This window comes from Zea mays, chromosome 9 (genome assembly GCF_902167145.1).
Source record: "Zea mays cultivar B73 chromosome 9, Zm-B73-REFERENCE-NAM-5.0, whole genome shotgun sequence".
NCBI lineage: Eukaryota > Viridiplantae > Streptophyta > Magnoliopsida > Poales > Poaceae > Zea > Zea mays.
In genome coordinates this window covers 161,306,339-161,376,651 of record NC_050104.1, presented here as the reverse complement: position 1 = coordinate 161,376,651, position 70,313 = coordinate 161,306,339, and the positions used below count along the sequence as shown (strand labels likewise).

General features: G+C 48.5%; 3 protein-coding genes across 9 annotated transcripts; 1 reads left to right on the top strand and 2 right to left on the bottom strand.

The window, feature by feature from the left end:
* Positions 1-27,484: 27,484 nt before the first annotated feature.
* LOC100384533 (uncharacterized) lies at positions 27,485-32,869 on the bottom strand. Of its 4 annotated transcripts, XM_035962369.1 has the most exons (7): positions 32,262-32,456; positions 32,121-32,185; positions 30,558-32,013; positions 28,915-30,460; positions 28,722-28,834; positions 28,430-28,643; positions 27,485-28,336 (listed from the first exon to the last, which is right to left on the bottom strand). In XM_035962369.1, exons 3-7 carry the CDS (start codon positions 30,564-30,566, stop codon positions 27,750-27,752), a joined length of 2,469 nt encoding a protein of 822 aa, XP_035818262.1. In that variant the 5' UTR covers positions 30,567-32,013; positions 32,121-32,185; positions 32,262-32,456; the 3' UTR covers positions 27,485-27,749.
* A 214-nt stretch (positions 32,870-33,083) lies between these two features.
* On the bottom strand, positions 33,084-48,307 carry LOC100192912 (uncharacterized). 4 transcript variants are annotated; one of them, XM_008662358.4, is made up of 20 exons: positions 48,067-48,288; positions 47,369-47,457; positions 47,072-47,246; positions 46,765-46,941; positions 46,353-46,639; positions 46,143-46,241; positions 45,943-46,059; positions 45,410-45,505; positions 44,899-45,011; positions 37,332-38,437; positions 36,996-37,221; positions 36,072-36,222; positions 35,725-35,862; positions 35,557-35,609; positions 35,270-35,467; positions 34,878-34,937; positions 34,391-34,794; positions 33,622-33,799; positions 33,465-33,555; positions 33,084-33,373 (listed from the first exon to the last, which is right to left on the bottom strand). In XM_008662358.4, the coding sequence occupies exons 10-20, from the start codon at positions 37,388-37,390 to the stop codon at positions 33,243-33,245; spliced, it is 1,689 nt and encodes a 562-aa protein (XP_008660580.1). In that variant the 5' UTR covers positions 37,391-38,437; positions 44,899-45,011; positions 45,410-45,505; positions 45,943-46,059; positions 46,143-46,241; positions 46,353-46,639; positions 46,765-46,941; positions 47,072-47,246; positions 47,369-47,457; positions 48,067-48,288; the 3' UTR covers positions 33,084-33,242. The 4 variants fall into 4 exon arrangements, 3 of the variants coding, with proteins under 3 accessions (XP_008660580.1, XP_020399056.1, NP_001306666.1); XM_020543467.3 differs by lacking the exons at positions 33,084-33,373; positions 33,465-33,555; positions 33,622-33,799; ... (6 more) ...; positions 36,996-37,221; positions 48,067-48,288 and adding an exon at positions 47,543-47,869 and having other exon boundaries at positions 38,041-38,437; positions 46,508-46,639; positions 47,072-47,249; NM_001319737.1 differs by lacking the exons at positions 33,084-33,373; positions 33,465-33,555; positions 33,622-33,799; ... (5 more) ...; positions 36,072-36,222; positions 36,996-37,221 and having other exon boundaries at positions 38,077-38,437; positions 46,508-46,639; positions 48,067-48,253.
* A 3,667-nt stretch (positions 48,308-51,974) lies between these two features.
* On the top strand, positions 51,975-54,000 carry LOC103640467 (dnaJ protein homolog 2). Its single transcript, XM_008663039.1, has 4 exons — positions 51,975-52,124; positions 53,021-53,290; positions 53,403-53,601; positions 53,681-54,000. Exons 1-4 carry the CDS (start codon positions 51,975-51,977, stop codon positions 53,998-54,000), a joined length of 939 nt encoding a protein of 312 aa, XP_008661261.1.
* The last annotated feature ends 16,313 nt before the right edge of the window (positions 54,001-70,313 follow it).

Here is a 70,313-nt window from a genome sequence, read left to right as displayed (position 1 = left end):
GGGATGTCGCCGAGCACCCGCTGGATATTCGGGCCGGAGCCTGACCCGTCAGGCAGCCTCTGCGCCGATTTGACGAGGAGAAGCGCAGAGTGATAGGCGAGGAGATCCACAAGCTAATGGCAGCAGGGTTCATCAAAGAGGTATTCCATCCCGAATGGCTTGCCAACCCTGTGCTTGTGAGGAAGAAAGGGGGGAAATGGCGGATGTGTGTAGACTACACTGGTCTCAACAAAGCATGTCTGAAGGTTCCCTACCCTCTGCCTCGCATCGATCAAATCGTGGATTCCACCGCTGGGTGCGAAACCCTGTCCTTCCTCGATGCCTACTCAGGGTATCACCAGATCCGGATGAAAGAGTCCGACCAGCTTGCGACTTCTTTCATCACACCGTTCGGCATGTACTGCTATGTCACCATGCCGTTCGGTTTGAGGAATGCGGGCGCAACGTACCAACGGTGCATGAACCATGTGTTCGGCGAACACATCGGTCGCACAGTCGAGGCCTACGTCGATGACATCGTAGTCAAGACAAGGAAGGCTTCCGACCTCCTCTCCGATCTTGAAGTGACATTCCGATGTCTCAAGGCGAAAGGAGTCAAGCTCAATCCTGAGAAGTGTGTCTTCGGGGTGCCCCGGGGCATGCTCCTGGGGTTCATCGTCTCCGAGCGAGGCATCAAAGCCAACCCGGAGAAGATCGCAGTCATCACCAGCATGGGACCCATCAAGGACTTAAAAGGCGTACAGAGGGTCATGGGATGCCTCGTGGCCCTGAGCCGCTTCATCTCACGCCTCGGCGAAAGAGGTCTGCCTCTGTACCGCCTCTTAAGGAAGACCGAGTGTTTCGCTTGGACCCCTGAGGCCGAGGAAGCCCTCGAGAACCTAAAGGCGCTCCTTACAAAGGCGCCTGTCTTGGTGCCCCCAGCTGATGGAGAAGCCCTCTTGGTCTACGTCGCCGCCACCACTCAGGTGGTTAGCGCCGCGATTGTGGTCGAGAGGCAAGAGGAAGGGCATGCACTGCCCGTTCAGAGGCCAGTCTACTTCGTCAGCGAGGTACTGTCCGAGACCAAGATCCGCTACCCATAAGTTCAGAAGCTGTTGTATGCTGTGATCCTGACAAGGCGGAAGTTACGACACTACTTCGAGTCTCATCCGGTGACTGTGGTGTCATCCTTCCCCCTCGAGGAGATCATCCAGTGCCGAGAGGCCTCGGGCAGGATCGCAAAGTGGGCGGTGGAAATCATGGGTGAAACGATCTCGTTCGCCCCTCGGAAGGCCATCAAGTCCCAGGTGTTGGCGGACTTCGTGGCCGAATGGGTCGACACCCAGCTGCCGACGGCTCCGATCCAACCGGAGCTCTGGACCATGTTTTTCAACGGGTCGCTGATGAAGACAGGAGCCGGCGCGGGCCTGCTCTTCATCTCGCCCCTCGGAAAGCATCTGCGCTACGTGCTGCGCCTCCATTTCCCGGCGTCCAACAATGTGGCCGAGTACGAAGCTCTGGTCAACGGGTTGCGAATCGCCATCGAGCTAGGGGTCAGACGCCTCGACGCCCGCGGTGATTCGCAGCTCGTCATCAACCAAATCATGAAGAACTCCAACTGCCGCGACCCGAAGATGGAGGCCTACTGCGATGAGGTTCGGCGCCTGGAAGACAAGTTCTTCGGGCTCGAGCTCAACCACATCGCTCGGTGCTACAACGAGACTGCAGACGAGCTGGCTAAAATAGCCTCAGGGCGAACGACGGTCCCCCCGGACGTCTTCTCCCGGGATCTGCATCAACCCTCCGTCAAGATCGACGACGCGCCCGAGCCCGAGGCACCCTCGGCTCAGCCCGAGGCACCCTCGGCTCGGCCCGAGGCATCCTCGGCTCAGCCCGAGGTACCCTCGGCCCCCGAGGTCGAGGCACTGAACGCCGAGGAGGAGCAGAGCGGGGCCACACCTGATCGAAATTGGCAGGCCCCATACCTGCGATATCTCCGCCAGGGAGAGCTACCCCTCGACCGAGCCGAGGCTCGACGGGTAGCGCGACGCGCCAAGTCATTCTTCTTGCTGGGCGATGAGGAGGAGCTCTACCACCGGAGCCCCTCGGGCATCCTCCAGCGATGCATCTCCATCGCCGAAGGTCAGGAACTCCTGCAAGAAATACACTTGGGGGCTTGCGGCCATCACGCAGCGCCTCGAGCCCTTGTCGGGAATGCCTTCCGGCAAGGTTTCTACTGGCCAACGGTGGTGGCTGACGCCACTAGAATTGTCCGCACCTGCGAAGGGTGCCAACTCTATGCGAAGCAGACCCACCTGCCCGCTCAGGCTCTGCAGACGATACCCATCACCTGGCCCTTCGCTGTATGGGGTCTGGACCTCGTCGGTCCCTTGCAGAAGGCGCCCGGGGGCTACACGCACCTGCTGGTCGCCATCGACAAATTCTCCAAGTGGATCGAGGTCCGACCCCTGAACAGCATTAGGTCTGAGCAGGCGGTGGCGTTCTTCACCAACATCATCCATCGCTTCGGGATCCCAAACTCCATCATCACCGACAACGGTACCCAGTTCACCGGCAAAAAATTCTTGGATTTTTGCGAGGATCACCATATCCGGGTGGACTGGGCCGCCGTGGCTCATCCTATGTCGAATGGGCAAGTAGAGCGTGCCAACGGCATGATTCTACAAGGGCTCAAGCCTCGGATCTACAACGGCCTCAACAGGTTCGGCAAGCGATGGATGAAGGAACTCCCCTCGGTGGTCTGGAGCCTAAGGACGACGCCGAGTCGTGCCACGGGTTTCACGCCGTTCTTCCTGGTCTACGGGGCCGAGGCTATCTTGCCCACTGACCTGGAATACGGCTCCCCGAGGACGAGGGCCTACACCGATCAAAGCAACCAAGCTAGCCGAGAAGAATCGCTGGACCAGCTGGAGGAGGCTCGGGACAGGGCCTTATTACACTCGGTGCGGTACCAGCAGTCCCTGCGATGCTACCACGCCCGAGGGGTCCGGCCCCGAGACTTCCAGGTGGGCGACCTGGTGCTTCGACTGCGGCAAGACGCCCGGGGAAGGCACAAACTCACGCCCCCCTGGGAGGGGCCATTCGTCATCGCCAAAGTTCTGAAGCCCGGAACATACAAGCTGGCCAACAATCAAGGCGAGATCTACGGCAACGCTTGGAACATCAAACAGCTACGTCGCTTCTACCCTTAAGATGTTTTCAAGTTGTTCATATACCTCGCACCCACGCAAAGTTTAGTCATCAAGGAAGGGTCGGCCTCGCCTCGGCAAAGCCCGACCCTCCCTCGGGGGCTAAAAGGGGGGAGACCCCCTCTGCGTCGAAATTTTCCTCGAAAAAGGATCTCTTTTTAGCAGAATTTCTTTCGTGCTTTTTGACTACTTCGAAAAGCGGATCCTGGAAACGACGGAGTACACGTAAGCAGCCAAGGCTGACCGAGCCGAGGGACTCCTACGCCTCCGGGATACGGATACCTCACTCATCACCTTCTGCGATAAGTAACTCGCGTTCGGATAAAGTGATTCCGCGGACCGAATGTCTTCACGCTCGGAAGCTCTTCTGCCGAGACGGTCCTTCAAGCCTTCTCGACTGAATCGGTGACTGAGCCTCATGGACGGGCGAAAGTACGCGTAAGCGGCAAGGCCGACCGAGCCGAGGGACTCCCACGCCTCTGGGATACGGATACCTCACTCATCACCTTCCGCGAGAAGCAACTCTCGCCCACACAAACATCCCTGTTACCGACGGAAAGTCCAGATGCTCGACATGAGAGGAAAGGAGACGCGGCTTTGCAACGCAGCGAGGGTGTGTTTTCTGGCCTCGGCGGCCGCAAAAGGCACACGCTACAAGACGATCTGATCCTGCAGGCTCGGGTCTTCACGCTGAAGGGAGCTGTAGCACCCTCGGCATCGACGACGCCTTCAGCGAGGTCCGACCCAGCCTCGGACGACGACGCGGTCCAGGGACTTCTCCGGGAATCCGGCCCGAGCAGGCGGCTCGGCCGGTTACCCCTGGGGCCTCGGCCAAGCCTCTTCCAAGGGCGCCAGCCCGACCCGAGGCCTCGGCTGATCGACTCCGACGTCGACCCCCGCTGACGGGCAACCCGGCTAGGCTCCGGCCAACCAGGTTCCCATTTTCGAGCCAACTCCGCCTCTGTTCGTACTGATATCGCTACCCCTGGCCTCGGCTCATCGAAGAGCGGCCAAGGGGTCCCTTTAACTAAGCTAGAGGAGCCTTAGACAACAAGGCCGATCGAGCCGAGGGATTCCTACGCCTCCGGGATACGGATACCTCACTCGTCACCTTGACACGGGGCGACTCATGCTTGGTGAAGCGGTTCAGATAATCAACAGGCGAGACTTAGTGCTCGAAAATGAGGAAAAAACACGGCTCCGTGCCGAAGTTACATACATGTTCAGGCCTCGACAGCCATAATGAACAAAAACACTGGCATTCGAAGTGCCATTACAAACGGAACTCCGGTTCCCCCTCCGCAGGTACGAACAACCCCACTCCGAGGGGGAAGGCCTGCGGAGCAACGAAAGGCCGACGAACGGTGCGCCGTCACCTGCTCCAGCAGCGGCGACGACGACGACTTCTGTTCCGGGGGGTCGAACAGCGATAGCACTAACCTCAGGGCGGGTGCTGCTGCCAGGAGGCCCCCGCCCACGCCAAAACTCGTGAGGCAAGGACGGGCAGAAGGCCGTAGAGTTGGAGGTCAGTCCGTGGCCGGCCCGGGCTGTCGCGCCGGCGGAAGAACCTCTTCCAGCTGCCGTGGCGGACGCCGGCGCCGCGAGCGGCTCCAAAGCCACTTGCGTCCGAAGACCGGGCACGCTGCAGCTGCCAACGCCACGGACAACAACCGCTCCTCCCCCCCATCACTGAGTGAAGGAGCGGGCCACCGCCCGCGCAGGGGCTGACCTCAACTCGGCACTCTCCCCTCCCCAGCCTTGGTGATGAAAATCCTTGAGGCTGAGGGAGGGGAAGGGGCCGCAGCCCGGCTCGCTTTCCCCCACCATCAAGCCGGAGGTCACCATCCTGGGTGACCACCGGTGGAGGGGTGCGACCGGGCTGCATGATGAAAATCCTTGAAGCCGAACGATGGCTGAAAGGTACCAACTCCCACGGAGTTGCGTTCCTCCAACGAGGAGGCGGAAAGACGGCGGGTACCCCCCATCCGGGGCTTGGAAGATGGAAAGACACGACGCATAAGGGAGGAAGAAGACATGGTTGCCTTCCGAAAGGGGTCGCCCTCCTTTTAAAGGCGACTCTCCCTACGTGCGCCCCCAAACGCCACGGGCCGAGTCTTCTCCAACACGCTCCAAGGCCCTCCCCTGCGGCGCGGGGGCTGGGTCCCGCATGTCATGCAAACCAGCTCAGAAGCAGAAGAAGCCGAACCACCGCGCGCGGTGCACACAACCGCCCAGCGGTTACAAGCGATTCCCCACTTTCGCCCAGACCAACGAGCGGAAGGGGCGGGCAGCCATGCAGGCGGCATGCAACCGCGCCAGGTGGACGCGCTTCTCTGACTTCTGACACGCCGGCTTGGAGGCCCAGGCCCACGCGTCGCGCAACCAGCGCGCCAGTTGCTGCATGCAAGCAACCGCACCGCCACTTGTGCCACCGTCGCACCTCTTCGGTCGCGGAGCCTGTGCCGCGACTCGAGGCGACCCAGCAGCGCCAGCCTGGCGCGACGGTCAAAGCGGCCGAAAGTGGGCCGGCAGTAATGGCGGTGGCAGGCGGGCGGGCGCAGAAGTCACGTCGTTGGCCAGGCTCACGTCCCATCCTGGGACAGCGAGAGAGCCTCCTCCCACGGCGTGAAGACGGTGCACCCGTGATCCGTTCCTCGAACGACTCGCGCACGCGCAACGGCTGCCCCGCCAACCACTCGCCCCGTCGCATTAACTCCGCGGCGGGACACGCGGCACCCCTGGCAGGAGAAGCGGACGACGCTTCGCCTTCGCCGTAATAACCGCGTCAAAAAAAGGTACGCCACGTCGTTCGATTTCGTATCCTTTTCCTTTTTCCTCTTTCTCTATCTCTTGCAACAGGGACCGGGAAAGGGGGATACCCCGAAAAGGATCCTTCTCTGTGAAGGAACCGGGCTCCGAGCCCCCCCTACTGATCAGAGGTTCGAAGGCTGGCCCTCCGAGGGGTTCAACAGTCGCCTCAGATCGTGTGGGCCCGACACCCACTACTGGTCAGGGGTTCGAAGGCCAGCCCCCCGAAGGGCTCCATGGCCGCCTCAGGCTACTCGGGCTCCGCGCCCATTACTGATCAGGGGTTCGAAGGCTGGCCCCCGAAGGGTTCACAGTCGCCTCAGACGCCGAGCGAGGGATGACCAGGGGTACGTTCGATACATAACCAAGGCTCGGGCTGCGCTCCCGAGGTACCCTAGGACATTTCCGAGACCAGCGGGAACGATCTTGTAACGGAATCCCATCGGAGGGAGGCATCGAGCCCTCGGACCCCGTCGCCAGGGGACCGGGTCCGGCAAATCACCCGCAGGTACTTTTGGGCGTGCCTCTGGGCCCCTAGCCGACCCCCAACGAACGGGGCACGGACGTCCACTCGGATTACCCGCTTGCAGCTCACCGGAGACACCATGTTCGGTGCCCATCGAGGGTAACATGGCGCTCTCCCCCCCTCCTCCTTGCGGAAAGGCGACGTAGGGGCGTATGTAAAAAAGCCGAGTCTGACCCTGATCGTCCTCTCGCCCTGTGCGGAGGCTCGGGGGCTGCTCTCGCAAACCCGGCTCCGGCCAAACCGTTGACAGCGTCAACATACCAGCCCGAGAGCTTGGGCCCCGACCGTGCACCCGGGCTACGGCCAGTTCGCATGAGGGAACAACCAGACCAGCCAAAGCATTACGCAAGGCATTAAGACCTCGAAGGAGTATAACCACTCCTCCGAGGCCTCGGGGGCTACACCCGGCGGGTGCGCTCGCGCGCACCCATCGGAACAAAGTGCAACCGAGAAAGGCTGGTCCCCTTGCAAAAAAGTGCGACGAAAGCCTCCAAGCGAGTGCTAACACTCCCTTCGAGGCTCGGGGGCTACTGTCGGGGACCATAATTAGGGGTACCCTCAAGACGCCTAATTCTCAGCTGGTAACCCCCATCAGCATAAAGCTCCAAAGGCCTGATGGGTCCGATTAAGTCAGGGATCAGTCCACACGAGTGACTCGATCATGCTTCGCCCGAGCCTAGCCTCGGCCAAGGGCAGCCGACCTCGAGAGACTTCCGTCTCGCCCGAGGCCCCCCTTTTTACGGCGGACACACCTCCGGCTCGCCCGAGGCCTTGGCTTCGCTTAGAAGCAACCCTGACTAAATCGCCGCGCCGACTGACCAGGTTGCAGGAGCATTTAACGCAAAGGTGGCCTGACACCTTTATCCTGACACGCGCCCCCCGGCAGAGCCAAAGTGACCGCCGTCACTCCACCGCTCCACCGACCGGTCTGACAGAAGGACAGCGCCGCCTGCGCCACTCTGACTGCAGTGCCACTCGACAGAGTGAGTCTGACAGGCAGTCAGGCCTGGCCAAAGGCGCCATAGGAAACTCCGCTCCGCCCGACCCCAGGGCTCGGACTCGGGCTAAGACCCGGAAGACGGCGAACTCCGCTCCGCCCGACCCCAGGGCTCGGACTCGGGCTAAGACCCGGAAGACGGCGAACTTCGCTCCGCCCGACCCTAGGGCTCGGACTCGGGCTAAGACCCGGAAGACGGCGAACTCCGCTCCGCCCGACCCCAGGGCTCGGACTCGGGCTAAGACCCGGAAGATGGCGAACTCCGCTCCGCCCGACCCCAGGGCTCGGACTCGGGCTAAGACCCGGAAGACGGCGAACTCCGCTCCGCCCGACCCCAGGGCTCAGACTCGGGCTCAGCCCCAGAAGACGACGAAACTCCGCCTCGCCCGACCCCAGGGCTCGGACTCCGCCCTGGCCTCGGCCGAACGAACTCCGCCTCGCCCGACCCCAGGGCTCGGACTCCGCCCTGGCCTCGGCCGAACGATCTCCGCCTCGCCCGACCCGGGGGCTCGGCCTCGGCCACGGAAGACAGACTCGACCCCGGCTTCGGAGGAGCCCCCACGTCGCCCGACCTAGGGCACAGGCCCGCCACGTCAACAGGAAGCGCCATCATCATCCTACCCTGAGCCGACTCGGGTCACGGAGAACAAGACCGGCGTCCCATCTGGCTAGCTCCGCCAGATGGACAATGATGGCGCTCCGCGAGCTCTGTGACGACGGCAGCTTTCAGCTCTCTTACGGAAGCAAGGCGACGTCAGCAAGGACTCGACCGCTCCTACAGCTGTCCCTCCGCCAGGCTCCGTTGCTCCTCCGACAGCCACGACATCACGCCAGCAAGGTGCCAAGACCTCTCCGGCTGCCACATTGGCATGTACCTAGGGCGCTAGCTCTCTCTCCGCTAGACACGTAGCACACTGCTACACCCCCCGTTGTACACCTGGATCCTCTCCTTACGACTATAAAAGGAAGGACCAGGGCCTTCTTAGAGAAAGTTGGCCGCGCGGGGACGAGGACGAGACAGGCGCTCTCTTGGGGCCGCTCGCTTCCCTCACCCGCGTGGACGCTTGTAACCCCCCTACTGCAAGCGCACCCGACCTGGGCGCGGGACGAACACGAAGGCCGCGGGATCTCCACCTCTCTCACGCCCGTCTCCGGCCACCTCGCCTCTCCCCCCTTCGCGCTCGCCCACGCGCTCGACCCATCTAGGCTGGGGCACGCAGCACACTCACTCGTCGGCTTGGGGACCCCCCCGGTCTCGAAACGCCGACAATAATAATGTCGAACTAAATGTTCTAACCAATACTTATTTAGTGTAAACGCGATAACTCCTAGACCGTAGCTCCGACTTTTGCGTTTCCTTTTACTCACGTGACTGTAGAAGCGATCTCTATTTTATAGTACACGTTTTTATAATGTTTTCCTTTGTATGGTGTAATGTTCTTATGCATGTATATATTTGTTTATTTGTGTCTGTTTGTACTCGCTGCACGTCGCGAATAGATTTTGGTCTGTTCCTGAGCTTCAAGGAATCGACAGTCAAGCTTTGCCGACCAAGTGAACAAGCTCCTCGAGTTCTGTAAGGTTGAACACCCTGAGCATCTATTTGGTGAAGGCAAGTGTCTTCTGACCCATTATATCCTACTTACTTTATAATTCATTATCCCGCATATTATAATCAACATAAGGATTGACTAGTGTTATGTTTTTTCTGTTCTTGGTTATCCTTTGAGAATTAGTAACTATGATTAGTATCATGCTATTGCTTTACTTTAATCAATGAACATAATGAGAATATTTATGATACGATGATGTTATTCTGGATATCATGATGAATTTGTGATACTTTAGGGGACTCGGGTTGTTTCTCAAGTACCTCTCCATAAGGACCTGTTTGTTGGATGACCACCCAGGAAAACAGTACAACCATGAGGGTAGAATGGAACACCCTTAGCTGATTAATTGGAAGAACTTGAAGTGTAGTTTGCTTCGCTGTTGTGCCGTCAATGGGGGCTGGGGCATAGTGCTTGCTCTACTAAGGGTGGGTGCCGAGGTTCATTCGATTTGGTTTAGTTAGTCACCCACCTTAGGGAGGAGTACTGTGTTTGTATGACTAGCAAAACCTAACGGGTGGCTACACACCAGGAGAATCTTTGTAAAGACTATGTAGTGAAACCTTGCCGACTCACCTTAGAAGTGCTCGAGGGTTTGATCAACCCGAGGCAAAAAGGGAATCACGGCTCATGGGTAAAGGGCCTGATTGGTTGCCCGCATATAGGCCAACCAGGCTCACGGTATGCGGCCGTAGTGTGTTTGGTTGTAGGTTGCATCCACGTAACCAGGCGCGTGCTACTTTGCCGCTTGTTTGGTTTGCCGCATATGCATCAGCGCCTGTGTCTCGCGATGCAAAAAAGGAGCTCGGGCCAGGCTCTGGAGATGCGACCAAAATCTGCGTATCTGTGGAGCCAGGCTCACGCGATGCACAGCCAGGCTGCCGCGGACCTGGCTCGCTCGGCCATGCTGCCTAGATACGACAACCAATCAGGCCCAAAGTGTGCAACCTCTGCAGAGGAATGAAACCGATATATCAACCGTGCTCACGGTTAAGAGCGGCCATGGGAGCTCCTTTGATTAGAGATATAGATAGTTCGAGATGCTATTGTTATATTTATGGTCTTGGTTACGATGATGATAATGATGTTCCTCGATAAGGAAATGATTCACGGGTTGGTTATTGCTAAAACTTAGCTTCTACTAATAATAAATACCTGACAAACTAAAAGCAACTGCTTTGATCCTAACCCCACATAAAGCCAGTCCACCTCAGCCAAACGGGACATTTGCTGAGTATGTTGATGTGTACTCACCCTTGCTTTTACAAAACACCAGGTTGCCTTTGGTGCAACCTATGCTCAAGTAAAGAAGGAGAAGAAAACGTCGAGGCGGATCTCCAGGAGTTCCAGGACTTCGACGAGTTCGAGGATTAGGCTAGCGACCTCCCCAAGTCAGCTGCATGTGGTGGGTTTGTTTATGTTGACTACGTTTCTATTATGTGCACTTTGATTTAAATTATGTAAATGACTCTAGTCTGTAATATTAATTACTTACTCTTTATTAATATTCAAAGAATTGTGCTATGATGAGTCATTTATGTAATCGTTGTGTACGTGATTTCTGATCCTGGTACGTACATGGTTCACATTCGATTTACCTTCCAAAACCTGGTGTGACAGAGCATGAGCCTAGACGGATAGAGTTAGAGGCAACCTTGGAGAGGGACTTCTTGATGTCGGCGAGGTTGACAGCCACGACCGCCTGTGCGCCGCTTGGAAGTCGGTGTCAATGGTGATAACGACGTGTCTCCCTATCATCTTTAGCTTCAGGCACATGTAGTTTTTTATGGCCACAATCTTTGTATAACATAGCACCCGAAAATGGTGTGGTACGCACCAACGATGTCAACAACCTCAAAGGTGAGGGTTTTAGTGCGGAAGCTTCATTCTAAAAGGTGATCAATATGTCAATCTGCTCTATGGGCTATGGGGTAGGCCCACTATCTAGATATGACCCCGTTGAATTGAGCTCTAGAAGGTTAGAGCTTGACAACTTGGTCCTCGGGATGCTAAGGGCGTCGAGGGTTTTAGTGTGCACAACATTGAGGCCACTCCCACCATCCATTAGGACCCAAGTGAGCCGCTTAGACCGGAAGATTGGGTCAACCACTTAGGGGTGGGAAAAACACCGATACCCATTACCCAAACCGAAATCCACACCCGATCTAACCAAACTCGAATTACCCAAACACTAGTTCGGATCCTAGGTCTGAAAACCCAAAATTGTATTGGGTAAATTGGGCAACAAGCTGACGTACCCCAATTTACCCAAATTATATGTTATTTGTGATGTATAATATATATTCTTATGGACTGATAACTTTATGTGAACTCTTCAATACCATGAGTTCTGGTATCTAATGTATTATGTTTGCATGTGTGGACGTATATTAGTTCTAATTCTAGTTCAATCATTTATGTTTCTATTGTATTGTACTTCTAATTTTGTTCTGTATCCAAGTACCATGTGATGTGGCACTGCTAATACTATGAATTTAATTTGTAACTTGTGAACTCTGAAGATGAGATATTTGTGCAATTTGGATGGCCTATTGATGTCGTAACTTAATTATTTACTACCTTAATATTGTGATGAACCTAGTGATATATTGCACTGGATGAACTCAGGTCAGGCAAATTGGGATCATCCGAACCCGATTTTTTGGGTACCCGCTTATTTCAAGTACACTGGGGGTAGCAGTTTTCAAAACTTGAATTACCCAACCCGATTTTTTGCGTAACCCGAATGCCCACCCCTACAATCACAAATGGGTAGCACCATGGACTCAGGACATAATCGGGGTGACGACCCAATCGAAAGTGATTGGGATCTCTGACCACCGAAGGTAATGTGGTACTGTGAGCGCCTAGGTGGCCCCTCCCTAGGTGGATCGTGGGGCCATTGACGGTCATCAGCCAATCGTCGGTCTTTGGGAATCAGTTGTCATGTGGCTCTACCACCTCATTTGCAGTGTTTTGCAGACAGGTATTGTAACACCTTAGGCGTTAAGCAAGCCCTTTTATAGCATATGCATCAAGTTATCCTTTTTATCACATGTGGCATAATTAGAAAAATTGAGAAAAGTCGTAAGTGTCCCTTAAGCATGTTGAGAGTCACTAAGGAGGCAATGCTAAACAATAATTATGTTAGAGAAGTTGCTTGATTTAGTTGTAACCCATAATTGGCTTGATCAACATAAAAGGTGATTTGTTTGACTAAATCAGAAACCCTAGCAAAAATGTTTAAATGAATATAAGCCCTAACTAATAGTGGTAGAGAAATTCTTGGGGAATCAAAAAGTCTTTTCATACAAGTCATGAAAATGTGTGGAGAATGCTCACAAGAGCTACATTAGGAGCAACATCAAGGAAAAAAAATAAAACTTTCTAAGTCCAAATTCATTACCTAGCCCTAAACCCTACCATGTTCACTAATATACAATAATCAAATCACTTGATCCCAATTATGAAAATAGTGCATAACTAAGACACATCATACAAAAAGATGGGTATCAAATAATTTGAATTGACAAGCTTTGACACTCAGTTTCCACTGTAATCGGTAGCTCTAACAAACCCAACTTAAGGTAATGTTATTTCCTTAACCAAAGCCTTAATCACCTCGAGTCCTATAGAAGATAGATAGAGTGAAGATCAAGGAACATATCTTAGACAGGGATTTTGGGAAGATAAGTATGTTTGGTTGGCCTAGAGAATGTTTGAACACCTACAGAAACAAATGGACACGTGTTCGATGCCGGCCCTGCGCCCTTGGCATGCACTGGCCGCGCCCACACTCAACCTGTGCCATGGATCTCCACTCCCCAATGCCCGCTCCTTTTTAAGCCACGCCCAAGTCGCCATAGCTTCTCCTCGCCTCACCTGCTTGCTCTTGCACCTCACCGACTTTTCTCCACACCAGAGAGCACGCCATCGTCCGTCGTTGCCGCCAGAGCTCTGCTCCTGTGGACACATGCCTCCGGTCGTCCTTTGCCTGAACTGAGGCCACCAACAGCTTCACCGAGCTCCACTTAAGCTCGTGTGCCATTTCCTCAAAGCACTACCACACCAGAAATGCCTAACACTAGTCGCTCGTGAGCCCCCCTGCTTGCTCCCATGGACACATGCCTCCAGGTCACCTGCACCCAAACTGAGTGTGCCACCATCTTCACCGAGCCTCACCGAAGCTCGCGCGCCCCTTCTCGAGGCCGAACAACGTCGGCGAGACCTTCGTCACTAACGTCGATGACGTTCCACCCTCCTGCGTTCATGGTCGGCCCTCCTCCAGCCACCTCCACGCGGTCGAGCACCACCACTGTGTTCGCTAGGCCTCGCCACACCTCTCCAAACCTTCCCCACGCAAATCCCATCGCCGATGACCTCGCCACACCCTCTTCCCCTCGCCTGGCGCTTTTCCGGTGAGAAGGACCTTTAGGTCAGATTTGGGAAAAGGTCGGGGGTGAAGCGTCCCGATCCTTTGGGACTCAAATGTGATACAATTACTAGTCCCAAGAGGCTAGTAACCATATTCCTTACTTCAAATAGTACACAGTTTGAATAAATGTTATTACAATACCAGGGTACAAGCTCGAGAGAGCCAGACATATAAAGCGCAGTAGAAGATAAACTAGCCCAGGCCACAGGCAGAGCTGGGTGAAGACACAACCCCCTCAATCAAGCATAGCAGAAAAGAAGTCTTCGGCTGCTGAAAAACATAAATAAATCTGGGTGAATACACTAGGTGTTCCGCAAGCCCACCCGGCTCCCGTAAAGAGAAAAAGACCTATATCATACATGCTTCATATGGTGGAGTTGAAGTCACTCTTCTTTTTCTCAGAGAAAGGCAGTACTTGTTTTTAGGGTTTTCCCGAAGAAATAGAAATAACATGTTGCTTAACCACCACTGAGCTTCCTGCTCCCGTGGCACCATTTTATTTTCCAGAGACACACTCACACACACGTATTTTCCCTGTTCACGGATGTTGTAGAAACACTAATTGTCATACCACACCAGACTCGTCCATACCAGTGGACACAGACTATTCGAATAGGTTTAAACTCTACGCAAAGGGGTATACTTTACCCACTAGTCCGACTCTGCGATCTCGTGGCCAATGAGATCCAATCCGAATCTCTTTCCTTCCTCGCACGTCCTAACCTTAATGGTTATACCAGAAGGAGTCAGGCCACCGCCATGTCCAAACCAGACAAAACATGCCCCCTCCTTATCCTCCCGGTGCTCCCCAGCCTTCATAACCCTGGGGTTGGACCGTACGAGTTCAAATCGAGTGACTGCCCACAAAGCCTCGAGTGGTTGTACTTTTCATGAGTACAGGTAGTGAAGGATGACAAACCGATCCTTATATGAGAGGACAATCCTTCTGCTCACGCCTAAACCAGCTGAGCCATCACCTTAGGCCCTCCCCTAAACCAGGGAGTCCCTGATCATCCCACTCACCAGGTGATGAGGGTGAATACCCTTCATCGTACACTTTTTGAAAACATCGTTGGTTACAACTATTTTTGGTGCATAAAATATCAGCATATAATTATATATGTGGAAATGGGAAAAAGAAATGGGAAAAAAAGAAAAGGGATTTCCTGCTCGCTGGGCCGGGGGGTGTTTTTGGCCCAGCCGAGCGCGAGCGCGCGCGGGGGCGCGGCAGGCGGCCAACCAGCCCACGAAGGAGCGGCACAGCTCGGGCGGACGCCGTGGGCGCGGGCCCACGCGTCAGCGAGAGGAGCGGGGTTAACGGAGCGGAGCGGGCGACGGAGGGGGGTGAACCGGTTGGCTCGACCGCCAGTGATGCCCATGGCGGTTCTCCGCCGGGATCCCAGTTTCACGATGGGGAAGTGGTGGCGAGGCACGGGTGGGGGTAGGGGGTCACGGGGGTGGGGTCAATTTGACCGGTGGGGGCCTAGGGTGGCCGGTCCATGGCGCGCTGGCGAGCGCTCGCGGCGGTGAGGTCGCCGGCGAGGCAGCCGAGCGCAATAGGAGGTGGGGATGGGTGCATTGCGTTCGTGAGGGAGTGGAGAAGCTCAAGAACCATATGAATTGGACTGGGACTTAGCAGAGGGAGGAGGTAGGAGCTTACCGGAGAGGGGAGAGACGACGGCGCCGAGTCCGATTGAGCTCGAGGGAGGGAGGTGGAGTGGCTGAGGCCTGGTGTGGTGGAAGGCGGTGCTCGGGTGGTCCCTTTTATAGGCGCCCGGGAGGGGGGGAGGGAGGAGGGACAACAACGCCGACGAGCTAGCCATGCTGGCAGTGATGGCGCAAACAGCAACGGGATGGCTCGTGCAGGCGAGGGGTGAGGGGACGGCTCGGGTACAGTGGCGGGGAGGTAGCTGAGGCCGGTGCGCGCGTTAATGGCGAGGAGACGGGGCGGGCGGTGGTCGGCGGCGAACACGCCGGTGAAGGCATGGGCGGGACGAGGGAGCTGACGAGCGGGCCCTGGCTGTCAGCGGAAGAGCGGCGCGAGAGGGAGAGGGAGGGTGCAGCTGACAGGTGGGGTCGGGCTGTCAGGCGCGGTGCGGGCGTGCGTAGCTAGGCCGCTTGGGCCGCGGGAGGAGAGGGGGGAAGCGGGTGCGGGCGCGACTTAGGCCGGAAACGGCCTAGCCGAGGGGGAGGGAGAGAAAATGTTTTTCTTTTTCTGTTTTCTATTTCTCATTTCTATTTTTCTATTTCTATTTCCTTTTTATCTCCTTTTCCTTTGAACAACAATTTGCTAACTAATCTTAGGTGTTAAAAATAATCTATGTCAGGTGCTTCTAACAATCAAAGTGTATGCATATGACCTAAGGGTGAAGTTTAGGGAGAAAATAGAAATAAAGGGGGGGGGGGGTTAGGAGATTAGGGTTCCAACCCTTGGGTTGAGATTTTGGGATGTTACAAACCTACCCCACTTAAAGGAATCTCGCCCTCGAGATTTAGACTGGATTTGAGAAAAGATAAGGGTAATCCCTCCTCAAAGAGTCCTCACTCTCCCAGGTAGCTTCCTCTTCTCCTTCTCTGCTCCACTGAACTTTACAGAGTTTCACTTCTGAGTTGCGGGTCTTCCGGATTGCTGAGTCAAGAATCTTTATTGGCTTCTCATGGTACTGAAGATCTTTCTGAATCTGTATTGCCTCTTCCTCGATGTGACTTTCTGGTGCTTGCAGGCATTTGCGGAGCTGGGACACGTGAAACACATTGTGGATATCCGACATGGTTTCTGGTAATTCAAGACGGTACGCTGCGGGTCCCACTCTGCCAATGATGGGATAGGGGCCGACGAAACGTGGTGCTAGCTTCCCTTTCACCTGGAATCTTCTGACGCCACGCATCAGGGAGACCTTGAGGTAGACGAAGTCTCCTTCCTCAAATCTGAGTTCTCTCTACCTGTTGTCCGTGTAACTCTTCTGCCGACTCTGAGCTTCAAGTAATCTTCTGTGGATCAGGGCAACTTTCTCCTCAGCCTCTTTAACAAAGTCAGGTCCTTCCAGTGCCTTTCCCCTACGTTGGACCACATGAGAGGGGTCTGGCATTTTTGTCCATACAATGCTTCGAACGGTGACATCTTGATGCTGGCCTGATGGCTGTTATTATACGAGAACTCCGCATAAGGCAAACTGGATTCCCAACTTCTATCGAATGTTAACACACAGGCTCTTAATAGATCTTCGAGGACCTTGTTGACCCTTTCTGTCTGCCCATCTGTCTGAGGGTGATAGGCGGTGCTGAAGTCTAGCCTGGTGTCCATAGCTTTCTGAAGGCTTGTCCAGAATTTGGAGGTGAACTAGGTTCCTCTGTCTGACACTATCTTTCTTGGAATGCCATGGAGTCTGATTATCTCCTTGAGATAAATTCGGGCAAGGGTGGCTCCTCCAAAGGTAGTTTTCACTAGGATAAAATGGGCCACCTTGGTAAGACGGTCTATTATCACCCAGATAGAGTCATTCCCTTTTTGCGTCTGGGGTAGTCCGGTTACAAAATCCATGCCTATTTCTTCCCACTTCCATTCAGGCACTGGGAGGGGTTGCAATAGGCCTGCAGGCTTTTGGTGCTCGGCCTTCGTTCGTTGGCAGGTGTCACACCGAGCCACATACTGTGCTATCTCTTTCTTCATCCCTCTCCACCAGTATCTGGTTTTGAGGTCTAGGTACATCTTGGTAGTTCCTGGGTGGATGGAGTAGGCTGAGCTGTGAGCTTCCTCGAGCAGGACTTCTCGTGCCTCCCCTTTTGGTACACACAGACGATTCTTGAACCAAAGGGCTCCTTGTTCATCTGTCCTGAGGTCCGGAAGTTGTTCTTTGCGAGCTTTTTCCACAAGTCTTGTTGTCTCTGAGTCTAGGCGTTGAGCTTTGCATATGAGGTCTTCTAGCATTGGTTTGACTTCGAGGCTACCGTTGTTTGCCAAACATGCATTCAGTTGAGCTGATTCCTTCTTCCAATCTTCTAAAAAGTTGGTTCCCTTTATCCCAAAGGGTTTTTGGCTGAGGGCGTCTGCTACCACGTTGGCCTTACCGGGGTGATAATGAATCTCAAGGTCATAATCTTTAATCAGTTCTAGTCATCTTCTCTGACGGAGGTTGAGATCTGGCTGAGTGAAGATATACCTCAGACTCTTGTGATCGGTGAAGATGTGGCATTTGTTACCAATTAGGTAGTGCCTCCATATCTTCAAGGCATGCACTATGGCTGCCAATTCCAAATCATGGGTGGGATAATTCTGCTCATGCGGCTTGAGTAGGCGCGATGCATAAGCAATGACTTTCTCGTTTTGCATCAGCACACACCCTAAGCCTTGCCTCGAGGCATCACAGAAGACGACGAAATCCTGATGTATATCCGGTAGTGTCAAAACGGGTGCGGTCGTGAGCTTCTCCTTTATTATCTGGAAACTTCCTTCACACTTCGGGGTCCACACAAACTTATGGTCTTTCTTGAGGAGTTCGGTCATAGGTCTTGCTATGCTGGAGAATCCCTTGGTAAAGCGGCGGTAATATCCTGCCATTCCCAGAAAGCTTCGAACTTCACTTACGTTGGATGGCTGCCTCCATTTTGATACTGCTTCTACCTTGGAAGGGTCTACTTATATTCCTTCTGCGGTCAAGATATGCCCAAGGAAGGCTATCTTTTCCAACCAGAATTCGCATTTACTGAGTTTAGCATAAAGTTGGTGTGCCCTGAGTTTTCCGAGGACGGTCCGGAGGTGACGCTTATGGCCTTCGCGGTTCTTGGAGTAGATAAGGATGTCGTCAATGAAGACTACGACAAACTTATCCAGCTCTTCCATAAACACCTTATTCATGAGGTTCATGAAAAAGGCGGGTGCGTTTGTTAGTCCGAAAGGCATCACTGTGAATTCATACTGTCCGTACCGGGTGACAAATGCAGTCTTCTGAATATCTGTTTCCTTGATTCTCAGTTGGTGATAACCAGACCTCAGGTCTATCTTGGAGAAGTATTTGGCCCCTTGAAGCTGATCGAAGAGGTCGTCAATCCGAGGGAGTGGATACTTGTTCTTGATTGTGACTTCATTTAACGATCGATAATCAATACACATCCTCATACTTCCGTCCTTCTTAGAGATGAAAAGGACTGGTGCTCCCCAAGGGGATGAGCTGGGACGAATGTACCCTTTTTGTTGAAGATCTGCGATTTGGAGCTTCAATTCTGCTAACTCGGTAGGAGCCATTAGGGCTGGGCATTCGGGTTTTTTTAAAAAAAATGGTTCGGTTTTTCGGTTTTATAAAACTTCGGTTTTATAGATTTAAGAAACCGATCGGTTTAATTAAAAATAAAAACCGACGATTTTGGTATTGGTTTTTTACTTCGATTTTTCGGTAAAAACCAAACACCAAACCTGCTTGCAGTCAGGTATGCTGGTAGACAAATTCAGGTTATATGCCAAATTACAAATCTAAAGAAAGTAAAAATTAAATAGTGGTAAGAATTTAGAAATACTTCTTGCATCACATAAGTAATAATTAATAAGTTCATTGCAACACACACGTATAGTTCATAGAATCAAAGAGGTAAAACTCAAAACATGCAAGTAACAGATTAGCACTTAACAACACTCGGGCTTCTAGGTAGGCGGTAGCACAAGTGAAACAAAAACAAACCAAAAACGACTTCCAGCTCCCAGGAAACATGCAGGCACGCCGTCGACCGTTGTTGTCTTGCAGGTTTGCTGGAGAAGGGTCGCTGCTGCCTGTTGTCTCAAGCCCACTAGAGTCTAGACGCCTGCCTCTGCCTGAGCTTGATGCCACCACCGTCACTAGACTGTGTCCTAGGGGCTAGGGTTCAACGTTGAGGAGTGAGGACTTGAAGCTGGGAGCGACTGCTGGATACTGCCTGGCCTGGGCCTGGATGTAGTCGTCAGGGAGGGAGAGTGAGACCGTGAGGGTGCAGCCGTTTTGGGCTAGTCACCGGCCCATTTGAATATTACACGTAGGTGATGGGCCGGCTGCCAGAGCTGATGCTATTAGGTTTGTTCGGTATTTCGGTTCGGTACAGTGCTAAAACCGTTTACGATACCGTATACTGAACTACACAGATTAAAAAACCGGAACCGAACTGAATTACCAAAAAAAACCGACTTTTCGGTTCGGTTCGGTTTAGTTCGGTTCGGTTTTTGGTATATGGTAAAAAAGTGCCCAGCCCTAGGAGCCATGCGGTATGGTCTCTTCGCGATGGGCGTTGTTCCAGGGATCAGATCTATGTAGAATTCCACTTCTCTTTCTAGTGGCATTCCTGGCAACTCTTCCGGGAACACATCCATGAATTCTTCCACTACTGACATGCTTTCTGTTGCTAAATTAAACATCATAGGATCATTGGCGGGTGACTGAGCCTAACAAGAGAATGACTTTCCTTGGTGGTCTGTGAGAAGGACTGTCTTGTTTGCGCAACTGATGATACCTTTGTGCTTGGTCAACCAATCCATTCCTAAGATCACATCAATCCCTTGGGATGGTAAGACGGTTAAGTCTGCCAAGAACACTACCCCACTTAAAAGAATTCTGACTTAGGAGCATTTGAGCTGACATAGAAGGTCTGACCCTGGGGTTCGGGTGACCAAGGGAATCTCTAGAGGGGTAGAGGGGATGCCATGCTTTTCCACAAAACTAGTGGCTATAAAAGAATGGGATGCTCCTGAATCGAAAAGTACAGTAGCGGGAGTAAATTCAACAAGGAACTCACCGAGCACTACTCCCGGAGCTTGCTGAGCCTCCTGAGCATCGACGTGATTTACTCGTGCCCTTCCTTGATACTGGGTCTTGTTCTGCTGGCTGATGGAGGAGGGCGCCTTGGGGGCGGGTGCTGAGGTATTCTTGGGGCCATTCACTGAGTTGGAGTAAGCAGGTCCTGATGGCTTCAGCTGGGGACAGCTGTTCTTGAAGTGATTGGGATCTCCGCAGTGCCAACACGCATTCGCTGGTGGTTGGTTGCTTGCAACTGAGGGGGCTTGAAAGGAGCTCTGACTCTGCTGACTGAACCGTGACGGAGTGGGTCCAGCTGGTCTAATGAAGCTTGGTCCCTTGGGTGGAAATCCAAATGATCGAGTTTTCTGGTGCCGGTCTTGCTGCTGTGCTCGGAGGACATGGAATTTCCTCTTGAGATGGCCTTTTTCTTCTTCCTTTGCCCTTTCCACTTGCATGGCTTTGTTCGAGAGGTGCGAGAAACTGAGGAAGTCTTGGCTGGCTAGGATGGTCTTGAGTTCTGGTCTAAGCCCCTTCAGGAAGCGGGCCATCTTCTTGACTTCGGTGCTGACGTCATCCGGCGCGTAGCGGGCCAACTCTGTGAATTTGTGCACGTACTCACTGACAGATCTTCTGTCTTGAGTCAGTTCCCGGAATTCATCTTCCTTGAGCTGAACGATCCCTTGGGGCACATGGTGCTCCCGAAAAGCCGTTTCAAACTCTGCCCAGGTAGCATCTCTGATGGTAACATTGAAGGTATCCCACCAGGCTAAAGCCATTCCGGAAAGTTGATGAGCAGCCAGTTGAACACGCTAATTTTCCGGGCATCCGATGGCTTCCAGCTTCCTCTTAATCGTGCGCAGCCAATCGTCAGCATCGAGGGGATTGCTAGATCCGGCAAACGTGGGAGGCTTGAGCCTCAGGAAATCTCCCATCCTGTCTTGTGGTCTTCCACCATTCGGGCGTTGATTTTCTAGACTTCGAGTGAGGACCTCGATGAGTCGGGTTTGGTTGGCTAGAACTTGGGCTAAATCTAGGGGTAGTTCTGGAGGTGCAGGGAGGTGAGTCTCACTTCCTTCCCTACCGGCTTCTCTTTCAGCTCTTAGGGGAAACCCTGCTCCAATCCCGGAGGCGGTAGGCGTGGTTTTATCCAAATCCATCTGCGAGGGGGGAGAGAGTCACTATTATGCACATGCCAATTGTTTTCAACCAAATTATTTTATTCATTACACCAATACATTACAAGCATACAACTACTACAAGTCGTACTACACGCGAGCGTTCTCTGAGGTACTACCGAACTCTTTTTCTAAAGTATCCCCAAATTCCTTGAGAAGGTCGTCAAGGCTAGCTAGGGACATATCCTCAATGTCGGACAAATTTTCTATCCTGGCAGGAGGTGGTGCTGGAGGAGCTTTCTTCTTCCGCCCAGCCTAGCCTCCTGGGTTCTTGATCTTCTTTTGGATTTTCTTCTAGGGGCGAGCTTCTTTAGCTTCTTATCGTAATCCATCTTCAGGGTTCGGTAGGCTTCACGGGTGTTGGCCTCCTCGCCTTCTGCTATATCGAGACACTCTTGGAGGGATGCCTTTTCCTTCTTAAGTTCCTTGACCTGCTGCTCTAAGCTTTCCACCCGGGAGTTTAGGTGGGTGCAATGGGAGAAAAGGTCATCGTAGTGGTTATCGAGAGTGTGGAGGTATCCGGCCATGTAGACGATGGTGGGGTCATCCTCGGTAGGGTCTCTCCCTGACAGGGCCTGAAGTCTTTTCCTCCAGGTGGGGGTATTTTTGTTGCTAGGTGGGAAGTAACGAAGGGGGGTTTCAAAGATCTCTCTGCTATAGTTTTGGCATAGCTGTTTAAGGGCTTTTCGGGCAACACTTTGGCAAGTGTCTGGGAAGCGGTGCCCAATGAAGGTGACTTGGAAGGGAGGGTGGTTTGGGTAACTTCGGCTTTCTCCCAGGTAGACCACCATAGAGCACTTCTCCATTCCATTTTCACGGTATTCCTTCCAGACATATTCGGGCTTCTTGCGGATCCCCATGCGTAGTGCGCAACTCCGTAGGAGGTGAGGAAATCCTTCCTCCTCTAAGCAGTAGGATGTCCTAATGACCCAAGAGCCTTCCATTTGGTAGGAGAAAAGAAGGGTCCGTTAATATCGGGGAAAGGAAAGAATGTTCTTCTTAGGGGTAAGAGGTGTTGTCTTGTTAAGACAATTTTTAAGGTCAGGGTTGCGGTCTACGGCCAGTCCTATGGGCTCTGATACCACCTGAAGCGTCATGATCCTTTGGGACTCAAATGTGATACAATTACTAGTCCCAGGAGGCTAGTAACCACATTCCTTACTTCAAATAGTACAGAGTTTGAATAAATGTTATTACAATACCAGGGTACAAGCTCGAGAGAGCCAGAAATATAAAGCGCAGTAGAATATAAACTAGCCCAGGCCACAGGCAGAACTGGGTGAAGACACAGCCCCCTCAATCAAGCATAGCAGAAAAGAAGTCTTCGGCTGCTGAAAAACATAAATAAATCTAGGTGAATACACTAGGTATTCCGCAAGCCCACCCGGCTCCCGTAAAGAGAAAGAGACCTATATCATACATGCTTCATATGGTGGAGTTGAAGTCACTCTTCTTTTTCTTAGAGAAAGGCAGTACTTGTTTTTAGGGTTTTCCCAAAGAAATAGAAATAACACGTTGCTTAACCACCACTGAGCTTCCCGCTCCCATGGCACCATTTTCTTTTCCAGAGACACACTCACACACACACGTATTTTCCCTGTTCACGGATGTTGTAGAAACACTAATTGTCATACCACACCAGACTCGTCCATACCAGTGGACACGGACTATTCGAATAGGTTTAAACTCTACGCAAAGAGGTACACTTTATCCACTAGTCCGGCTCTGCGATCTCATGGCCAATGAGATCCGAATCCAAATCTCTTTCCTTCCTCGCACGTCCTAACCTTAACGGTTATACCGAAAGGAGTCAGGCCACCGCCATGTCCAAACCGGACAAAACATTCCCCCTCCTTATCCTCTCGATGCTCCCCAGCCTTCATAACCCTGGGGTTGGACCGTACGAGTTCAGATCGAGTGACTGCCCACACAACCTCGAGTGATTGTACTTTTCATGAGTACAGGTAGTGAAGGATGACAAATCGGTCCTTATATGAGAGGACAATCCTTCTGCTCACGCCTAAACCAGCTGAGCCATCACCTTAGGCCCTCCCCTAAACCAGGGAGTCCCTGATCATCCCACTCACCAGGTGATGAGGATGAATACCCTTCATCGCACACTTTTTGAAAACATCGTTGGTTACAACCATTTCCCCCTTTTTTCTTTCATCCCATATCTTGTGATCAAAAGGTATTAGTTAATGTGGGCTATCTCATGCTCCCCATGCAAATAGATTCCATCCCTTAGTCCTGGCTTAGGTAGTGGTAGAGAGAGAATAGGTAAATTATGCATCAAGGGAAGGATGGACTTGCCTTCGTCGAAGCTTTCCTGGTACAAAATATTTATCTCGGAGGGGTCGGGTTCCTGCCCTTCTTCCGAAACTACAAATTCCGGAGGATCGGATCCCTCTTCCGCTAACAAGCACAGATAAGAACAATACATCAATCATGGTGACTTTAGTGGGGTGTGCCAATTCTTATACCTTATTATTTTTGTGCCCTATAATTTATTTAAACTATTTTTGGTGCATAAAATATCAGCATATAATTATATATGTGGAAATGGGAAAAAGAAATGGGAAAAGAAAAAAGAAAAGGGATTTCCTGCTCGCTGGGCCAGAGGGTGTTTTTGGCCCAGCCGAGCGCGAGCGCGCGCGGGCGCGGCAGGCGGCCCAGCCGGCCCACGAAGGAGCAGCGCAGCTCGGGCGGACGCCGTGGGCGCGGGCCCACGCGTCAGCGAGAGGAGCGGGGGTTAACGGCGCGGAGCGGGCGACGGAGGGGGGTGAACCGGTTGGCTCGACCGCCGGTGATGCCCGCGGCGGTTCTCCGCCGGGATCCCGGTTTCGCGACGGGGAAGTGGTGGCGAGGCACGGGTGGGGGTAGGGGGTCACGGGGGTGGGGTCAATTTGACTGGCGGGGCCTAGGGTGGCCGGTCCATGGCGCGGTGGCGGGCGCTCGCGGCGGTGAGGTCACCGGCGAGGCAGCCGAGCGCAATAGGAGGTGGGGATGGGTGCATTGCGTTCGTGAGGGAGTGGCGAAGCTCAAGAACCATATGAATTGGACTGGGACTTAGCAGAGGGAGGAGGTCAGAGCTCACCGGAGAGGGGAGAGACGACGGCGCCGAGTCCGAATGAGCTCGAGGGAGGGAGGTGGAGTGGCTGAGGCCTGGTGTGGTGGAAGGCGGTGCTCGGTCGGTCCCTTTTATAGGCGCCCGGGAGGGGGGAGGGAGGAGGGACGGCAACGCCGACGAGCTAGCCATGCTGGCGGTGATGGCGCAAACGGCGACGGGATGGCTCGGGTAGGCGAGGGGTGAGGGGACGGCTCGGGTACAGTGGCGGGGAGGTAGCTGAGGCCGGTGCGCGCGTTAATGGCGAGGAGACGGGGCGGGCGGTGGTCGGCGGCGAACGCGCCGGTGAAGGCATGGGCGGGACGAGGGAGCTGACGAGCGGGCCCGGGCTGTCAGCGGAAGAGCGGCGCGAGAGGGAGAGGGAGGGTGCAGCTGACGGGTGGGGTCGGGCCGTCAAGCGCGGCGCGGGCGCGCGCAGCTGGGCCGCTTGGGCCACGAGAGGAGAGGGGGGAAGCGGGCGCGGGCGCGACTTGGGCTGGAAACGGCCCAGCCGAGGGGGGGAGAGAAAATGTTTTTCTTTTTCTTTTTCTGTTTTCTATTTCTCATTTCTATTTTTCTATTTCTATTTTCTTTTTATCTCCTTTTCCTTTGAACAACAATTTGCTAACTAATCTTAGGTGTTAAAAATAATCTATGTGAGGTGCTTCTAACAATCAAAGTGTATGCATATGACCTAAGGGTGAAGTTTAGGGAGAAAATAGAAATAAAGGGGGGTTTAGGAGATTAGGGTTCCAACCCTTGGGTTGAGATTTTGGGATTTTACAGGGGGTCTCTTTGAATAGCCTCAGACTCAGTTGAATAGAAGGTTAGGGACTTAGTGTGAACGATTTAATTGGAGAAAGACTCAAGGACCCCAGTGTAAAATGTATATTCCTTTTCCTTTTTATTTTTCTTTTCGAAATCGACAGAAACCTTCTAAAAGCCATAACTTGAGATCCACTAACTCAAAGATGCTAAAACTAATATTCTACTATTTCTTTTTAGTAGATATACAGTAGAAAAATATAGGATGAGAGTTTTGAGACCTTTTTATGTAAAGTTTTAATGAAAACAAGAAACTCCTAGTTTCAAGAAAAGGTGTGATAATAGAAACTACTCTGGAAAATATATGGAATTTTTTGTGTAGACTTCTTTAGTAGTTTGCCACATGTGAAAAATATATTAGCTACTGTTTATGTGAAATAAATAGGATTTATGAATTAAATACTAAATTTTTTGTTTTCTTTAGAAAACCAGAATAAATAGGATAAGGCTCAGAAAAGTGTGAACCCAATTTTGCTAGGTTACTTATAAGATTTGTCACCTATGAAAAATAAGTTAGATACTGGTCACAAGAAAAGAATGGAAGTTGTGAATTAAAAACTAAAGCTGATATTCTCTTAAAAATCATAGAAAATAGAATATGGTAGATTTAACTCTAAAACTTTATGATGATTGCTCTTGTGCTATGAAGTACACAAGAAAAGTATAAAATTTGTTGTTTGACACTTTTCACAATGCAAGGTAGTTAATAGTGCTTCTCCTTTCCTGTTCTTTAGAGAATTATAGAAAATAGAGTATAGTGAATCTACCTATAAATCTTTTTGTAGATTGCTCTCGTGCTAAGAAGTTTGTAGAAAAAATAGGAAATCTATTCTTTGACAGTTTTCACATTACAAAGTAGTCATTAGTGATTTTCTCTCTATATACTTGTTATTTTTTGTGTAGCAAAAACTGTTAGTCCAAAAAGGTTGATATTGTTGTGGTAAAGTCTAACAGAGGGAGAGTAATCACGATAATTTTTGAGAATTTTTAGTGCACTCTAAATGCCAGTTGCTACACAACCCTAATTAAAGTGAATTAAGGAAAAATAAAGAATTAAGGTGGTTTCCTTAACTCAAGCAGTGATGAGGGTAAACCTTAAGGGTAAAGATAATTGTTGTTGTAAGCAGTAGGTTGGTTATAGATTCTTTGCCCTTAGGAGTGATTCCCTTATGTATAAATAGGTTTATGTGTAAAACCACAACCCTCGCGAAGGGAGCCATGAAGAACCTTTTAATGCCATCCTATAAACAAATGAAAGGAAAACACTAACTAAGGTTAATGAGTTAAGGATGAAATCGATCTACCCTCTTCAAATATGAAAACAATTGTCAGAGAGAAAACTCCAATTAGGTGGTAGAATGCACCCACCTAATCCTACAGGGGCGACCTAGGGTTTGCCTAATGAGATGGATGAACACAATAACACACAAGAGTTTAGAGTGGTTGGGGGCATCGTAGTGTTTACCCTACTCCACTTGTGAGTTGTATTGATGAGAGCTTAAGAAAGCCTAAGACTGGTTGGAGATGCCCCTACGGGGATTCAAGTAAGTTTGTCCGTCCTCGAGTCCCTAGATGAGCTCGAGGGTTGGTCCGTGCCTGTCTTCTCCTTGCTACGCAAGTGCCCTCCCTTTTATAGACTAAAGGGAGCACGTACAATAGAGCTAGACCCTAAGAGGTGGACCTAGGAATACTAAAATATGAAGTGTGAAGTGACAGATAGAACTGGTGGGCCAAGGTCTTCTCCTGCGTTAGACAGGAATCTTCTCTTGGTCGCCATGCAGGCTCCTCAGGCTAGACTCACCTTCGCCACGTCTTGTCAGCGTGTGGGTGAAGTGTGGGTGAAGGCTCTGGAGTAGGTTCTGGCGCAGGTTGGCTCATCGACTTGTGTAGGGGAGTAGGTGGATTATGTTGTCCAGTCTCCTCCCCCTGTCTCTTCACTTGGTGCTGTAGCGGGAACAACGAGAGTCATGACGCGGCCCAGTGGGTCAACGTGTTGATTGTCACCCCTAAGGCCTAGTTTGGATACTTTAGGATTAGGGTGTTTTAGAGGGATTGGAGATGGTGTAAATCCCCAATAGATTAAATACTCTCTCAATACATCTTAATCCACTCAAATCCTACTCATTACTAGAGTATCCAAACTAGGCCTAACTGACACTAGACACATAATAATATGTTGAGGGTCACGATGAAATTCACATGAGTGAACATCCCGTACCATGCTCATGCCTTTAAGAACGACTCATGCAGCCCTCCATGTCCAAATCACAGGATTTTGCCACACAAACATGTTACTTCTATTTAACGGTATGACTCTACCAAATCTACAGATGGTTACCGGCTGCGAGATTGAAGCCTGAAATCCACAGGTCGTAAACTAATTCTTCCAAAAGCTCATCTAGTGTGCAGTCCCATATTACTACAGCGACCTCTCCGCTTTCTGATCCAAGATCCATCCAACTGCCACCTTCAAGATCCATGTTAACCAGCTGGTCTAATGTGCTTGGAAATCGATAGTGAAGATGGCGTTCAACACGCTTATTGATTTCTGAGATAAGGTTTTGTCCCGCTGGAGGAGGTGCCCTTATGCTGTGTGTGAGAGAAGATAGGCATGGAGGGTTTCTAAAGTATATGTCCTGGATTTCTGTCACAGCTTCGCAAATGCAGTCAAATAAAAGCTTCGTACCATCAATTTGATTGCCTCCATGTACTTCTTCGAACAAGCAAGGGCTGATTAATTCATCTTCTAGATACCATACCTCTAAGTTCTGGTTTGCACACAATTCTGACAGCTCTAGCAATTCCTTTATGTAACATAACCTCGGATGCTTGTCCTCCCAGAAAATCCCTTGGTCTGAACCATCCCCTGTGGTGTTGTAGCGTGTCCTCAAGATATCTTTGTGCAACTCACCTGTAGACAATTGGAGCACCAAAATAAATCATTTAAGTTTGACTTGGAGTGAATTGATGAGTTTACATTCTATCATGTTTTCAGTGTCAGTACCGTCGAGGAAGAACACATCAAGAACAGATTGAGGGCTCGGCTGTTCTTGCTTTTCGTGGTTTCCATCAGGAGAAAATTGTGATATCTGTTCGATCTGTGCACTCGGTCGGGGAGTCGTGGGCTCTTGGCATTCCAGTTTTTCAAAGTCGTTCTCAGGGGAGCTTGGAAACGTCCTGACATGCCTTTGTCCTGGCTCTGCTTCTCCCACCATATCCTTTAATGCAAAAGTGCACAAAACCATCAAAATAACAGAAGCTATGAAAGTAAGACGGAACAACTAGCTGAAACATACTTGTGATGGTTTATATGTGCATTGCTTTGCTGGGGTGCCCCATGCATTGCTATTTTTTCCCATGCAATCCAGCTTGTCAATTTCTTTAGTGCGCAGAGTGTCAAGTTCTGCACCTGCAAATATTTTATCATATACATATATAAACCATGTGTTCTGTTGAACCATTTTGCTGACTATGGAAGTTTTAACTTACCTTCTTGTGTTGTTTCTTGACTTTCTTCTTTGACGCACCACCTTTCCTGAACAGCCTGCTCATGCAGTGCTTCACTAGGATCACACACAACATTCTCTGGAAATTCTCCAGACTGGCTTTCTTCTTCTAAAAGATCTTTATTTGACTTGTATATGGCACGAATGCTTGCCTCTTCAGGTGAGAGGTAAATGCAGTCTTTTGCCCTAGGGCTACTCCTAGGTGATGATGTGCTGGACTGAGGGAAGGAAAGCATCCTCACCAAGGACCTTGAGATCTCAAGTGTCGGGTGCTGCTTGGTTGTTTGTCTTTTGTCCTTGAGAATCTCTGTTAGATGTTTCCTGGCCTCGTCATAGAAGACAGATTCATCCTTGGATGACGTAATTATGCTACTGTTTTTTTCGGTTGGCCCATCATTTTTTCTTTTCTTTTGCCTACCGCTGTTTGATGATCTAAAATCCTTCATAACTGAAGATGAGAATTTCCCTTCTGAGGTCTGTTCAGCGAGCTGTCTGGTATCTTTTATTATTGTGAAAGCTGAACTGTTGAGCCAATGCTGACCTTTTTGGAGGTTATCTTCAGACACTGAGGGTATTCCTTTTGTAGCTTCACTAGTCACGATTCTGAATCTCCTTCTGACCTCCTTAATTGAAAATTTTGAGCTCTCGGTTGCACCTAGTTTTGGAGCTTGGGTTGAACTAACAGCCACAGCATGGCCGATCTCTCTCCTTGGATTTGGCTTCAGTATAACTATTTTGTTAACTGGCTGAGAACTACTGGTTCCTTGTGCAGTCTGCCTTGGTGAGGATCTTTCCTTCTTCCAGAAAAAGATATTCCTGCTCTCTTTACCATATCTCCTGGTGGCCAACTCATGCTGGTTCAGACTCTTTGGATCTTTGTTGGAGTCGGTATTATCTGCTATTTTTGTGGGCTCTAGATTGTTCCCTATCAGTCTGTTTTGGTTTCTTTGGGCGCTCTCCAAAATACGTGAATTTGACTTCTGAAAGAAAAGTTCGGTGTCTGAGCTTAGCATCTCCAGCGCATCTCTGAATTTTTTGGGCTGAGTTTTACTACTGCTACATCGATGTTTGCCACCAGCAGTATCATATTCGTCACCCCGTGAAGTTTGCTGCTCATAAGCAAATGTGCACGGAGGATTATCTAGCTCTGCAATCTTTGTTTGGATTAGGGCTTTCATCTCCGTACATAACTCCCCATTATTGTTGCAATTTCTATGGATCCGTCCTAAGAAATCTGCCAAGGCAAATTCAAGCTCATTTTCTTCTGCTTCTTTTATGCAGTTGGAAGCAGTGGGATCCAAAGATCCAGATGGAGCAGCCGTGGTGGTGATACCTCTGATGTGATTTTGGTCTCCCTTCTTCGCTTTGCTGTTTTGGGCTGAACTTTTGTCCAGGCAGGCACCATGTCCCAGGTCAGCTAATATTCTCTCAACCTCATCATTTGGAAGCTTCAGCTGTTTTAGCTTTCGTAGCTCGTCCTCCATAAGTCTTTTGACTGTTGGTTTGCTGGAACTGGGTTCCTCCATGTTCTGAGAAACATATATATAGGATATGCAAATTCTCAGAATATACGCTGTAACATGTGCACGCAGGAAAAAAAAAAAGAAAGAATGAGATAATGCATACATAGAACATAAGCTTGAAGAGCCTCCCGCGTGGGCAACTTCGGCGGGCGTAACCCTAGCCGTCGCCGCCGCCTCTCTCTCCCTTCTTCCCTCCGTCTCGCCGCTGCCGGAGGGTGCGCGCGGGCCCCGGAACGGTGACGGAGGCGCTCAGGCCCGCTGCCGGCCGGGCGCTGCTGGCTGTGCCGGCGACCGTGTTGGAGCCGGTGCCTGTGGCATTCCACCGGCATTTCGGGCACCGTATCCTAGTGGGCGCGAGCGGGTGTGAGGGCGAGGCGGCCCTACTCAGCTCTGTGGCCGACAGCGCTAGGGGCGCGTGGTTGGCGTCGGTAGGGAGTTGCTCTGTTCTCCCCTCCCGCCCACAACCGCGTCTCCTCCCTGGCCTCACCGGGGTCCGGCGGTTTTGGGGCCGTCAGCCTGGTTTTGGGCCCTCTCGCTGGATCTACGCCTTGGTGATGGTGGTTCCTGCGGAGAGGAGGGGTGGTGCCTACGTGGGCGTTGCGAGGCCACAAAGTTTGAGAGAGAGACGTCCAGTGGCCCGATGAGGTGCGTTGGCAGGGCTGCACTATGGTCGAGATGCTTGCGGCGGGGCTCTCCTCTCGTTTGGCCTGGCGATGGGCTGAGAGACTTCTTGGCCAAAAGCCATCGCAGCAATGGTGACGCTTGTGGTTGTGGATGCCACTTCCCCCGTCGGGAGTGTCGCATTCTTAACATTGTCTTCTATAGATAAAAATCCGATCTATCCCGAACAAGGGACGACGGTGACGTTCTACACGTCACTCCCTTTTTAAAGACGCCGCTGTTAAAGTTTGTCTTGGCCACAATGTCGTCTTGGATTGTTGCTTTCACTTCTCGACATCTGGTATGCGGATGGAGGTAGGGTTTTGCAACATAAAGCTGAAACTGCTGCATCAGAGGATGTGGCTCGACAACAATGATATGAGACTAAACCCTCTTATCAAGGATTGGATTGTTTCGTAGGTTGGGCAATTGCCGGGAGCGAGGCGGAGAAGCAAACTTGTTGGTGAAGAACCGGAGCTGCCTTGCGTGGAGTGTATTGAGGCTTGGCATCCTTTTGCGTCGATGTTTGGGTGTAGGAGTCGTTAAGTTCCTTTAGCCATGTGCGGCCTGTCTAGTGAAGTCAGAGCTGCTCATCCTTTACGTTGAGCTCGACAACGATGAATCTGAACGAGTTTTGTGTGGAGGGCTACCGTTGTGTGAGTTGTTTGTGCACTCTGTGTAGGTTTTAGACCCGATTTTCTTTAAAACTAGATCAATTCCGTTCTTTTTAATTGAAAGGCAGAGCTCCTGCTATTACGTTTAGAAAAAAAACTAAAATAAACAATTCCCATTTGAATGCTAATATACATGCAAAGTATGCAATCGATGGGGTACCCCTAAGCCCTTGTATATTGTTAACTAGAACCGTATCTGTGGGAGATATTGAAGTACACGCATGCCTGAAGAAGGACAACCATTCAACAGACTGTTGTATTGTTCAGCTAAACTTGTTTACTGATCTGGAGATTGAAGAACACACTGGCCATCGTGTATGAAGAGAACTTACATAATCGCCGTATTCATCTATTTCGTCCAAGTCCTTGGAATTCTTTCTTGAGTGGCCCCTTCGTCCTGCAACCATTCTGGGGTGCATAAGTACAAACTCAAGATTATTTGTTGAGCAATAGTACTTGAGAGAAACACTTACCAGAAAAGGCACTGAAACTGTGCCTTCTACTCCCTGGCTGCTTCCTGTCCAACAGGAGCTTATTGGCGTCATGGCGGGAATAGAACATGCGGATGAGGCCTGCCATGCAGCCTATGCTGCCGTCCTGGTGGCGTCGAATAAGGCGCTTCTGGCTTCTCTTCCCCATTTTCTTGCGATTTCTGAAGGAAGAAGAAGAGGAAAGGACGGAGGGTGCCCCCTCAAGAAGAAGGGAGAAAGAATGGGCCGGGAGGTCGGAGGAGGAGGATCGGAGCACATGCCATGCACAAGCAAAACGCACGCTACGCTACCTTAGCTTTTTTCCCCACCTGCACTGCACACTGCAGAGCGAAAAGGCGAGAGGGGGCAGGCAGAGATCCATCCAGCCATCCAGCCAGCCAGCCAGCCTTTTTGGCAGTAGTAATTTTGCCTCCGGCCTGCGCTATCCACATACGTCTCTCTCTCTCTCTTGCCTCAGCTGGACTCTTGTGTTGGCTGGGCTGGCAGCAACACCCCCAACACTCCACGGGCACGGCACTGCGCTACACCATGGAGAGTAAATAATATTCCTTTTTCCTTGTGCAAAGGAAAGGATTCATATGTCGCGCATCTGTGTAACCTCGGATTGGTTACCAACTCCCAGCTGCTACTCAGCTAATTAAAACACCACCGTTGTTATTATTCAGCTAAACAAAACACCACGATTGCGATGGATCATGAGTACCGTACGTGCGGTGTCAGGCAAATGCAGTGCAGGCCCACTTTTTCCCACTAATTTTTTGCCAGCCCAGCAGATTGCCAGATCCACCACCACCCACAATCACCTTACCCCTATTATAGATGATATAATAATCAACCAATCCATCCATGCTGCTCGATTCATTCCATCGCAACAACAAAACCACACAACTAACTATCCCTTTTTCTCGATTAGGAACTGCATCCATCCATCCATGATATATTGATATGAGAAGTAGCTAGCTACTAGTACCCAAGCTCAGGCGGCATGCAGGCCACAATGGCCTGCATTTCTCTTCTCCTCCGCTTCCTGGCCCTCCTCAGGATCTCCTGGCTCTCCTCCGCGCCCACCTTCACCAGGTCGCACTCACCTGCACCTGCTTGCACAAATAAAAGCCCACGCCCTTTGCTGTTCACCTCAAAGGCCACAATTCTGAAATGCTCGCTCCCTAGTGGCGTTTTACCTACCTGACCCCAGGGGCGCCGGCCTCAGGATCACGCAGGAAGCAAGGGCCTCGCTGCCGCCATCGTCGGAGTCGTCGTCGATGAATATCACCACCTGCATGCAATGCATCACCATCACGGTCATGGACACACAGAGCCATACGTCAAAAGCCCTTTTTACCTTCTCAGTTGCCGCTGCCCGGCCGACGACGACCTTTGTATTCGTCGCCGCCTCTTCCTGTTTAGGTGTCACCCTGGATCTACAACCAGTTAGCTTTTGGGGAACCGCTCTCAGCTTTCCCTCCTCTACCTTCGGCCTCGGGCCTGCTGCAGGGCACACCAAAGGTACGGGATGCCGCCTGTCATCAGTAGGCAAGCCTAGTCACAACACGATATAATCACCATTCAAAATGCAGCTACCAGTATAATGTAATGTAATGCTAGCATATATACTCGTAAAGTGTCACTCGTGTAAGGAATGCAACTGACAGGAAACAACTTAACCTTACATGATGAAAATAAGTGCAAATGAAAAAAAAAACAGCTACTGGAGTACAATGAAACTAACGTTCATAATTCCATATATGGGATCCAACAAAACTGACACAAAACAAACTCAAGGTTAATACAACGAAACTAACATTCCACTGCAAATGGCCTTTGAATATGCTGCCATTTCAACACTTGAACTGCTGTCACTAACCAGACGTAATGAGAAACGAAGCAGCCTTTTTAAATGAACATGCATCCAACGATCAAAATTTAATCAGGTTTCAGGTTGGCACATAACAATATCAACACACTTTTTTTAGGATATCAAGATTAGAGGCAGCCACTTTGCGTTTTGATTAACAAGCATTAAGAGAAGTCCTAGTTCAATGCTCCATACCACAAGAACAAAACATTATCTAATAACTGGAGCTTGTACGAAACTGAGTTGAGAATATTACACTTCCGGCGCGTGTATTTTGTTTGTATGGGGCCATCCATCTGCTACAGGTATTTGGTTCATCTGGGGCCTTCCTCCTTCTGCTGTTTTCTGCCTCATCATGGGTCTTCCCTTTGGCACTGCTATTTGGTTCGTCAGAGGTTTCCCATTTGCTGCTGGTACTTGGCTCATCAGGGATCTTCCATTTGCTACTGATGTTTGGTTCGTCAGAGGTTTCCCATTTGCTGCTGGTGTTTGGCTCACCAGGTGCCTTCCTTTTGCTACTGGTCTTTGGTTCGCCATGGTTGCTACCGGTGTTTGGCTCACCCGGGTTACCTCTGGTGTTTGGTTCACCTGGGGCCTTTCATTTCTATCGACTGGCAGTTGGTTCATCAGGGGCCTTCCATTGGTTGTGCAGCTCTGGTCCTTCAATCAAGATGAAAAACATAGAAACTAAGAGATGAGATACCGATGGAACTTTGACTTGCTAAGTATAGAATGATACGTACTGTTGGCATTTGGATTGCATCAATCTTATTGTTGAGAGATCTAACAGCTCTAACAATCTCCTGCACAAAGAGGCAATGATCAGCTAATGTCCAAACAGTGGCTCTGCATTGTCTTTTCCAGCAACCCAAGTAACATGGTTGCAGAATGCAAAACGGAATGCAAGATTGACCATATAATTTGAGCCACCTCCAAATTTGAGCTAGGTTGTATGTTTATGTGAAACTAAACTGACATCTACTGAGATAACAGGGAAACTCAAAAACTAGCAAGTTGGTAAGATGATTATTAGTGCGCACATGCCAACCATCAGAAGAACCCAAAAGACAAATGGAATTAATGGATTCATTTCAAAATTAGAGGTGAGTCATAGCATAAGAAACTCAAGGTCTACCTCCATGTCTTTTCTAAAAATTCGGAAGGTGTCACTCTGCTGTTGCTTCAAATTTGTTTCTATTTGTTTTGGCAAGATTGAAAGGGTTGAGGATATCTCATCCAGTTTGTTGGAGTAGGAGTTCAGAACAGTCAGCTGATCGGAGATGCTTTTGGTGTTGCTCTCAACAAGAGCTTTGAGATCATCTTGTCCCTTAAGCTGCAACGGCACAAATAAATTAGTCAAACTCCGTGTCTGTCAAAACAGAACGCAGGAGGATCAAGGACAGAAGCATCGTTTATGCTTACATTTTTCTGCAGCAAAGCGTCTAGGAGAACAATCTTTTGCTGTATGCTTCCAGCTAAGCATGACAAATGCATGCTTTCAGTGACGCGCCAGGACATAATTATAGTGCAAAAACTCATAAACAAAGTGTAACTTCTGCATTATAAATTCAGGTACCAATTAGGACTTACAATCTAGTGTGGCTTCCTTCATGGCTCTGTTTAGCTGCATAACGTCGGTTTGCACTGAATCAAGCACCATCCCTACCTTATGCACTGAACTTGCCATATGCTGAAATTTGCGCTCAACATCCTCAGTAGGACCCACACCTGTTAAGGCACACAAATCAAAATAGAGCTACAATGAAACTATGGGTCTCAATGAATAGTCTGGACACACAGTGAACGAGATAAGAATAATGGACCTAATTAGAACACAATCATCTTCAGGCCCAGTTTTTTTCTTCTGAAATACTACTATGCTCGTATGAATAAACTGAAAATTCTACCAAATGCAGCATGGGATCTGGAGGGTTTACTTCTACCGTCAGGAAGAGAAGGGTTCCATCGATGGACAGGGTTGCTTGATGTTTTTGCCAGTTGCAGCTGAGATTCTTCTCGCACACAAGAAGCCGAGCTGACAGGCAACGATGTCATCTTCTTTGATAAGTCGTCATGGAACCCGAATCTCTGACCACCAAGCAAAAGAAAATGGAGGTCATAATTGTGCAATAAACCACAATCATACATCTTTGGAAACTAGCGAAGCACAGGTGCTCTAAGTGAAACGTAAGCAGAAAGGGCATTGTCACATTGGTCACTGATCATGAATAAAGCATAAGTGACTGCTGAGGGACAGAGAATATCGTAACCAAATTGCGTACTGCTGGACTCACATAATGGAACCATAATTTCAAACAGATTCACAATTTCAAACAGTCTCACAGTCATGGTGGGAATATGGGATCTACTCCCTAATAGCTTCAGTACATGCTATATCAAAGAGATGTCATACGAGTACCAGAGCAAACAATTTTACTAATCGGAATTGATTAGGCAGCTAAACCGTTGGAAATTGGCGAATGTATGCACTGCCGTTATGCATCCTACAAATTTTTGAACCAAAGGCTGCCCAGCTAGTATGCCTGAAAGGTCCTCAGGTAGAACATAGTTTTATGAATTTCTCGATTAAATGTAGCAGGGCACTAATTTGAAGTTTTCCTTACAAGTATCGATCAAGCACAACTGAAATCACCTGATGAGGCAAGTAATCCAAAACGACCAACCTGCTGCAGCTAGCACGATAATCACAGAATTCCCCCAGCCACTAACCGCCCCTTGGCGAACTCATTGATGAAGCAAAACCACCGCCAATCACACATGAGAGCACAACGGCTCACATCCCCGATCACTATGAGCACACATGAACAGCGACGAGAGGTAAGAACGGGCGCAGACGGGACCTGATCGCGAGCGGGCGAGGCGAGGTGGAGGGTGAGGAGATTCTCGTCGAGGGAGGCCTGCGAGAGCTGCGACTGCGAGTGCAGGAGCGACGACGCGCCGCCGCTCCCCACAACGCCCTGCGAGAAGGAGTGCTGCGACATCGGCTGCGACCTCTGCTGCGACCCCGCCGCCACGGGCGCGGCGGAGGAACCCGCCCCTCCTGCGCCGCCGCTCCCACCGGTCCTACTGAAAGCATCAGTAACGAAAGACGAAGCGACCACGTGTCAGACTCAGAACTCAGAACAACGGGAGCCGCCGCGGCGAGAGGGGGCGGAACTCGAGGGCGGGAATTTCACCGGGGAGGGAGGACGGAGATGGAGCCGAGGTCGCATGCCTTGTTGATCTTAAGCTTCATGGCCTGCTCCGGTAGTGATCGCTGGTGAGGTGAGCCAGGAGCAGAGCAACGTAATGACAAAATGAGGGCGCTGCGCTGCGAATTTGAATTCTCTCCTCTGGCTCTGAGTGACTGCTGGAGCCTGGAACTGGGAGAGACTTTCCCTGGGTACCAATTACCATACCACCCACTGTGCCAGCCTGCGTGTACAGGGTACGACGCACTTGCCTTTCCCTGGGTACCATACCACCCACTGTGCCAGTGACACTGACACCTGGACCGATTTGTTTCTCTGTTTAAATCATCACGTGAATTGTCTCCTGAATGAGCGGGCTGATAGCTCAGAGTCTCTCACACACACAGGGAGCTTGTTCGATTAGAAGTGGAAAAAAAAATAAACGGGCTCACAACTCCCACACACGAGACTTTGTTGTTCGGTTAGAAGTGGACTGAAAAGGATTGGATGCAACCCAACAAGAACCTAGTGACGTTTGGTGAAAGATCAACCAACCGAAGCAAGTTTTTATCCCTGCATTTTTCATCCGGAGAGGCAAAAGTAGGAACGGAATCAAATAAATTGTATGCTTCGGCAAATTATAGAACAGCATCAACATATCGACTGGATCTGTACAAAGCAAAAACTCTGTGCCATACGCCGAGCAGAGACAAGATTATTGCTGCTGCAGCAAATAAACAGTTTCAGATATCAAGCAACAGCAGCATGAATTTTTTTTTGGGTCCATTCTTACAGTACATGGCAAGGTGCAAACCACATTTTATTTTATCGTTACAGATTTGAAACAAAAGATCAGTAAGATCACTTTCGTCTTAGTCTCAAGGGAAACAGGTACAGTCAAATATGCTCAAGATGGATCTGCCAAAAAAAACCCTATCGCACCCAGTAGCTGTAATAATCTGGGATCTGCCAAGGCAATATCTGTGATCCGCTACTGATTAAGTTGCATGGTCCAACCCATCCAGTCCTCCACATTGCCCATCTGGAGGCTTGTAAGTGACTTGTATAGTTGCTGAGACACGACACCGACTCCTTGGTTGCCATATTCCACCCTGCAAACCAAAGCCATATGATGTCAGATTCCAACATAGCTGCACATTACTCTGACTTTCCACTTTCTGCAAATCAACAATGCGAGAAGCACGGTTGTGGTTCTGTAATTTCACTAGCAGTTCCTCCTAGCCTTTGGTTCCGGTGTATGGTGGAACAGAACCGCTCCGCTTTCAATTTATTGTTGTTTAGATTGATTCCATATAGATAGGAATGGTTCTAAAAATGAAAATTTATGGTCAAATGTTGAACCATTTGGCTCCTCAAAATCCCCCGGACGGAGCCGCTCTCGGGAACGGAGCCATTCTATTTCAACCGGCTCTGGAACCAAACACTACCTTAATGAAATACGTGCTGAGGCAGGTTCATGAAAAATAAAATTCTTTCATAGTGGTGAAATTGGTCGCTGTTACATAGAGCAACAGTCATCAGTCTCACTGCCTTTTGCTTTTGATAAAACACCAGAAAAGACTTCCGTCCAAATGGCTGGGGCATAGCATACAATGCTACATTCAAGGATGGCAAGAAAGAAGTTTGGTTTGAGGATGAGGTGGTCACCTTCATCTTCTCATTCCTCACTGTTATAACCTCGTTAGGGTTTTGGGTCAGTCTTCATGTAATTACCTGAATACTCCTAGTGTAATGGGCATGATCCAACTACTCATACTATATTAATTCACTCCCAACCTGGTTAGGGTTAAGGTTTCACACTCCAACATGGAATCAGAGCCAGTTTAGTTTTCCTTCTTCCTCCCACCACGCCGCTGCCAGCCCTCTGCCAGGCCCGTTCAACCGGACATTCCCTCCTCTCCTCTCCCATGTCCGACCCATCCTAGGCGGCGGTGGCCGCCTACCCTCCCTCCACCACGAACGACAGCCACATCCCCAACGCTCGTGCTCCTGTTGGCTTCAGACTCGTCGTCGGTGCAACGCTTGGTGCGGCCGGCCTCACCAGCACCACCGCCTCCCGTCTAGCCAGCGTAGCGGCCTCCTCTCCAACCTGTGCCGCTGTCGCGGCCCTTCCTTTGACCCGCGCTACTGCCAAAGGCCCCACCCCACGTGGCCGCTGGTCCCCAATCTGCCACAACCGTTTTCCCAACCATCGGCCCATGCGCAGCTCGCCGGCCCCAACCCTCCTCTTTCCCAGGCATGGCCCCTCCTCCCCATGGCCCCCTACGACTGTAAGTAGAGGGACTCTAACTCTCATCCAGAGGATGACACTACGAGCTGGGGAAATTTTTGTTTATTTCTCACACACTACTCAAATGTCATACCCATCTAAGGGTTGGAGACACATATTTATAGCCCTAGAGGCTGCACTACCACACCTTCTCACACACGCTACACAACAGGATTGTCCTCTAGATGCTAAAGAGACTACAGAGGACAGTCAAAAGCGACTGTTGTCCTCTAGATGCTAAAGAGACTACAGAGGACAGTCAAGAAAGCGACTGTTGTCCTCTAGATGCTCAAGACTTATTCCATCAACGACGACCACCCCACGCCAACTAGACTCGCAGCAGCCACCAGCATGGGCCGCCATGTCGCTGCCGCTGGCTACATCCCCCTTTAGTCCACTCTCCCCGTGGGCGCACACGCCCTCTCCGCTGTTGGCTGCGATCTACTTCCCAGCACCCTCGCCACTGCTGCTGCGGTCCACTTCGACGCATTTGTGGTCATTGGTCCCCTTCCCGTCGCGCAGGGCCACACCCCGCAGCACGCCAGAGCTGGCCTCCTTCCCAACATGATTGTTGCGCTCACCGGCGACCTCTCCCTCGCCCGCAGCATCCCCAGCGACGCCGCCTGGCTCGCAACCACGGTCGGCCTCCTTCCCACCTTGCCGGCTCTCTACCTCAGCTCACGCATGGCCCCAGCTCTCTATAGTGCCCTCCTACCATCGAGGCCTTGCATTTGCCCTGGCCGCTGGTGCCACCTCTTTCCCGGCTTCGCCCAGTTTCGCCGGCAAGGTGGCGAAGGCATGGTGTGCGAGGAGAGAGTCACACGCCTGGGCCGCTTGTTTTCCCCAGTGCTGTGATTACCTACCTAATGATCGAGACCTTGTTGTCTCCCTCCCCTGGCTCTCTCCTCGCACACCATGCCTTCGCCACCCCCTCCCTCCCACCGATTGGGTGGTCGACTCCGGAGCCTCTTTCCACACCACTCCTACTACCAGCTCGTTATCTCACTCCCATCCTTCCTTTATCGTTGTGGGGAACGGTTCCACCCTCCCCGGTCACCTCAGTATGTGCATCAATTCTTCCGAGACCATTCTACCTTAACGACGTCATTGTTGCTCCCCATCTGACTCATCCCCTTCTCTTAGTTCGTCGCTTTACTAGTGACAACCACTGTTCTATGGACTTCGATCCCTAGGGGCTCACCATATGACACCTTATGACCTTACCACTCGTGTCATGCTCGCTCGTTGTGACAGCTCTAGTCCCCTCTACTCTATTCACTTGCCACCCACTTCCCCCATCAACGTATCCTCCCCCCATGCTCTTGCTACTACCACCACCTCCACCATTTGGCATCGTCGTCTCGATCACCTGGACCTGACGTGATGTTCCAGCTCTCCAGTCGCTCTGATATCTCTTGTAGTCAGGACTCCTCTGAGCACCTCTGTCATGCTTGCCAGCTCGGCTGTCGTTCTAGTCTTCCTTTTTCCACTTCCATGTCAAGGGCTGCTCAGGCCTTTGATCTTGTCCATTGTGATCTTTGGACTTCTCGTGTCTTCAGCCTTTCTGGTTACAAATACTACCTAGTCATTCTGGATGACTACTCTCACTTTCTTTAGACCTTTCCTTTGCGCCTCAAGTCTGATACCTTTTCCACCCTTGCCCACTTCTTCGCTTGAGTCTCCACCTAGTTCCGCGCTCAGTTCGTGCACTCCAGTGTCATAACGGCCGCAAGTTCGACAAGTACGCCTCTCGCTCCTTTCTGTCCCACGGCGTTCAGTTGTGACTCTCGTGCCCCTACACTTCCCCTTAGAACGGTCGGGCAGAAAGGATTATCCGTACCACCACCAACATGATCGGTTGTCTCCTTTTTCAGGCGTCTCTTCCTGTCAGCTATTGGGCAGAGATCCTGAACACTGGTACCCATCTCCTCAACCACCTTCCCTCCAAGGCGGCGAGTTACCCCACCCCCACTTTGCCTTGTATGGCACAACCCCCTCATATGCCCACCTTCGAGTCTTTGGTTGTGCCCGCTATCCCAACACTAGGGCTGGAAACGAGCCGAGCTCGACTCGGTGCAGCTCGGTAGCTGATCGAGCTTGGCTCGGCTCGCCCATTGCACGAGCTCAAGGATGAGGCTCAGCTCGACTCGACTCGAAATTGGCTCACGAGCCGCACTCTGATAAATATTATTGAATTATAAAATAATTAAAAATACATAAATGTGGAATATACAATCATCATTCAATATTATGAGTAATCTAAATTGTGAAATGTCATAAATTCATGATCAAAAGCTAAGAAACGACCCTATTATTCATAGAATTATCCTATATCCATTGCTATTTTGTAGATTAATTAGTTTGGCACAGATCGCGAGCTTGATTGGCTTGGCTCGGCTCGCTCCTTCGACGAGCTCAAAAACAGGCTCGGCTCGCCCGAGGCTCGCTGGTCGAGCCAAGCCACTCCGAGCTCGAGCCGACTCGCGAGCCTCGAGCTTTTTTCCAGCCCTACCCAACACCTCTGCCACTGCTCCTCACAAGCTCTCCCCTCGCTCCACTCGCCGATTTTCCTCGGTTACACCCTTGACCACAAGGGGTATTGATGCCTTGACCTCCTAACCCACCACGTCATCATCTCTCAGCATGCCCCATCTACTCCGCCTGGCGCCTGTGCCATGAGTGGCCCCGCCGCTTTTGTTTGTGCCATGTGCGGCCCCTTCACTGACGTCCCATTCGGCACGCTTCGCAGACCCCGCCCGCGTCTACCACTATCGCGGGCAGACCGACCTAATGGTCCCTCCTGCCTCGCTGGCTCATCCCTGCACCGAGCCACCGATGTAACGCCCGGTAGCCATCCACCATGACCCCGGCCACATTGACCCGAAGGTGACTCGCCGCGCGGCCGGAGTTATCCGCCCCGTTGACCGGCTGGTCCAAATCGTCACCGCTCCACTGGATGCCTCTCTGGTTCCCTCCTCTGTCAGCGCTGCCCTCGCCGATCCCCACAGACGTCGCGCTATGGAGGAGTACGCGACCTGGCTGGCCAACCACACTTGGGACCTGGTGCCACATTCACCAGGCACCAAGGTGGTTACCGTCAAGTGGCTTTTCTGCCACAAGCTCACCTCGGATGACTGGCTAGACCGCTACAAGACTCATTGCGTCCTTCGGGGCTTCACCAGTGCCCCGGAGTGGACTACGACGAGACTTTCAGCCCCATCGTCAAGTTCGCCGCCGTTCGGGTCGTGCCCTCACCATCTCCCAAAACTAGCCGGTCCACCAGCTCGACGTCAAGAACGCCTTCCTCCACGGCACTCTGACAGAGACGGTCTACTGTAGCTAGCCCACCAGCTTTGTCGACTCTGCTCGCCCGGACCTGGTCTGCCGGCTGAACCGCTCCCTGTACGACCACAAGCAGGCGTCACGGGCCTGGTACAGTCGCTTCGTCTCCTACTTGGCCTCCCTCGGCTTCGTCGAGGCCAAGTCAGACACGTCCCGGTTCATCTATCGACGCGGCGACAACACCGTCTACCTCCTGCTCTACATCGACGAAATTGTACTCATGAAGTTCAGTGCTGATCTTCTCCAGCGCACGATCGCCGCTCTTCAACGCAAGTTCGCGATGAAGGACCTAGGGCCTCTCCACCACTTCCTCCGGATCACCGCTGAGCGGAGGCTCATGGTTTCTTCCTCCACCAGTGCTAGTACGCTCTTGACATCCTGGAGCGGGCGGGCATGTCCGACTGCAAGCCTTGATCCATGCTTGTCAACACTCAGCCGAAGCTTTCTAAGGACGATGAGCCTTCGGTCGCCGACGCGGCGGTCTACCGGAGCCTCACCGGCGCTCTCCAGTACCTGACCTTCTCCCGCCCCGACATCGCCTACGTCATTCAGCATGTGTGCCTTTACATGCACACCCCACGGGAGCCCCACTTCACCACTCTCAAGTGGATCCTTCGCTACCTTCGCGGCTCCATCGACTACAACCTTCTTCGTCTACCCTCCCTGACGTCGGAGCTTGTGGTCTACACCAACGCTGACTGGGTTGGCTGCCCCAACACACGCTGGTCCACTTCCGGTTACGCCGTGTTTCTGGTCGCCAACCTCGTCTCCTAGGCCGTGAACCGTCGTCTCTTGCTCCAGCACTGAGACCGAGTACCACGCTGTGACCAACGGTGTGGCCGAGGTATCCTGGCTCCACCAGCTTCTCCAAGAGCTCCACAACCCCTCTAGCGCGTCGCTCTCGTCTACTGCGACAACGTCAGCACGGTCTACCCCTCCACCAATCACGTGCAGCATCAGCGCACAAAGCACGTGGAGATCGACCTTCACTTCGTCTGCGATCATGTCGCCGCCGGTGATGTTCGCGTTCTCAGCGTCCCGACCACGTCGCAGTTCGCTGACATCATCACCAAGGGGTTGTCGTCGAGTGTATTCACCAAGTTCCGATCCAGTCTCAACATCTGAACGGGATAGAGTTGAGACTACGAGGGGTGTTAGAACCTCGTTAGAGTTTTGGGTCAGTCCTCATGTAATTACTTGCATACCCCCAGTGTAATGGGCTTGGTCCAACTATTCAGGCTATATTAATTCACTCCCAACCCTGGTTAGGGTTAGGGTTTCACACTCCAATACCCACTCTTTTTTCATTTGTTTGGTTTGTGGAATGAAATGGGTTGATCCATCACCACCCTATTACTCACAAGCTAATTATTAGTATATGCATGAGGAATATATTGATTCCACCAAAATTCGAGGGATGAACTCATGTTGCACCACATCTAAGATCTAACAATGGGGTGGTCCTCAAACCAAACACACCCTTATATCATGAGATGTCATGACATGTAAAATCAAGGTACCACATCCATATACCAGCATTTCCAAGAAAGAGAAAGGGACAGCATACATAAGAAATGATTACACAACTAATCCATGGTTTTTCAGGCATTGTGGCACTGGGGTACGCTTGGAAGCATAGGGATGATATGAAATAACTAAAACCTTGTGGCGTCCTGTGGCACCTTGGGTATGCCTCAACACCTAGGCAATGACTCAGAAACTATGAAGTAATCACAGTATTGTAAAATGATCATAACTAGTGCAGTAAAATATTTGAGTATTTCCAAGATCGATTTGTTCATCATGCTGAACTCTTGTTGCTATTGCAAGAAAAAGGAATGTCTTATTTGTGAAAAAATGTTTTCACAAAAAAACAAACGTCTATTTTATCACACATCCATAATAGAAAATAAACTTGCAAGGCAAGAGAGAAAGTGTCACCTTTTCCCCATATATGTAACACTCCCCACAGGTGACACCACAACAGCAGTCCCCGTGCAGAAAACTTCATCAGCGTTAATCAACTCATCTACACACACCAGACGCTCCTCAACCTTACAAGAAGCCAATGCATTGGTTAAGACTTAAGACTGCATTATATTGGAGGCAGCATATGATGAGTTGAGCACTCGAGCCTAGTTTGCATATCCTTCTATCTATGCTAACAAGTTACAGGTTAATGTGTTAAAACTGTATGTATGCGTTCGAGAGAAAAAACTGTATGTATGGCCACTTGCAGCTAAAATGCGCTGATTTCACATATCCTTCTACCTAAGCTAACAAGTTACAGGCAAAAAGTATTTGTTGTGCTAAAACTTAGGGAAAACTATATGTATGGCCAATTAACTTGCAAGTAATATGAATTGATCCAGCAGTCGCTTCTTCACCCATTTCTTTAGCAGTCATTTCTTCACCCATTTCTTTAAATCCATGGGATGGACAAGTAAAATACCTTGAAACCTTTGCTCTGAGCAACTTCAATGATACTTTTCCTCGTTATACCAGGAAGTATTGTTCCTTTAATGGCAGGCGTAGAAATAACATTGTCCTGGTGCAAAAAGACAAGAAAACAAGCCCATCATGGCATTGTCCCATGAAATGGTATGTTAATCAACCAAAGGATATTGCATAGGTTAGAGAAAAGTTTGTGGATAAATAGAATGCTGATAAAATGGTATGTTATCACTACTGCATCCCTTGGACACTAAGGTGTTGTTTGATTCACGAAATGTAGCGTAAAGCCGTAAATGGCAACGGTAACGATTCACACTCGAGTACCAGCGGTAATATGTTTGAATATGCCGGTATCAATTTCTAGTGTGGTATTTGATTACAGTTAGACTTAAAAAACATGGTTTAACGTTATCAGTTACCTATCATGTTACAAATATGTGAACCAAACAGCACCTAAAGTCTACTCTTAACTGCAGCTATGAAGGAGATATACCGCCAAAATAGCAAAGACATCAAAGTGAAGGATCATACTTTCACAACAAAAATATTGCAGGAAGAGACTTCTTCGAGATATTTGTCATGAACAGCATCCAAATAAAGGACATCAGAATATCCTTTCCCCTTTGCAATCTTTTGTGCTTTCAGTACCTATAAGGTGATGAATGTGTGCAATTAAGTAGCCAAACTGGGGCTTTTATAGAATTTCCATAACTGCTAATTCATAGAGTTACCGAGGCATAGTTTCCAATGGTTTTCACACCTCCAGTTCCACCAGGGCTGGCACGGTGAAATTTATCCTCAACGATCAAATTAATAGGAGATAAACCTTCCTGTAGAATAAAATGAACAAAGGCAAAGTGGCAAACAACATATATACCGGCATTGTTGAAACAAACTATTTTAGATGCGTGTAAGGACGAGTTCATATTATACACTATTACCATTAAGCTATCCTGTATCACTGTCCACTGAGCAGGAAAGAACACAGGTTGTAACGATTTGCTCTAAGCCCAGTACTCCAGTTTACATTTTGGATGAGTGACTAGTGCCTACAAATTTTGGTGGAATTTGAAGTAAAAGGAAACGCAATACGGACCTTGAAATAATTCCCAACAGGGGATACAAAAATGATAAAGCTATACTCAGGAGCAGGCGCAAGACCAAGAACTGCACCGCTTCCTATTAGGAGTGGCCTGATATATAGGGAACCTTTACCAGTAGGAGGCACCTAGAAAGATGATATGTTTCGTTTCAAGAAAAAAATATGTTAGCAAGGGGATAATGGTTCACTAACTAAAGTATTACTAAATATGTAGCCTAATACTATCACATTTGAAAACATGAATTACTAACCCATCTTTTATTTGCCAAAACAGTTTGTTTAACAGCATCAACGAATTGCTCAACAGTTGGAGCAGGCATACACATCCTCTCTGCACCGCTTAGCATCCTTATAGCATTCTCCTCTGGACGAAATAGAAGGATGGACCCATCAGTTTTCCTATATGCTTTTAGGCCTTCAAACAATCCCTGCATACCAGAACAACATAGACTAAGCATATTCAGTACCAGTAGGCCTGATACCTAACTGCCAGGTTATAGTTGTTCCAATCCTGTAGAGATATAGATGTGAAACAGGGTGGGAAGTTTTCCTACTAACCTGCCCATAATTTAAGACTCCAGCTGAAGGACTCAGTGCTATAGGACCAAATGGTAGGACTTCACCTTTGGAAAAGATTCCATCAGTTCCACATTTTGCAACATACATAAAGTCAGTCTCGATGAGGCCAAAGCCAAGGTTTTCCCAGTCCAAATCAGTGACATCTGATGTTTCCCTGCTAAAGTTAAACCATCAGAACGAGGATGAAAGTCATGAGGGCATTGCTCAGTATGGATTTAACTGAAGCTGAACCACAGCCATATGTATCAAAACGGTTTTGGTTTCATAATTACATACATGTAACTTGTTGTCATAGAAGCGTGGCATTTTCCCGTGCTAGGAACCTTGTGACAGAGACTTGGCATAGGATAAATGTGGTTCTGGATCTGCAGAACGAGAAAAAGATGACACCATCTTTTGTTAGATCACGAGGCTGGTGAAAGTGAAAGCGGTGGGGGTAATTGAAGTTACCTTGATTATTTGGCATCTTTACGAGGAAAAAACAAAGGCAAGCTAGATAAGTCCATTTCAAGCAACGTTGGATTGATTACACTTCTCAGGTGGTCAGGCCAGGGAGTGAGAGGAATGATGGGGTTATTCAACCTCTCTTTTTTCCTATTCTATTAGTATTAAAAACAAAAGGAGTATCCAAAGTGCCATCGTGGACCGTGTTCATTCAGCCCCTAATCCGTTTCAAGGGTGACAAGAGCAATATGTGAACAACAATTAATAAAATTCTAAAAAAGACCAAAGGTCCAAAGCCTTCCTGTTCTGAAGCTACACACCGAAACTCGATCTCTTTCTCTCGACACCTTTACCTTTACGCACGGCTAGAAGCCCCATGATCTCCAATTATTCGAATCTATTTTAGCAGGTGCAGATGCCCTCACTAGCCTCGCTACCTACCCCCATTCCAAATCCACTACACTCCGAGGCCCAAACCAAACTCACGCAACCAAAAAGGAACGTCATGATGAACAGGGGGAGCAAGGAACCTTGAGCCACGGCGAGAGCGAGTGCCGCGACAGGCAGCCGGAAAGCGGCTGAGCGGCTGAACGGGCGACGCGGGATGCGAGGCCGGGCTCCATTCCCTCTTCTAGCGCTTGCTGTGGCGAGTGAAGGGATCCGCGGCCCGCGCGGAGGCAGGAGAGCGAGCGGGGAGGTGGAGGAGCGAAGGCGGCGGTCAATGCTGTGCAGGCAGAGTTGCCGTCTTTAATTTTGGTGCTGTTTCGTAAACTGCATATTTGTGAAAAACAAATTCACTTTAGAAAAAGGTTGGTTAACACGACCACCAAATCCACCATCGCCAAATCCAGATTCTGTACTAACTATTAAGACGTTAGTGTAGACTGCCCCCGCCTAACAACCGCCCGCCCGATCAATCCGCCCGCCGCGAACCGTACGCCGCGAAGCGCCCCGCCCGCCCCCGCCCACCCCCGCACGCGTGCCGCGATACGCCGAGACCCTCCACGAAACCCGCCCGCCGCGAACCCCTCCCACAACCCGCAACGCGCAGCAGGCCGGCGAAACCCGCCCGCTGCGAACCTCCCGCCGCGAATCCCCTCCCGCAACCCGCAACGCGCAGCAGAACAAGCGCAGCAGGCCGTCCCCGCCAACAAGCGCAGCAGGCCGTCCCCGCCCTCCTCCGCGGCGTCGTCTCGCCGGACCTTCTTCTTTGTCGCGCGATCTCACCACCGTGTTCCGCGCCCTACCGCCCAAGAAGCGGATCCGCGCGGGGTGACCCTGGCGCGCAGGACGAGACGTCGTGGATCTGGTGTCCGGTCCGCCATTGGCCGTGGCGACGCCGTCAGTCAGTAAGTGCGCGGTCATGGCATGGTACAGAGCTCGTACAAATAAGTTATGTTTTTTGGGGGGTGTAGAATTGGGAAAGAGGTTGTTGTTTATGAGGGAGGATAAATGGGGAATTGAAAGCTTGTAAAGAGAATTCCTACAGATTTGTTCGTTGTATTTGTTAGACTATACTTGCTGACAGTTCAAGAAAAAATGATGAGCTTTCACCTGAAGAACACAAAAAAAGGATCGTGGGTTCAGCTGAGTTGTTGCTCTGTACGTGTGTAGTTGTGTGTTGCTTCTATCATGGCCTTGGTTCGTGTGTCAACTGCAGCACAGAAGTTGGTCGGCAGCAGAACAAACAGAACAGCGCAAGGAGTGTCTGAAGAGGCAAGCATGAGGATCTGCCATTCAGTCAGTAGTTGCTTCATGATCGGTGGGGTTGGACGGATGGATTTAACCCGAGGCCTAGGCTACTAACTGAATGGTTCATTGGCTTTCTCCCTGGTCAAGTGGAGAGGAGGAAGGCAGGGGACGAAGCGTCGAGGACTTATTCCTTCCTTCCTTTCTTCCTTCCCTTGCTTCTTTCAGATGGGTTATTGCATCTCTGCCTCCTTCCAGTTTTTATGCCATTTGTTTGTTAGTACGATAATCTGATTGATGAAATCTGGTTGGTCAGAGCAATGTTGTTTGAGGATTCTGTGGTGCCAATTAAACTACTGAAAGAAACATTTTTATCAGATTTCAGCTCTTAGCTTAGACATGTATGTATCCCATTTTAAATCCACTGTCTGAAGAAGAGAAGAACAAGCTATGCACCTAAAAAATACTTTTACTGACAACATCATCACTGTTTGATTCCAACTAGCAAGCATAGCTTAGATTAGATGTATGTATCATGTATATATCCCATTTTAAATCCATTGTTTGAAGAAGAGAAGAACAAGTTATGCACCTAAAAAAATACTGTTACTGACAACATGATCACTGTTTGATTCCAGCTAGCAAGCATACTTATATTGTCGAAAATAGCTCATGAGTGCATCATTTAGAACTACATGTTAGTTCTGAGTTGCAAATAGTATGATACATGCTTTAATTCTAATATTGGTTCTGAGTTCAGATATTCCTATTATAAGTTGAACTACATGTTAGTTCTGAGTTCATAGTTCAGAGTTCAGATAGTACTATCTGAACTATCCAGTTTTTTATGCCATTTGTTTGTTAGTAAGATAATCTGACAGATGAAATCTGATTGGTCAAAGCAATGTTGTTTGAGGATTCTGTGCTGCCAACTAACTACTGAAAGAAACATTTTTATCACTGTTTATTCAGTAAATGGATCCTGCATGCAATGAATATTCAGTAATGGATCATGTGCTTTGTTTCACTCTATATTTCCATTTTCAACTTTTACTTTATTAACTCCGGCTTTCGAGTTATCTTTGAATGCGTTCACTTTGATGAAATTAAAAGCAGAAAACAGATAATATCTATGACCAAATATGACAAGGATTCTCATTTTTAAGTATTCTTTTCATCACGCAATTAAAACTTTCAGTATCAAGTAGGTTATTTATTATTCTAGCATGATTTCTGCCAAAAGGAAACACTACTTTTGTCTTCTGAATAGAATCTGCATTTTCACCATGTTTTTTTTATTGTTTTTGGTTTGAGAACGTTTTACTGCTGCTACCGACTCCTATCAAGTCAGGTCCTATTCAATATATTTGTGCTGCATTATCCAGTCTGGTGGCATGTTCATACTACACATGTATTAGCATGTTCATACTCGAACCAATATATTGTCACAATCTCAGAGGTATTATCAATATATGTTTAGTAGAACGTTTATTTTATGAGCTTGAACTCTGACCACAAGGATGCATTCCTATCATATCATCATATTTAGCTTCGAGGCTAAGGCCACTAACTAAACAGTGTCTCAGTCAATAACTAATCCTAAGTTCCTTGATGGCGAAACTCGTCTCCCCTATCTGTATGGTCAGTTGTTTATTGGTGCTTATGCAGAGGAAAGAGAACGACCAGAGCTTCTTGCTGAATCACGCGAGAGAAGGAAATGAGTGGCCAAGGACTCTGGAAAGACCGAACAACAGGTTCAGTTTCAGTACTTTTATCATACAAAATCTTTTTCTAAACACATGTTTTTTTATTGTCACAATCTCAGAGGTATTATTTCAAAGAGTAGAATGCTTTCTTAGATATTGGAGAAATATAAATTGTTACATTGTATGTCACACCTTTTTAGTATGACAAACGAGGAGCTACAAAAGGAACTGTTCATTCTTTAGTAGCCTGTTGTTTCAGCTAGCGAGCGGGTGCGGAAGAAGGAAGGGAGAGCCGCTTGGTTGACTCGGACCGGATGGCAGGACACCGCCGGGGGTTCGCTGCAACGCAACGACGGCTACCACAGCTTCTCAAGCCAAGGTAAGCTTTCAAGCGAATTTTTTGCTGCAACTGTTCTTTAGTAGCCTGCGATATGTTAGTCAATTTGTCGCTCAAACATAAAATGAACTGACTTCTTTTCAATGCTTCCCTAATCTCTACTAACTATTAAGTTAGTACTATAGACCGCCCCCACCTCTGCCCGCCCGCCCGCGAACCCTGCCGTGCTTCCAAACACCTCCGCAAACCACGCAGCCAATGCCGCCGCAATCCGCCCGCCTCCGCAAACCACGCCGCGAACGACGCAAACCACGTGTCGCGTGTACACCGTCGCCCGCGGGCGCGTTGTTGAGCTGGATCACCAGGTCGTGGGCGTCGATGAGCGCGTCGTGCTCCCGCGCCAGCAGGACGCCGTTGTTGCCGACCACGGCGCACGATACGTACGGTCGGGGGTGTCGCCGTCGCCGCCCCTCGCCCCGGCGGCGTACCGGTCCATGGGGCGCTTGATGAGGTCCACGAGCTCGGCCATCACCTACGGCTCGAACCGCTGCTTGCGGAGCCAGTCGCGGAGGCCGCGCACCACGGCGTCCTGGCGCTCTGGGGAGCCCTCGTCAGGTTGAAGGAATAGGGAGGGCGTCCACATGCCTACCCTGCTCTCTCTCCTCACAAACTTCCATTATAGCATCAATCGGCTAGGGTTTCGGAGATGTTCGGCCGCACGCCGAAGAAGAGCGACAACACCCGGTACTACGAGATCCTGGGGGTCTCCAAGGACGCGTCACAAGATGACCTCAAGAAGGCCTACCGCAAGGCCGCCATCAAGAACCACCCCGACAAGGGCGGCGACCCCGAGAAGGTGAGCGCGCGAGCTGGTCATTTCGTCTGGCTCCGACCTGTCCGCGACGGGGATTAGTAGGCGGGTTGTCGGGTTTTGCGGCGATGTTGATATGGTTTGGCTGTGTCGATTTCATAAGGTGCTGGTGCTTGTGGGTTCCGAGCGGTGGTTTGGATCTGAGGCAGCGTGGATTTAGATGGGTTTAATGGGTTGGGGTAGTGAAGGGAATTTGTATGGGGAAGGAGATGTTGCATGGAAACTATTATGAATATTGGTTGCATGGAAATTGTCGCTCTATGTGGTATCGTTAGTCGGATAATTAGTAATTAATTATTAGACAACTCGTTTATCATGCCAGAATCCTTGATTCGTTCTATACTATCGTGTCTATATATAGTTATATTTTATTGATATCGTCTTAGTCTTGTTAGACCTGACTGTTGTTGTATAATACATGGTTGGTTTTATGCTATAATGGTCAGGTTGTATCTTCTAATGAAAATGATTGCCAATCTTTATGTGAGGAACAGAGGGGCATGCTTGGTTCAGTTTACCTAACGTTGTATAGTGATCTATCGGTTCGAATTGCCATACTGATTCTAAAAACTGATCCACTTATTTGAATCCTTGAGTTGTTAGATCAATGCACTGACCTTGAATTGTGAATAGGCACATGCATGGTTCGGTTTCCTGAACTGAATGTTGTAGTTGTCTCTATTCATTCGAATTGTCAAACTGATCCTGAAAATATGATAACTGATTTGAATCCCTTAATTTGTTAGTCCTGAAAGATGTGAATACACACATTCTGCTTATGACACTGCTTATGACTTATCTATATACAGTGTGGTTACTTGTCTGATCTGTAGTGCGTTTTGATTTCCTAGAATGATTTATCCCATATGTTGTTATTCCAGTGTTGCTATGATGGTGTTTCGAGTTGTGCTGGTTGTCAAGGTTCTGGCTTCAAGGTCCAAATCTGGCAGTTGGGACCTGGAATGATTCAGCAAATGCAACATCTTTGCAATGAGTGCAAGGGTTCTGGAGAGACCATCAGCGATAAGGATAGATGCCCACAATGCAAAGGTGATAAAGTTGTGCCGGAGAAGAAAGTTCTTGAAGTGGTAGTTGAGAAAGGTATGCAGAACGGGCAGAAGATCACATTCCCTGGCGAAGCTGATGAAGCGGTAATGACTCCTTAGTCCTCATTTCTAAAGTTATTCCTCTGGCACAAACTAAACTTCTGTTCTAACTAATGTGTGCAACCTTGGGTTCTAACTATCTTGTGCTTGTGTGCAGCCTGATACTGCCACTGGAGATATCATCTTTGTTCTCCAGCAGAAGGAGCATCCCAAGTTCAAGAGAAAGGGCGATGACCTCTTCCACAAGCACACACTGACCTTGACTGAATCTTTGTGTGGCTTCCAGTTTGTTCTGGCTCACTTGGATAACAGGCAGCTGCTGATCAAATCGAACCCTGGCGAAGTTGTGAAGCCTGGTGGGTGATTCTGACGTATGATTATGATTCTGCCTTCGTGATTTGGCCAATGCTCATTGATTATTTTAAATTTGTGCAGGTTCTTTCAAGACAATCAACGATGAAGGCATGCCCATGTATCAGTGGCCCTTCATGAAGGGCAAGCTGTACATCCACTTCTCGGTGGAGTTCCCGGACTCGTTGAGCCCGGAGCAGTGCAAGGCACTGGAGGTTGTTCTCCCGCCCAAGCCAGTATCACAGTACACTGACATGGAGCTGGACGAGTGCGAGGAGACGATGCCCTACGACGTGAACATCAAAGAGGAGATGCGGAGGCGGCAGCAGCAGCACCAGGAGGCCTACGACGAGGATGATGATGTGCCAAGTGGTGGGCAAAGGGTGCAGTGCGCCCAACAGTAGGCATCTTGCGACAAATTTGCTGTTTCGCTTTGGACGACTATTGAGTTTACCCGCTTGTATTGATCTGATGATACTTCGGTTACAAGAGTACAGTATTACTAAGGATTAGTTCCTATATAATGGCACATTGACACTAACATTGTTATGCATTTTAATGCACCCGTAGCAACGCACGGGCATAGACCTAGTCATCAAATTAATAAATTTAGAAATGTTTTGGTAATACTCCTCAAAATCTCTTAATTTTGATTTGGTGGAGCATTCCTTGCAGCTAATTTTGACACATTGTTACGGCACATGTTTATGGCGCATGTTTGGCACATAGTTGAGTGGTTGGGTATTTATAACCCTTCATAAATATATTGAGTAGGTATGGCAATCGAGTGAGTAATACGTGGATATATAGTTCATGAATCTACATCCGTAAGACAAAACTCAACTCATATACATTCTCATAAATGTTTATGGGTATGTATTTCTATTCATACCCGTACCCGTCAGGTATCCGCTATCCGACGGGTGCCCGTTACTCGCCGCCTACTACAATTTTAGCATTCAACACCAAACAACATTTTATCACATTTTAAAAACGATTATCATTCCAGCAACATCAAATGATAATTTGAGCATCAAACAACATGTCATGGATAAGAATTGAAAAATAAGAATTTAGGATAACATATTAAATTTAAATGGCCCACATGTCAGATATCCATTAGGTAATGGGTATGGATACTGGACATCCATACCCGCGAAAAAATATCTATGGATACCTTATTATATCCATAACCGTATCCGTGGATACCAAATTCCACCATATATATATCTGATGGATAATTATCCGCGGTTATAGGTGTACATTCGCGTCGCCCGCCCCGCCTAAGCCCAAAAAGGCTCGGCCTGTTTGAATTTTGGGACGTGTCGGACGGCCCACGGGCCTAGCCCTCGGCCCACGGCCTGACACGTAATTGATTTAACGTGTCAGCCTTATTTCGGACGGCCCGAAATTATAAAAAAACTTGAAATTCATTTTTTTGCCCAAAATTCACGTCATAGCCATAATTTCAAAACAAATTTAATAAAAGAAATAAAAGATAAGACAAATAAATTTGATCAAAAGCAAACTTAATATATGTATTAAGTTACGAGAGCTATGCAATGAATACCTCGTTTAAAAATCATTTTGTTAGAAGGAAAAGAGTATAATCAGCTCTATACAGAGTTCGTAAGTTCAATTCATTATCTAATGTTCATAACGAAAGTAAAATTACATCATATACTCTAATTTAAAACTAAAAAACATCTAACTAGCATCATCTATAGCTTTGTGTTCTTTATCAAGTACATGAAAGTATGGAATAAAATGGGGTTTTAATGAATATATGAGTCTTTTTGTGTCTGTGTTAAATGGGTCGTGTTCGTGCCTGCTCATGGGCCACGACCTCGGTCCAAACCCGACCCGATATATCGGGACGTTCCGGCTCGACACTAAAATATTTCGGGTCGTGCCGTGTCTTGGTCGTGCTTTTTTCGTGTTTCGGGCCAGTCCATCAGTCCGACCCAAATGTACAATATATTCGTGGTTATTTATACATACCCGTACCCATCGTCATTCCTAACATTGAGGGCTACATTGGTAACCTCAAATCTCCTTCGGAATTGGAGTGGATTTAGGTGAAAATGAACTAATTTTCTCTCCAATCTCCTTCCATTCAAAGGGGATTTGAGTTTCAAAACTAACCCTAAAGAGCAAGAAAGTGTCCTAGTGAACCCACCACGTCTTGCAGTTGGTCCACGAGCTTTAATTCTTGGGAGGCCTTCGTTCAGAAGCTTTCGTAATCGCTGGCCCAGACCACCGTCAAGGTTAGTCCTGTAGTGCCTTCGCATAGCCGGCACTACCTTTTTCGAGATGTTGAAGACAATGGCAAACCCTTGCAGGTTGTCGCTCTCGAGAAGTTGGACCCCCCATCAAAGATAAGTGAGTACGCGACTTTGGGGTCTTCAGCCTTCGTCTTAAGGGGTGTTTGGTTACACCCCGCTAAAATTTAGCCCATGTCTCATTGAATGTTTGAACCTACGTTCCGGGTATTAATGTCAGCCGAAGATTAAAAGACGAGACGAATCTAGTCCAGTTGGTTGGGTCTATATTTCATACTCCTATTTAAAAGTCAAACGTTTAATGTGACCCGGACTAAACTTTAGCAGGAGCAACTAAACACCCCCTTATGATGGTGCATCCCCCATATTGTCGGGACTGCACTGTCTATGGGAACGCATGGAGGTATCTGTCTTCAAAAGCGCCCTTCGACTCCTGCATTTGCAGTTAAAATTGGTTCAGGGTTAGTTACACTCGCTTTAATGGGGGCGATTCAGGTTTGGTTCACCACTCGTCCCATCAATGCCTAAGAAATTAAAATACATTTTTAAATATTTCTGGAATTCAATGTTTGGTGGAGTGGGCTGCAACAGTTTACTGTCCTCATAAATGTTTGCAGAAGGACTTGTAATATATATGTGTTCTTTGATGTCCGGTCCATATCATATACTACTATGTATGTACCTGTGCGTTGCCACGAGAGTTAAAAATTAGTATTAAAATAAATACATAATGACAAACATCACTATGATATACAAAATTCATTTAGAAAAATATTACTGTAACACTAATATAATATTAACGATATAAATATATAATATTATTATAAATATGTCGACTCAAATAAAATGAAATGATATCAAAATGATTAACCAAAATGGATCGTTCCTGTTTGCAGTTTTGGACACGTACATATTGTCAAAAATATAAAACAAAATGTTTCAATGATTAAAATGCTATGAGTAAATCAAATCAAACTATCTAGGTCTGTGCATGTCCGATGTTCGTGTTACTACGGTAAAATAGGAAAGAATGGTCATGCTATCACCATTCACCAACAACTTGGTCTAATGACAGAATTGACACAAGATAATGCTTCGGTTCAACGGGTATAAACTATAACAAAACACTCAGTCACATATCCTTTATCTATTAATCATCTGAACTATATGAAAATCCCCTGATAATTCAAAACAAGAGACGGATGATGCTAGCATGTCACTCAAATGGCGTCCTTGGCTTTGATGTTCAGAAGTTTAGACAGTTCTCCACTTTCATAAGCATCAACAATATCTATGGGTTTTTTCAAGTAAATGTGAAAAAAAATAGGTGTGAGCATCGATAGGATGTTACAAAGCCTCTGTTTTATTTGATCTGTGTACAAAAGATGTACCGTGTGAGCCTCCTAAGTGCTTTCCTTGGACAAAAACTTGAGGAACGGTACGCCTACCAACTATGTCAAGTCCATTGCGACATCATCACAAACTGTCCTAGAATATGCTCCAGGGCCAAAATCAGCAGAAAGAATTCACACGTCGAAATGATTGTTTGATTTGATATAATTGACCATTTTGCTTTATTATGTAAGAAGGAAATAAACAGATAGGAAGAACAAGGGTGAATCGTAAAGGCCTTTACTTCACAGTTTTTCGATCCTCTTGTTGATGTCTCATGTTTATTCAGGATTAGTGAAGGGTACACTAAAGAAGTGAAAGCAAGCTGCAGTTGTTGCTTTTTTGTAAAAGAAGGACATACTTCATCAATTGTCAACTAACGAAGAGTGAACCATGAAACACACATATTCAAAGAGGAGGTCGGGTTTATCAAGTGCAGGGTCACGAGGGAGGGGAATTGTCTAGATGGCGTTGTAGGAGAAGTGTCCAAGATCTGCGAACATTGCTTCGGATCCTGAATGAACAATGGCAGACATAAATAAGGGAACCAACTTTGGTAATGAATGAAAGAAAAGACTAGGGATTATTGAAAAATTAATTATATATACTTCTCCATGCATAATACTATGAGATCTGACAATAAAGCTAGAGGAGAACATATTTATACCCGATATAAGTCTCTGTTATCAGCATGGCTTGATGGCTTGTGTAACTCAACGCTTGGCAAGTATCGTCGTAAATTCATTGATACTCTCTACTTGCTAGTGCTTCTCCTAGGATGCTGAAAGTAGATGGCATAATGATTTATCAATGAATACCAAGATTAAGCATTTTCTGAACCATTGTTTTTGACTCATCTTCATAGTAGTAGCCCCCCAATTTGAGCAACCTGGCATTGAATGAGGATGATTCCAGTTAGTATTCTGTACATAGAGGCGCATGCACTGTGTTCTCAACTACACTACAAAGTATAAACAAATGAATGAAGCAACAATGCATTTACACATTTAAAAAAGTGTTGCTTTAAATATATATATAAGTGCAACAAAATACGTCGCAGTAGTGGAAAAGTTCAGTTAGAATTTGTGAATTCGGAACACTAAAAGCAAACTGGCGTTGACAGTTGGCACCTCTTTAGATACATCTTTGAGAGTAATGTCATTTGGTAATTCTGTAATCTTCAACCATTTGTTTCCTTTTCCCCTCATTAACTAATAGCGGTGGAGTAACTGGAATTACTGTTGCTTGCAAGCCTCCTCTTTGCGTCAATGTTATAACCTCTCTTCACAAGAAAGTTACCTCACAAATACAAAAATGTCACATCAGGGTAGTGGGATCTGTTAGATAAAAATGAAGCTAACATTTAATTCTTATTATGATAAATTTTGATGGCCCAGTTAGCATTCTCTATGGTATAATTTATCAGGCTGTAAACTTTAACAACTTTCTTATCGTAACACAATACCTGGTCAGAATTTCAAATAACACAAAAATTTTATGAATTTACATAAGCAAGGACTATAGAATTTTGAGAGTAAAAATAGCAAGCTACAAACATCTAGTTCCGCACCACTCAAAGGCCTGCATTCTGACCAAAAACCACTAATCTAGTCCACCTATTATAGGACCCATGAACTAGTCCTAACAGTTTTACGAGCATAAACGTACCTACCGACTGATAGAGCACCAGTGGCTTCTCTCCAAGGCAGAAATCTCTTGGCCGGCATATGAATGTCAACAACCAAAGCCAGGTAAACACATCAGAAGAGTTAGAGCGAGCATGAGTCGGACATTGCAGAGTTGCGGGGCAACACGAATTGTTTAAAGAACATCAATATTCCTTTGGCATTAAAGTCTCCACCTTCTTCATTGCCTCATTCATCCTGACACCACCTAACCAACTAAGCCACCGGGATCGTGTGTGTGGCCGATTGGAGCACCGTCACGGTTGCGCTGCCGTTGTTGATGCAGGAGATGAACCAATCAAGCATTAAGCAACATTAAAAAATAAAACGAACAAGGCAGATAGGAAGACAAGATTCAAGGTAGGAGAGTGTACTGATTTGATCTGGCGGATCTCATTGAAGAAGCCGGCGTCGTAGAGTGGAGGACGCCGGCGAGTCGGTGCTTCTCAACATGATATGTGACTCCGTTGGCCACCTCGCCCCGTTGCCGTGCGTGACAACGACTACCTCATCTGTCGATGCCTCGGCCCCCTCACCCACCGACAAGCACTTCTGTTGGCCACCTCGCCTACCGATGCGCGTCGCTGCCGCCGACGAGCGCCTCCGCTGGTCGCCTCGCCCCTTCGACGTGTGCCGGCACGGTCACCTTGCCCTAGACGGTTAGATTTGGACGGACCTTGGCCGAGGGCGCTCGGCCTCGGCAGCCAGCAACGGACGCTAGCTACCCACGTCCATTGCGGCACCACCGGCCGCACCCTGCCAGCTCTGCGCTCGTCGGAGCTCGGAGGCGACGAGAGAGGGGCGGTCGGCTTCCCAAGGGCACTCGCCCACGACGACCATAGGGGGAGCTCAGAGAGGGGCGACACTGGCGTCTTTGGATTCGTTGGGGCCGACTGAAAGTCACCTAAAGGGGGGTGAATAGGCAAATCTGAAATTTATAAACTTTAAGCACAGCTACAAGCCGGGGTTAGCGTTAGAAATAAAGCTGAGTCCGAAAGAGAGGATGAAAACAAATCAACCAAAGAAATAGAGCGGATGACACGGTGATTTGTTTTACCGAGGTTCGGTTCTTGCAAACCTACTCCCCGTTGAGGTGGTCACAAAGACCGGGTCTCTTTCAACCCTTTCCCTCTCTCAAACGGTCACTTAGACCGAGTGAGCTTCCTTGATTTCTTGGGTCACTTAGACCCCGCAAGGACCACCACACAATTGGTGTCTCTTGCTTTGCTTACAAGGCTTTGAGACTAAGAATGAGAGAAAGAAGAAAGCACGATTGCAAACACCAAGCGACAAGAGAGACAAATAACACACGGATCACTCTCTCTTTCAAGTCACTAATCACTAATGATCACTTGTCTCAATTGTGGAATTTGGAGATATTGGAGGCTTTGATTGTGTCTTGAAATGGATTGCTAGCTCTTGTATTAAATGTTGAAGATTGGAATGCTTGGGTGTATTGAATGGAGGTGGTTGGGGTTGTATTTATAGCCATCAACCACTTCCTAGCCATTGCTCCAATTCTGCCGACCGCGGACGGTTCGCGCCCCTGGTCCAAACGGTCCGCCCCTGTACATCAACGGCTGAAATCGCAACGGTCAATAGTAACGGCTATATCAACGACTATAATGCATTAAATGCTGTGTCAGATGTCAGATAAAGGCAGTCGCGAACGGTCCTGTCGTGCACCCCGGACGGTCCGCGAGGACGCTATAAATCATTTTACTGAACCCGTCACCTTTAGGTTTTTTGGTTCCTCACCTACCGGACGGTCCACGCCTGAGGCCGGACGGTCCGCGCATGGTCTCGGACGGTGCTTGCTTTCCCTCCGAACGGTCCGTAGTGTAGACATGGGTTTTTGCATTGGTTCTGTCCGAGAGTCATCCTGGTGTCGCGGACGGTCCGCCGCAAGGGCCCGGACGGTACCAAAGTGGATCTTGAGACTAATCAGCATCTGAATAACCAATTAAATCAAAAGTGGATCCCTTGGGGTACCAAAGGCCAAACTTAGGAGTATAAACTAAATATCTCAAGATTCGTTTTACGGCCCTAAGGTGAACTTCCTTAGGATTGGCTTGGAATCTTGCACACATGCATACGGAAAGCATAATATCCGGTCGAGATGCACATAAATAGAGTAAAGAACCTATCATCGACCGGTATACCTTTTGATCTACGGATTTACCTCCCGTGTCGAGGTCGAGATGCCCATTAGTTCCCATGGGTGTCTTGATGGGCTTGGCATCCTTCATCCCGAACTTAGTAAGTATGTCTTGAATGTACTTCGTTTGGCTGATGAAGGTGCCCTCTTGGAGTTGTTTCACTTGAAATCCTAAGAAGTACTTCAACTCCCCCATCATAGACATCTCGAATTTTTGAATCATGATCCTACTAAACTCTTCACAAGTAGATTTGTTAGTAGACCCAAATATGATATCATCAACATAAATTTGGCATACAAACAAATCTTTTGCAATTGTTTTAGTAAAGATAGTAGGATCGACTTTTCCGACTTTGAAGCCATTAGCGATAAGAAAATCTCTTAGGCATTCATACCATGCTCTTGGGGCTTGCTTGAGCCCATAAAGCGCCTTAGAGAGTTTATAGACATGGTTAGGGTACTCACTATTTTCAAAGCCGGGAGGTTGCTCAACATAGACCTCCTCCTTGATTGGTCCATTAAGGAAGGCACTTTTTACGTCCATTTGATAAAGCTTAAAGCCATGGTAAGTAGCATAGGCAAGTAATATACGAATTGACTCACGCCTAGCTACGGGTGCATAGGTTTCACTGAAATCCAAACCTTCGACTTGTGAATATCCCTTGGCCACAAGTCGGGCTTTGTTCCTTGTCACCACACCATGCTCATCTTGTTTGTTGCGGAAGACCCACTTGGTTCCTACAACATTTTGGTTAGGACGTGGAACTAAATGCCATACCTCATTCCTCGTGAAGTTGTTGAGTTCCTCTTGCATTGCCAACACCCAATCCGAATCCCTTAATGCATCTTCTATCCTGTATGGCTCAATAGAAGACACAAAGGAGTAATGTTCACAAAAATGAGCAACACGAGATCGAGTGGTTACCCCCTTTTGAATATCACCGAGGATGGAGTTCACGGGGTGATCTCTTTGTATTGCTTGGTGGACTCTTGGGTGTGGCGGTCTTGGATCCTGATCATCTTCCTTGTATTGATCATTGGCATCTCCCCTTGATCATTGTCCTCCTCTTGAGGTGGCTCTTCTTGATCTTCATTTTCATCATCTTGAGCTTGATCCTCATCTTGGGTTGGTGGAGATGCTTGCATGGAAGATGAAGGTTGATCTTGTGCTTGTGTGGGCTCTTTGGGTTCCTTAGGACACACATCCCCAATGGACATGTTCCTTAGCGCGACGCATGGAGCCTCTTCATCATCTAGCTCATCAAGATCAACTTGCTCCACTTGGGAGCCATTAGTCTCATCAAACACAATGCCACAAGAAACTTCAACTAGTCCAGTGGACTTGTTAAAGACTCTATATGCCCTTGTGTTTGAGTCATAACCAAGTAAAAAGCCTTCTACAGCCTTAGGAGCAAATTTAGATTTTCTACCTCTTTTAACAAGAATAAAACATTTGCTACCAAAGTCTCTAAAATATGAAACATTGGGATTTTTACCGGTGAGGAGTTCATAAGATATCTTCTTGAGGATTCGGTGAAGGTAGAGACGGTTGATGGCGTAGCAAGCAGTGTTCATTGCTTCCACCAAAAACCGGTCAGAAGTATTGTATTCATCAAGCATGGTCCTCGCCATGTCAAGTAGAGTTCTATTCTTCCTCTCCACTACACCATTTTGTTGTGGCGTGTAGGGAGAAGAAAACTCATGCTTGATGCCCTCATCCTCAAGGAAGCCTTCTATTTGTGATTTCTCGAACTCCGTCCCATTATCGCTTCTAATCTTTTTTATTCTCAATCCGAACTCATTTTGAGCCCGTCTTAAGAATCCCTTTAAGGTCTCTTGGGTTTGGGATTTATCTTGCAAAAAGAACACCCAAGTGAAGCGAGAATAATCATCCACAATAACTAGACAGTACTAACTCCCGCCAATGCTTATGTAAGCTATCAGGCAGAATAGGTCCATGTGGAGTAGCTCAAGTGGCCTGTCAGTCGTCATGATGTTCTTGTGTGGGTGATGAACACCAACTTGCTTCCCTGCTTGACATGCGCTACAGATCCTGTCTTTCTCAAAATGAACATTTGTTAGCCCCAAAATGTGTTCTCCCTTTAGAAGCTTATGGAGATTCTTCATCCCAACGTGGGCTAGTCGGCGATGCTAGAGCCAACTCATGTTAGTCTTAGCAATTAAGCAAGTGTCGAGTTCAGCTCTATTAAAATCAACTAAGTATAGCTGACCCTCTAACACTCCTTTAAATGCTACTGAATCATCACTTCTTCTAAATACAGTAACACCTAAATCCGTAAAAAGACAATTGTAGTCCATTTTGCATAATTGAGAAACAGAAAACAAATTGTAATCTAAAGAATCTACAAGAAAAACATTGGAAATAGAATGGTCAGGAGATATAGCAATTTTACCAAGTCCTTTGACCAAACCTTGATTTCCATCCCCGAATGTGATAGCTCTTTGGGGATCATGGTTTTTCTCATAGGAGGAGAACATCCTTTTCTCCCCAGTCATGTGGTTTGTGCACCCGCTATCAATGATCCAACTTGAGCCCCTAGGTGCATAAACCTACAAAACAAGTTTGGGCCTTGTTCTTAGGTACCCAAATGATCTTGGGTCCTTTGACATTAGAAACAAGCACCTTGGGTACCCAAACACAAGTCTTTGACCCCTTGTGTTTGCCCCCAACATATTTGGCAACTACTTTGCCTGATTTGTTAGTGAGCACATAAGAAGCATCAAAAGTCTTAAATGAAATATTAGGTTCATTTGATGCTATAGGAGACTTCTTTTTAGGCAATTTAACATGGGTTGATTGGCTAGAGCTAGATGCCTCACTCTTATACATAAAAGCATGATGAGAGCCAGAGTGAGACTTCCTAGAATGAATTCTCCTAATTTTGTGCTCGGGATAACCAGCAGGGTATAAAATGTAACCCTCGTTATCCTGAGCCATGGGAGCCTTACCCTTAACAAAATTAGACAATCTTTTAAGGGCATTAAGCTTGACATTGTCTCCTTGTTGGAAGCCAATGCCATCCTTAATCCCAGGGCGTCTCCCATTATAGAGCATGCTTCTAGCAAATATAAATTTTTCATTTTCTAAGTCATGCTCATTAATCTTAGCACTAAGTTGAGCTATGTGATCATTTTGTTGTTTAATTAAAGCAAGATGATCATGAAAAGCATCAACATTAATGTCTCTACATCTAGTGCAAATAGCAACATGCTCAACGGTAGATGTAGAGGGTTTGCAAATATTTAATTCATCAATCTTAGCATGTAACATAGCATTTTCATTTCTAAGATTGGAAATAGAAACATTGCAAACATTTAAATCTTTAGCCTTAGCAATTAATTTTTTATTCTCAATTTTAAGGCTAGAGAGAGATGCATTCAACTTGTCAATCTTAGCAATTAAACTAGCATTATCATTTCTAATATTAACAATTGAATCATCACAAACATTTAGCTTTTCAACCTTAGCAATTAAATTAGCGTTATCATTTCTAAGGTTGGATATAATATCATGGCAAGTGCTTAGCTCACTAGTCAATTTTTCACACTTCTATACTTCCTGAGCATAAGCATTTTTAACCTTAACATGCTTCTTATTTTCTTTAATTAGGAAGTCCTCTTGGCTATCCAAGAGTTCATCCTTCTCATGAATAGCTCCTATTAAATCATTTAGTTTTTCCTTTTTTTGCATGTTTAGGTTGGCAAAAAGAGCAAGCAAGTTATCCTCATCATCACTAGAGTTATCCTCATCACTAGATGTAGCATATTTAGTGGAGGCTCTAGATGTTGCCTTCTTTTTGTCGTCCCTTGCCATGAGGCACTTGTGGCTGACGTTAGGGAAGAGGAGACCCTTGTTGACGGTGATGTTTGCGGCGTCCTCGTTGGAGGAGGAGTCGGTGGAGCTCTCATCGGAGTCCCACTCCCGGCAAACATGGGCATCACCGCCCTTCTTCTTATAATACTTCTTCTTCTCCTTCCTTCTTCCCTTTTTGTCGTCGCCCCTATCACTGTCACTAGAAATAGGACATTTTGCTATAAAGTGACCGGGCTTACCACACTTGTAGCAAACCTTCTTGTAACGGGGCTTGTAATCTCTCCCCTTCCTTTGCTTGAGGATTTGGTGAAAGCTTTTGATGATTAAAGCCATCTCCTCATTGTCGAGCTTGGAGGCATCGATGGGGAGCCTACTTGATGTAGACTCTTCTTTCTTCTCCTCCGTTGCTTTGAAGGCAATGGGTTGCACCTCGAGTATAGAGGTGGCACCTCGCTCGATGATTTGTTTGGAGCCTTTGATCATCAACTCAAAGCTCACAAACTTTCCTATCACTTCCTCGGGAGACATTAGTTTATATCTAGGATCATCATGAATTAGTTGAACTTGTGTAGGGTTAAGAAAAACGAGTGATCTTAGAATAACCTTGACCATTTCATGGTCATCCCATTTGGCGCTCCCGAGGTTGCGCACTTGGTTCACCAAGGTCTTGAGCCGGTTGTACATGGCTTGTGGTTCCTCCCCTTGGTGAAGCATGAAGCGACCGAGCTCCCCCTCGATCGTTTCCCTCTTGGTGATCTTGGTCACCTCGTCTCCTTCGTGCGCGGTCTTTAGAACATCCCAAATTTCTTTCCGGACGGTCCATAGTGTAGACATGGGTTTTTGCATTGGTTCTGTCCGAGGGTCATCCTGGTGTCGCGGACGATCCACCGCAAGGACCCGAACGGTCCACGCTTAGTCTGTTTTTCAAAAAAGCACCAAAATCACCTGTAGAACATATAATCTAGAGCAAACTAGTTAGTCCAATTATTTGTGTTGGGCAATTCAACCACCAAAATCATTTAGGAAAAGATTTGAGCCTATTTCCCTTTCACCGACCTCGCGAGCTAGGGAGGCGGTTAGCGTGGATCCGGGCATGGGCGGTCGCGATGACTGTTTGGGGTGAAGGGGGCAGGGGAAGACAGGGGTGCGCGACAGGCACAGACCTCACGAGCGGGGCGAGGGAGGCGGCTGTCGTGGGTGTTGGGGTGGCGCTGGCCACTCGGGGGAGGCGGCCCCTACTCTTCTCCGATCGAACTTCTCTCTTAGCTCCTCTTCTCAGCGTCTCACCCACCCCACGATCTTGGAACGCGATCGCCGATTGCCATGGGGCAAGACGAGCGCGAGCTTCCTGATCTGCCGGAGGGGAAGGACAAGGAGCAGGGAGGGGGTGCTCCGGTGCAGAGCAGGGTGGTCGGTGCCAGGCACGGCTTGGCGTGAGGGGAAGCTTCATCCGAGCAGGAGGGCGACTCGGGGGGCGGGCGATGTCGGTTCCTATGCCACTGCTGGATTGGGGAACGACGAGGGAAGGGGGTCACGGAGACAGGGGTTGGCGTGGAGGGCAGAACCGTGCACCGTGTGGACGCCTACACTACTGTCTTAAGAAGTAGTATAGATAAGATGTAATTTTATACCTTAGTAGTAAACTGTTTGACTTGCACATAATTATTTGTAGTTTAACTGTGCATATCAATACATTAAATACAAGACCAATCACTTGTTTATATTGGTGTCAGTTATTTTCCTTGTATTAGAATATTTACAATAGGCTGATTTTAACCTTTGTTTAGCAGCACAACCTTTGATGTATAATCAAACATGTGGAGGCTTTGTTTAGCTGCAGACATAATGAAGTGCACAAGGTACAAGCGCAGTTGGTCTTAAGCACAATTGAACATGTAGATAACTTCAGTATATAGTCATATGACATTCTGGCCCTGGTAGATGGTGATATCCTGGTCTAATGCTTAATGGAATTAATAGAGTATTCATACCAACAAGGTGTATCTTTTTTCGGAAATCTGTCTTGAAAGAACATCCAGGTTAAGCGTGTTTGGCCTAAAAAAACCTTAGGATGGGTGACCGACTGGAAAGTCTTTTCGGGTGCGCATGAGTGAGGATAAAGTGCGTACAAAAGACCTATGGTGGTCTATGGGGTGGTCTATGATCCTTGAGGGCTAATAGGAATAATATCCATGCAGCTTCCTTCCACAATTCTATTCAGTTTGGAGTTGGCTGCAACATGTAAGGACGACGACGTTCCCATACAAGACACACGAGACCAACAATGCATAGACATGAAATTGGTTGCCTCCTATCGCGACAAGATCAACAGCGTCGTAGGGCCACCAGCGGTCACCTCATCACCTGCTTCCGATGTATGGAGCCAATTAAACTGGCGGCCAAGAACAAAGCTCGCTCACCCTAGTGCATGCACTGTTACGTTGCAAGCTCTCCTGATCTATCGCTGGCCCGACCGACCATAATATAAGTATGGCCCTGCCTACTCATTCATTTCATCATAGTACCATTCACCGGTCGAAGACGAAAGATAATTGTTGTGAGCATCATGTGGTCATCGGTGCAGCTGGCAGCGGCAGGTGCACTTTATTCCTGGTAGGCAGCGCCTGGTGAGGTCCTTCGAGCAAGAACATCACGGGCAGCTATGGCAATGATTGGCTAGACGCTAACACGACATGGTACGACAAACCGACAAGCGCCGACCCCGATGACAACGACGGTGTCTGTGGATACAAGGACGTGAACAAGGCCTCTTCAACAGCATGGGTGCGTGCGACAACGTCCCCATCTTCAAGGATGGTCTAGGATGCGGCTCCTGCTTCGAGATCAAGTGCAACAAGCCAGTGGATGCTCCGACAAGCTTGTGGTGGTGAACATCACAAACATGAACTACGAGCTCATCACAGTGTACCACTTTGACCTGGCAGGCACGGCATTCGGCGCCATGGCCTATTCGGATCCTTCACTACCTGTGGTAAATTCAGAAAAGCGACATTGAACCAAAGTGAGAACAAGGGATGTTGTTTTCATCCAATGAAAGTATGAGCTAAATTTCCTAAAATCTTAGTATATTTCTAAGAGTTATAGAAAAGACCACCAATACTCCGTTTTTTATTCGATCGCTATATTTCCTTGCTTTACATGGGGGAAAGGTTTCTAGGATCTTTTCAAGTAGAAAGCAAAGAAGGCTATTAATATCTCGCACACTAAAGCATATCGACATACATCTAGGAGTAGCTGGATGCAAAGCACGGGCGTGGTGGCCTCAAGGAACCGAAACCACACTAGGTTGCACCGTCTCACTGGAGCATCGCCAGTGGTGAACCTTTGCCCAGAACAACTAGCTACCATCTCCGATCTCTTTCGCTAATACTAGGTTCTTCCTCGTGTTGGTAGATGTTGGGGGTGGCACGAGGGCAACCGAAATGGGTGCGAGGGGCAGTTGGCACACGACACGGAAAGCATAGACAACAACGGTTGTAGCACCTTAATTTGGCATTTTTATTATTCAATATATATTTCCTTAATATGAAAGCAGGAAGGATTTCCGCTCTCACGTTAGTCCACGTCGGCAAGAAATCCTTGGCCGTTCGATCATTCTCCTTGGTTGTTCGATGGTTCTCGTGCCTGCGGCGTGTGTGGATGATTCTAGGCTTCTCTCACCGGCTCTTGCCTCACTCCTCAAAAAATCTCGCCAGCTCTCTCTCCAATCTCGCCTCCCCCGCGTCTCCGGCTGCGTTTGCTCCGCCGGCGCTCCACTCGCCTCCCCCGCGTCTCCGGCCGCGTTTGCTTCGCGGCGCTCCAAGGTTCCAGGCAAGCACACTTCCTCCCCAGCTCTCCTCCACCCCCACACTTCTAGTTCCCATTGCTAGGGTTCGTCGTGCTAGGGTTTAGGGCTTGCGACCGCCTGCCCAATAAGTCTGCGGCCTCCTCCGTCCTGCAGAACCCGTCGTCGCGGCGGTGTCCTCGCGCCATGCCCTTCTTCCTGGACCAGCGCCGCGACCCGCGCCTGTTGTCGGTGCCACCGCCGCAGTCCCACTCCCGCTGCAGCAACTGGTGCAGCGCGCTGCCGTTGTCGCTCGAGCTCAGCTGCCCCAGGAAGTGCTCGCAGCTGCTCCCCGCTGCTCCCCATCGATCCACTCCCGCTACCGCCGCGAGGTGCGTGTGCGCGTGGCTTGGTGCGTGCGCGCTCTGTGGTGGTGTCGAGAGCTGGGCTTGGCTTTGGTGCACATCAAATGTGGTTCATCCTCTCATTTGAAGCCCTACATGAAAATAATAAAACGTGTCACACATCAACATATTACAATGGCATCTCTGTTTTGCTTTGATATTTATAGTTTCCCTCTTAATTATATGAAGCCCACATGTTTCAATTCTGTATTGCTCTGCTTAATAAATGGGATGCTTCATATTGGTGAGGGTAAAACATAAGCGAAGGCAAATGATGCTAAAACAGAGAAATATTGGACAAAAATCACTCAAGATCTTCTACTATTGCCTGATCATGACGATTTGCAGTGCATTGTAGTTGTAGATTATGCTTATCTAAATCTAGAAGACAAGTTTGCAAGCATTGAATACTTCAAGGATAATGTAGACTTCAAATTTAATAGTTATATTATAGATACCATTTTCTGGATAAACAAAGGAATATCTTAGCAAAAATAGATTGCCAAAGGACCAGATAGACATTGTTGGGACTATGCTTCGTCGCGCCGAAGGTCTTGTAGGAAGAAGCAGCTTCAGCTGAAGCTGTCCGCAGGAGATGACCGAAGGTTCTTCTTCATGAAGCTTCGGAATTACAAACCGACTTAAAAGTAGAATGACTTTTCAGTCCATAAATGTTTGGGTCGCTGTTGTAATCCCTTATGAAGGACATAATTGTAATTCCTCACAGACTGTGTCCCGTGCCTATAAATAGTGAACAGTACTCCCTTACTGAGGGAGGACATTTTTCCGATATTTGCAATCGCATCATTTGGGAACCAACCTTTGTTAAGGCAGAGGTATAATTGTATTCAACACTTAAATATATTGAATGAATACAATATGGTTCATTTATGATTCACTTACCTATGATACTCTATATTTTTTCTTATACAATCTGTTGTAATTCAATTACGAAGATTTAACCTTCGTAATTGTATTGACTTCAACCTTCGTCCAAGGCCCATTATTCTCGAGGGAATAATGCTTCATTGGACGAAGAACATTAACATTTAACATTTTATGTTGCCTTGTTCTTAATTCATAGCATTTGAGAACTTCTATTTCCGTTTTTGACAATTTTTCTCCAACCAAATTTTGGAACATGAAAGCTTCGTCCTCTGAAGCTTCGTCAGCAATC

Bases quoted from the DNA above. Each gene is read 5' to 3' on its own strand.
- LOC100192912 (XM_008662358.4), bottom strand. From the start codon at position 37,390: ATGAAGCTTAAGATCAACAAGGCATGCGACCTCGGCTCCATCTCCGTC. The intron at 37,222-37,331 runs GTGAAATTCCCG...TGATGCTTTCAG, and splicing joins ATCTCCGTCCTCCCTCCCCG to TAGGACCGGTGGGAGCGGCG. The intron at 33,800-34,390 runs GTAATATTCTCA...TACTGATGACAG, and splicing joins AAAATACACGCGCCGGAAGT to GCGGCATCCCGTACCTTTGG.
- LOC100384533 (XM_008662364.4), bottom strand. From the start codon at position 32,427: ATGGGGAAGAGAAGCCAGAAGCGCCTTATTCGACGCCACCAGGACGGC. The intron at 32,186-32,261 runs GTAAGTGTTTCT...GAATGGTTGCAG, and splicing joins CAGTTTCAGTGCCTTTTCTG to GACGAAGGGGCCACTCAAGA. The intron at 28,644-28,721 runs GTATGTTTCAGC...TTTGCATTAAAG, and splicing joins GCACATATAAACCATCACAA to GATATGGTGGGAGAAGCAGA.
- LOC103640467 (XM_008663039.1), top strand. From the start codon at position 51,975: ATGTTCGGCCGCACGCCGAAGAAGAGCGACAACACCCGGTACTACGAG. The intron at 53,291-53,402 runs GTAATGACTCCT...GCTTGTGTGCAG, and splicing joins CTGGCGAAGCTGATGAAGCG to CCTGATACTGCCACTGGAGA. The intron at 53,602-53,680 runs GTGGGTGATTCT...AAATTTGTGCAG, and splicing joins TGGCGAAGTTGTGAAGCCTG to GTTCTTTCAAGACAATCAAC.